The sequence below is a fragment of the Phragmites australis genome, chromosome 11, assembly GCF_958298935.1.
Source record: "Phragmites australis chromosome 11, lpPhrAust1.1, whole genome shotgun sequence".
Classification (NCBI taxonomy): Eukaryota; Viridiplantae; Streptophyta; class Magnoliopsida; order Poales; family Poaceae; genus Phragmites; species Phragmites australis.
In genome coordinates, this window is record NC_084931.1 from 28,171,123 (window position 1) to 28,242,612 (window position 71,490).

At 45.6% G+C, this 71,490-nt stretch overlaps 5 protein-coding genes across 5 annotated transcripts; 3 read left to right on the forward strand and 2 right to left on the reverse strand.

The window, feature by feature from the left end:
• Positions 1–11,166: 11,166 nt before the first annotated feature.
• Positions 11,167–16,761, forward strand: LOC133883863 (WEB family protein At2g38370-like). The gene is made up of 2 exons (XM_062323248.1): positions 11,167–11,539; positions 15,266–16,761. Exons 1-2 carry the CDS (start codon positions 11,306–11,308, stop codon positions 16,709–16,711), a joined length of 1,680 nt encoding a protein of 559 aa, XP_062179232.1. The 5' UTR covers positions 11,167–11,305; the 3' UTR covers positions 16,712–16,761.
• Positions 16,762–18,173: 1,412 nt separating this feature from the next.
• LOC133885806 (DNA replication licensing factor MCM3) lies at positions 18,174–22,995 on the forward strand. Its single transcript, XM_062325556.1, has 16 exons — positions 18,174–18,338; positions 18,421–18,533; positions 18,633–18,841; positions 19,307–19,437; positions 19,528–19,766; positions 19,854–20,090; positions 20,180–20,334; positions 20,409–20,617; positions 20,706–20,868; positions 20,959–21,164; positions 21,412–21,471; positions 21,555–21,647; positions 21,870–22,033; positions 22,202–22,270; positions 22,375–22,516; positions 22,614–22,995. Exons 1-16 carry the CDS (start codon positions 18,273–18,275, stop codon positions 22,668–22,670), a joined length of 2,313 nt encoding a protein of 770 aa, XP_062181540.1. The 5' UTR covers positions 18,174–18,272; the 3' UTR covers positions 22,671–22,995.
• A 360-nt stretch (positions 22,996–23,355) lies between these two features.
• On the reverse strand, positions 23,356–25,895 carry LOC133883889 (CBL-interacting protein kinase 28-like). The gene is given in 3 exon segments (XM_062323277.1): positions 23,356–24,261; positions 24,263–25,194; positions 25,654–25,895. Coding segments are annotated over 2 exon segments (1,398 nt in total). The 5' UTR covers positions 24,962–25,194; positions 25,654–25,895; the 3' UTR covers positions 23,356–23,562.
• Positions 25,896–28,521: 2,626 nt separating this feature from the next.
• LOC133883890 (EPIDERMAL PATTERNING FACTOR-like protein 4) lies at positions 28,522–30,594 on the reverse strand. The gene is made up of 3 exons (XM_062323279.1): positions 30,223–30,594; positions 29,893–29,942; positions 28,522–29,382 (listed from the first exon to the last, which is right to left on the reverse strand). Exons 1-3 carry the CDS (start codon positions 30,383–30,385, stop codon positions 29,188–29,190), a joined length of 408 nt encoding a protein of 135 aa, XP_062179263.1. The 5' UTR covers positions 30,386–30,594; the 3' UTR covers positions 28,522–29,187.
• A 24,827-nt stretch (positions 30,595–55,421) lies between these two features.
• On the forward strand, positions 55,422–57,911 carry LOC133884587 (U-box domain-containing protein 16-like). Its single transcript, XM_062324048.1, has one exon. The coding sequence runs from the start codon at positions 55,546–55,548 to the stop codon at positions 57,658–57,660; it is 2,115 nt and encodes a 704-aa protein (XP_062180032.1). The 5' UTR covers positions 55,422–55,545; the 3' UTR covers positions 57,661–57,911.
• Positions 57,912–71,490: the final 13,579 nt, after the last annotated feature.

A 71,490-nucleotide genomic window follows, 5' to 3' on the forward strand; every position in this document is an offset into this window, starting at 1 on the left:
GGCTCACCAAGGTGGGGAGGTGGCTGATCCGGCCGGAGTTGAAGGAGTGTCGGCAGTGGGGGGCCGGATTTTGGGGCGGCACCGATGGGGAGCAGAGGCGAGCTGTGACGGGATCGGTGGTGGTGGAATTTGGTGTGGCCGGTGTAGCCGAGGCAGCAACATTGCCTAAGGATGGCGGCGGGGTCGCGGCGTTGCGTTGGTGCGCAGTGAAGAGCCTCTCGGCGATGCGGCCGCCTCCAGATATGTCGTCCACCATATGAAGAGGAGCGAGGAGAAGACATGGAGGGGGAGAGTGATGAGCCCGAGCTGCATCATGATGCGGTGGTGCGGCAATCTGGTGAGTGAATCGGTAGGAGAGTTAGAGAGGAGTAGGATGAGATCGCCGGTATTAAAAGAGATGGCCTAAGCCGCGGCAATCGATGGTGATGGTGGTGCTGTGTGGAGAGCGAGTCTATAAGTGAGGGGGAGAGAAAGAAGATTATAATATCTGGTACTATCTGTTTTAAATGTATAATTCAGATTTTAACAATTCAGATTTTAGATTATGAGAATTATAACCTAAATCATTATAATCTCAATAAAAAACAAATAACATCAAATTATTATAATCTCTCTTATTTCTCCTCTCCCCTACAGAGCAAAAACCTCAAAAAGTAAATGTAGTTACCGAGCACCGTGGTTCGGGAATCAACCGCGGTAACTGCCAAGTCCATGCAGCCACAGGCATGCAGATGCATGATGCGTGGCGCTAGATTCCATAAAGGCAGGAGCCGGCCTTCGACCCCTCCTCTCATGTGCTGCTGCCTGACTGTCAAGTGTGCCCTTGGCCTTTGGGTGGGGGGGGGGGCACCCTGGGCCCGTCGAGCAGTGCTACTTTTGGCCTAGGTTGGTGTAAGCAAAGCACGCAGTCACGGACGCACTAGGACTGTCAGGGGAGCGTAGGGCAACGGCGTACGGGGCATGTCGCGGTCACGAGAGCTCGCGTGCTGCGTGCAGGTGCAGGGGAGAACTATTCCATGGTTTTGGACGGTACTATCAAAATGAGTTGATATAAATAGATTATTTAATTAGTTATACGTGATAGTATAGAAATGTGTTTGATTGGACAGCGATGGCATAAGAATGTATTTGATTGGATAGGTATGATAAAAAAAGTGTTTAGTTGTTTAAAAGTTATGTATTATATTCATGTATATCTTAATTATTTATAAAACTAATAATTTTATATTTGCTATTATCAATAAATATGCTAATTAGTACTAATCATTACTAATTCTAGTTAATCATAACTTAAGTTATCAATAATCTCTACTAAATATCCACGATAATAATTAGTTATGGTTAATACTATCTAATTGTAACTAATATTTAACTAAAAATCTTTAATAACCACGGATCATCACTAACCACAAGTGATTAGCAGAGTTGAAAGAAACTGTACAGGGTTGTTCGACCGATTTTACCGTACGGCTCGATACAACATCTTCTCGATATATTCTAAGAATCTAAACCATCACATCTATGCATTTGCAAAAAAAATAGTGACCAAAGTTACAATACAAAAATAACAAGTATTTTGAAGCAGAAGTAGTAGGCAAAAATTCCAAAAGTAGATAATATATCCAATCGTATTTACTGAAATAGATAATATGTCGCCGTATTTACAATTTCAGCATGCGTATTCGACACCTCATTTACCAAAAAAATGGATTTTTGACACACCGTACCTCGAAAACAAACTGTCCACCGTTTTCGGCACATGAGGTGCCGGCACATGGCAGTGATGTATTCGGCACCTCGTGTGCCAAAAACGACTGGGATTGCTTTGCGCCACATTGTGTCGCCTCGTTATCGCCTATATTGTCTTGTGTCTAAAGATGTGAGAGAGATGTATTGTCATTTCATGTTTGAAGCTCTATCATGTGGTCACACTTTGTGTTTAAAGATAGAGTCAGTACAGAGGTATTGTCATGCTTAAAGCTCTATCGTGTGGTCACTTCGTGTCTAAAGACATATCTCATGGTTTGAGCCTAAGCATGTTAATGTTATCAATTATCAACTTTCGATAAAATTGGAAATTATTTGCTAATTTAAATGTACATTTCAAAATTCCTAATTTACCATGTAACCCGAAAGGCTGTGGGCAGCCCTAACACTTAGCTTTATTTGAATATGCATAATTTAAAATATAGTAGTGGCAATATTCTCCCTTGTATCATTGATCTCAGGATGCATAGTACATAACTGTTGAATACCTAAATCATCTCAAGATGGCGGTGGAAAGTGACGACGTAAATTAGCGAAAGAATGCCAGTTGTACCAATCAGGGCTATTAGGGTAAGATGGTTGTCGTCTCCGAGGTGGTGATCGGAAGTTGTGAGGATGGATAGAAGAAAATTCACTATCATCTTCAAGGTCATCAGTGTTCTAAGGAGATGGAGGCCTCAGAGGGAGGGGTTGTTGTGGCATGAAATCGTCATCCTTATCGTCATCTTGAGCTATCACGATAGGAGCACGTGTTATTTTCTTGTTGGTTGTACGTCATGTCGATATAGTGTGTGAACGTCATCTTGCAGTGTTCCTTGAACCTTTTCTTGTATTGCTGCTGGAACATTGAGTTATTGGTGACATAAAATCATTTTCCTCATCGGCCTTGTCATTTTCTGATTGAATAGTAGAGGGCGCCCTCGTACCCCTTAGGTTCGCTGATCTTCGATATCTTCTACGCGAATTAGGCATCACACCCCCGCTGAAGAGCATATGCATCACCAAGAAGTTTGGGATTTCTTTGTTGATCAACTCTGCGTCTTCCGGGAATGCCTAACATAGAAGATGAGTATTCGAATCAATAGAAAAAGATAAGTAGGGTGACCAAATAGAAAATAATGAATATGAATGTGACATGCATATTAGTCAGGCAACATCGACATCCTTCTTTGCCTCATAGAGAAACCTAACACAGAAGGATGGTCAGCTAGTTCGCACACCCTGAGATACATTTGACGTCGCTCGTACAAGAGGGCACAAAGGTTGTCGTTGGTTACATGTAGGAGTGGAGCGATCAACACAGAACAGAAGGGTCTTGCATGCAATTTGGACACGGCTTAGATTAGGTTGTTCTTCTTGAAGAGACTATCCTTTCCTTCACACACAAGCTATAAGGAGGCATTTAGTACTATATCGATCGTTGTAGGTGTCCATGAAAAGTATGTACTAGAAGATCCCGTCATATATGTATTGATTCTTAACTGCAACGTTCTGCCTCTGCACCAAAGCTTGCTCCGTCTGTGTATGCATTTCGTATGCCTCTTCGGTCTGTATAAGCTGAGGGTCATGTTAGTAATATGGAAGTTTAACCAACGAGAATTGTTATAAATATCACATCACTTATCACAACATGAAGAAGGCGGGCACGATCCTCGGGGAAGGGTCTAGGGACCGGCTCTACAATTCCGCTAAGTAAGGTGGCATGCGTGCGCGAACGGTACTGTGAAAAGTACTCCCAGTACATATCGTCGTCGTATTGTCCAGCAGGAACAACAACATCCACCACGGTTGGCTCCATCCACCTGTTTATGTGCTCGGCATTCATGGATGACCAATCCTGCATGCCTCCGCTTCCCTGTGCGCTCCTCCTGTACGTGACATAAAAAGTTATAATTTATTAACATGGATCACCTAAGTTAATAATGCTACATATAATAACACACTTACTCATGCGTCTGTCCACCGTCTCGTGGGGGAGGTACTAGCACCAACTATCGGTGCCTGAACTGCCTCTGTACACGATAAGGAGAATATACTTCCACGTTGTTTAAGTACAACCAGAAGCATCTGATCATCCATAAGTCTGAGTCACGCAAACAAGATGATGCAATGATGCCTTCAGTCACAATTTCGGCCATGCTATGGATCTCACTCCACGATATCAGCGATGAGGACGTCTAAATCACTGATCATGACAGAGTAGTTACCATGGCCTTGTTGCTGACTTCATCTCAATCTAACATGAATCCACCGATACCCCATCGTAGGCCTAATGTCATCTGCAATGCCATCGGAGATGGGGACTGGATAATAGCACTTGCTCATCCAAGGTCGGCAAAATAGGAGGTACTCTCAGCTCTATTGTTGTAAGAGGTGTAGGCAACATGTAACATATCCCTTCTTATTTGACCGTTGGGTTGCAGCACACAATCCTCTGTACGTAACAACCAGCATAACAGATCCTCAACTGTAAGATGTCGGCTCATAAGGACGTAACACAGCTGACCGCTAACCATACAATATGAGGGAGAACATAATCGTTTGCCGTGTTGCAGAACATGATGCCTCCCAACAGGATGTACAAGTACACCTCATAATGCTGCATAAATGTAGTCTCGTCCGCACCCGGTGGGCATGGACTGAACTGTAGCACCCCTTGAATCTAGGACGTGGAGAGGCCATCATCCTTCATGTCATATTGCATACCAAACCTATAAGATGCAGATGGTCAATGAAGCATAAATATCACTAGAACATATAAAGTGCATTAAATAACAAATATTTACCTGCTCTGAACGTAACTCTTCCACTGCTCCTTTGCTGGTCGCGAAACTACTAATGGATCCGCAGCCCGGTCATCATGGCCACATCCCTCAAGTTTACAGTCATCTCACCAAAAAGAAAGTGGAACATGTGCATCTCAGGATACCACCAGTCGACGAGACTTGTGAACAGTGATGCCTCAATTAGTGGGAGAGGTGTCCTGCCACCGCCCGCCATAGGAGCTTCGGCCATCGTGAGAGCGAATGTTAGAAGTCCTGCCCGTGCTAGTGGCTCGTGGAATCGGGGGTTTAACTCCTTAATCGTTTGGACACTCAGAGCACGCAACGGAACCAACTGCAAATGTATCCAATACATATACTGAGTAAGTAAAAAATTATCGTGGCAATTCAAAAGCACATATAATCGTTGTACCTATTTCCTGGTGAAAATAATCCTTCCCTGTGGTTCTCATCGTACCGTAGCTGAAGAAGCTCGGGAAGACCACCATGAGCCATAACAATGATTTCAAGCTTCATGGTTCAATAAAAAAATAACGTAAGACAACAACTATTATGTGAATAACAACGATGCCAGTACCATTTAGTATATTGCATGAACATGTATATGGTGCCAGTACCATTACGATATATTACAAAATAGGTAATACACCTAATAGGTGAATAACAATGGTATACACAAAACATGTCTGCGATTAACTTCATAAAACAAACTAAATTGCAACAACTCTAATATAATATAGTTCAATCGTAGCCTGATAGTTTACTGTCAGATCAGACAAGTTCTCCTATCATGGTCAGGTTGTTTGCAAATTTTGCACTTGCGTAGGCCGTCAACAACATCTGTTGCATCCCTGTCAACTTGCAGCCTCATGGCTCTAGACCTTCCAGGATTCGTGCGTTGCGTTTGGGGATAAGGTACCCACTTAGACTCCTCGATCGCTTTGTAGTTGCTTCCGATGTTGAAGAAACGCATCTTTGGAAGCCATGTGCTCCTCAATGCATCGATCGTGAGGTACAATGATACGTATTGTGATCCATCGTTGCCGCTCATTTCCTTGCAAGCGGCAAAGACATGAGAGCATGGGATATAGTGCAGTTTTGGCTTATTGTATATGCACTTCACATTGTGAGGCTCAATTTGACATTGTTGCACGGTGTCCCCCGTGCTATACCTTGAAGTATACCTACGGTGGCTCATGACCTCGAATTTATTTTTGGCCAGGTCGTAGATCCTGGTCCGATGAAAGTGTGCCTTGTTCCTCCTTCTAGATATAATTTCCTCCACCTTAGGTGCAAACTGCGTGCTGCACTCTATAGTAGTTATACCACGGTCTCGAAAATAGTCAGCTGTTCTATAGAATGTGAGCTCAATGATAGCACATAACGGGAGGTCCCGTACACCTTTTAGGATATTGTTGAACAACTCCGCTATGTTCGTTGTCATGATAGTGTACCTAACATGTGAGATAATAATTTTATAAGGAATATTTGCATAAGAAAGGTAAAATACGATCATTAAAATGTTATATGCTAAATTGGTACCATGAGTGTCATGGATTAAGGCCAACGCTCCACCAGATTTTCCGCTATCCACTGGCTAAACGTAGCATGTGAACGGCTAACGATAGTTTGATCCCCCACCATTTGCGTCCGCAGATGGTCCTCAAATGCTTCCTACTATGACATCATCTTGCAAGTAGTCTCATTTAACTCTCTCCATATCTTGTTGAACTTCGCCTACTGGTTCTGAAAACACAACCGTTTGAACCTCTTTACAAGAGCCCAAGTGTCGTATGAACCATCTTCTCTTCACATCAGGCCATACAATGGAGTAGTTTGTGCTATCATGCAGCACACCCAACGTATGCAAAAGACCCTTGTTGCGGTCTGAGATGATGCAAACTTGTTCTCCATTGGCCATGACATGTGTCCTCACCAAGGTGAGGAACCACAACCAACTATCATTGTTCTCACTCTCAACCATTGCAAACGCGAGAGGAATGATCTAATTGTTTGCATTCGCTTTCATCGCTATCATAAGGTTACCATTGTACTTACCGCTAAGAAATGTGACATCCACGCATACAACGGGTTTGCAATGTCTGAAAGCTTCGATGCATTGTCTAAAGAACAAAAAAGTTTAATGAGGTATCGGTCAGTGGTGCTGTATGACCCATCCTCTAACTTGATTGGCTCATCCGTCATAGCCCACTGAGTCCCTGGATTCGTCATAGCAATCTTCTTCTGCGGCAGCCTCGGAGCGTAGTTGTAAGACTCTTCGAAGCTTCTAAATAGCATCTTCAACGCCTTCTGCTTCGCTCGTCACACGGTGTGAAAATTGATCAGCATACCCGTCTTAGTTTGCATGTCCTCCATAATGGATTTTGGCGACAAACATATGTCTATACCAACAAAGGTGATGAGGAGTTGGGCTATGAACCTCGCATCAACGACGTGTCTCACATTCGTAGCAGCCTCTTCGCTGCATGTATGTGGGGTGTTTCTAGTGTGCACAAAATAGTTCTTATATTTTGGCTTATGTGCTCGTACGAAGTAAGGACAATTCAGATGCTTGATAGACCTGATCTCATACTCTGTAGGGTTAGATCGGACGCATTTGTGATCCCTTCTAGTGAGTAAACATAGTTGCTAATAAAGTGAATGACCACCTCCCTGTTACGAAACCGTTGTCCGACCTAGATGTCGCTATTCTGGTATCCCCAGTTAGACAAGATGTTATACTCAACGACGACACAATCCAGTAGCCCAGCACCACGAAAGTACTGGATCGCCAGCACCAGGTCATTGTTGTCAGCAGCTTCTTCATCCCCACTACCTCCAGCTTTATCATCCATGCATCCTGCATCTACCTCAGAAGGGTCCACTCTAGCTCCCTCTGTACCGAAACTGTCCTCCCCGACATACCATCCCTCCTCTTCATGCATCACATGCTGGCCTGATCCTTCTACGTTAGTCACTGCATCACCTTGACCTCCCCGACATGCCCTCCCTCCTCTTCATGCACCAGTCGTGACACTATGTTTACGTACACCCCTATTTTAAAGTTTTCCTCTAATACCTTGCGTAAGTACAAAGACCATGCATTGTTCCTTCTCATTTCAAACAACGTATAGACAACGACCGAGTTGTTTGAAAAAAGTCGTTGCCTCACACCCTCTAGGATAACATTATGGTACTGTTGGTTCACACGCAAAAATCTCATAACATATGATTTCATGCTATCTAGATCAATAGATAGCTCAACCGTACACTCTATGTGTGTCAGAGTATTAGGTGAGGGAGCATCCTGACTGACGGGAACCACGGGACATATGGCAGCCAGCAGGAGATATTTCCTAACCCATGACCCATTGCGCGACCAGGTGGAGACTCGCACGACCAAGGCAAGGCTTGCGCGACCAACCTCCTTGGGATATTATGCGATCTCGCGATCAGTCTCCTGGTGATATTGTGCGATCCTGTGACCAGTCCTTGCTGGTCGCAGGGCAAGTCCTTACCTAACCCGTCTAATCACATTTATTGTTGTCTACTCAAGTATTTTCATTCCCCAAGCATCCCATCCGGTGAACAAAGTCATGACCGGCGCAGTTGGGCATTACCGCGTCCTGTAGCATTAAATGCTACGTGATGAGGTTTTGAGGGCCGACGTGGCACCGCACAACGAACATGACAAGGTATGTAGGATGATCAAACAAGTGGATGATTTTGTAGGTAGACTTGCGGAGCGCAGGGACGGGACGGTTTGGCAGACGATCTTGCGGCACACGACGATGGGACGGGCGTCTGGGGTCCACAAAGGGAGGTGTTCCGCGGATGGGACGGGCACCCGAAGCTCTCAGGGCAAGTTGGGATCACCCAGTTCTCTGTGATGATGATCCAAGAGTAGAATATCTAGCCAGGCATGGGTCTGCTAAACAGGACCCACTTGTAAGTTCTCCTTCTCTCTAGTATATAAAGAGAGGAGGACCCGGTTTGTAGTAGGACAGAGGACTAGGAGCTGTGAAAACTCATTTGTAACTAGTTCTAAAACTCTGATAACAAAATACACAGGACATATGGCTGCTATCCTTCGGGAGACCTGAACCTGCATAACTTATGTGTTCTTGAGTTCACCACGCACGCAAACACACATACACCGTAAGTGTTGTTCACGCGTCCTTCGACTGGTATACCCCAGAATCAATGTCAGGTATTAACCCTCGACAATGTGCTGACAGTTCTGAATTGATACGAGCCTTCTGTGTAAAACAGCAGGACGTTCTCCATAATAAATACGGATAGTCACACTGTATTTGCTAAACAAATGTACATGTAATAAAATAACTACTTAGATGTATGTACGATACACAACTAATTACGCTCATCGATAAATAATAAGTACATTAACCTAAGTGATTAAGCTAATTAATCAAATTAGTTTTGTTAAACTAATTACTCTAATTAAATATATAACTCTAATTAAGTTACATAGATGCTCTAATTATACTGATTAATAGTATGCATACAATTATACTAAGCGATTAATCTAATTACACTGATTAATAAAATTTATGTTATTAAACTAAGTTAATAATGTAATTACACTGACTAATCAAATTCATATAATTAAACTATTCAAATAATCTAAGTACTCAAATTTATCAACTTAATATAATTTAACAAATGTAATTGAACAGATTAAACAATCTACGTACTCTAATTACTATTACTAATCTAAATATTAATTAGATATATCATCTAAGTACTCTAATTTATCAATTTAATATAACTTATCAAATGTAATTAAACAAATTAAATAATCTACTTACTCTAATTACTATTACTAATCTAAGTATTAATTATATATATAATCTAATTACTTACTAAAACTGACCTCACGTTACTGCTTCTCCTGTCCTTACGCTGCTGCTCCTCATCTTTGTTGCTCCTTCTCACTCCTCATTTTATAGCGGGCAGCACTGGCGCACCGAAAACGGCCAACAAAAAATGACATATAGACGTGACGTGACAAGACAATGAGGCTACGCAATGTGATGCAAAGGAATCTCGTGCCGTATTAGGTATCTCATGTGCTGAAAATGATGGGGTCGACTTGTTTTCAGGATACGGTGTAAAAAATTCTTTTTTCGGTAAATAAGATGTTAAATATGTATATAAAATTATACATACGATCACATATTATCTATTTTGACAAATAAGTATGATGTTTATTTTGGATTTTTACCGATGCAGTAGCATCTTTGCAGGTACGAATCTTTTGGAAAACGGAATAACCGGGGTCCGTGATTTGTCTGAGCTGGTGAAACATTTCATGGTGCACGAGATGACACAGTAGGCTGAGCACCAACCATACATTGCTGTGACTGCTGGGAAACAATCTTAGTATCCGTGGACCCTTGGATCAGGTTTTTGGACGGATGTTCCGTACGGCATCAACCGGCGCCACCCGTTTTCAAACTACTACGCATTTCATGCATTAGTTAAGTCGCAAATATGCAAACCAGTCCAAATGGAACTGTTCATCGAATTCAATGCCGTACATATGAATGAATCAACATAAACATGCATAATTCTTAACTTAGATCGTGGTCTCAGCACAGTCTTACGCATCTAGGTTGTGTAGCTCGTAGCAATTACCATCTAGACACCGTTATAAACACACTGATCAGCCCATCAACCCCAGTAATGGTAGAGCTTAGGCCGAAATTCATAAATAAGTTTTAATTAACTTATAGAAGGGGTCGAATCAATAAAATATGAGAGATTAGATTTAAAATATACTACACAATACAGAAAATACACTATAAAATACAGAAAATTTGTTAGATTAGGGAACCATAACCCAACCTGACCACAACAATGTTCTGCCCCTGAACCCCAGGTCGCCAGCTACGGACTACGGGCTTCCTCCATACACAACCAGTATGACAACACAGCCACCAACCCAACAAGACACCAACCAATCCGCTAGAGGCCAGAGATCGGTGAAACGACTTTTTTTCACCCTTGCTAGAGTTTAGACGTCTGAAAACTTAGTTTTTAGGCAACCATGTAAATCTACTGGTGTCGACGAATTTAGAGAAAGGGTTGCCACCACCAAGAGTTAGAGGGGTTTCCTTTGTCCCCAAATTTAGAAGAGCTCCTGAGGTGAGAGCCATTCCGACGAAAGAGGTGGGCGCGAGGTAGAGTGGCGAAGCAGTGAGGGTTGCCAGCCATAGGCGAAGGTGGACCGCCAAATGGGCTGATGCTGGGGCGAGGAGCTCCAAAACGAAGAGTTTAGCGTGACAAGAGTAGCGAGTGTCGATCTAGCGGTAGGGACGTCGCTGGAGACAACTATAGGTAGTAGCGTGAGCCAGTTAAAGAGGAAGAAGAGGAGTTTTCTTTTGTTTTCAGACATCTAATATATATATTATATAGCATCTCCTTTTTTTTTTTACCGAGATTTCCCCTGCCGCGCACGGCGCATCCACATTTTTTCCCAGGTTCACCACCGGTTCGCCGCACTTACGCTCACCTGTCACCAGTCACCAACAAGCGGGGCAGGCACTAGTTTACGGCTCCCCACGCCGCGCTAAAGCGGACGCACACGCACCCGCACGCTGCCGCTACGGACATGGTGGAGCCCAAAACCTCAGTGCTCACGGGCCTCGGACGCCCTGTCGCTCACTGCCCCGCTCCACTCTCTGCTCCCCGCTACTTACGAGAAGCAGCGTAGTACTCCGCGGACGGACGCTATGGCGGAGGTGGTGGCGCAGCGCGCCGTTGCCGTTGCCGTGGGGGGCGGCGAGGCGAACCCAGCGGCGGCGGCGGCGGCGGCGGCGCCAATGCGAGGGCGCAGCGAGGTGGACACGTCGTCGCAGTTCGAGTCCGTGCGGCAGGCCGTCGACCTTTTTGGCGGCGGCGGCGGCGGCAGCTTCTCCCAGTGGCGGCACCCGCAGGCACCGCCCACTGTCCAGCTCCGGCCAGAGGTCAGTCGATCGGAGCGTGCCCGCTCCCCTCTTTGCGGTTTTAATTTATGCAAAGCAGCGGCCTTTTGCTTTTCAAAGCGCAGGTGGTGGCATGGCACTCGCTCGCCGCCGCATTGCTTTCTTCCCATCGTTTTCAAAGCGCTTTCGCATTTCTTAAACAAATTATTCTGAGATCGGCCCTGGCTGTACGGACTGTAAGGGACTAGTAATTCGTAATGCGAGGGGATTTCTTCCAACTTGTAGTCCCCAATGTTGTTTCAGCTTTTAATTTTGGGAGGGCATACGCCATCAGAAACAGTATCCTTTTCGGCGAAGTGGTTGGTGTCATGGCGTGGATGACTGTGACATGACATTGTGGGCACTTGGAATCAATCTGGAGCCGAAAGGAACCAAATGCATCATGGCATTTACTACTAGATCGCCTCTTCGGTCCGACATTGTTACAAGGAATAAAGGTCCACTATTAGATCTTGACGTTGTTAGGTTATTATGAGCATTGGGTAGTTGTCAGTCTCTCACCTAGTCACCTTGCCTGTCCAGAACCTGTTGAAAACAAACTTGTATCCTGGAAAAGACGAAAATGCGGTGTAGTAGAACAGATTGTAAAGGTATAACTTACTAGCAAAGATGAATTATGACAGTTCATTACGGTTCAAATAACTTGATCAATGGGAATACCTTCCCGGTGTTTAACTTGTATAGTCACACATCACCGCGTTTTTTTACTTCATCTAAAAATTATTACCATGTTTTTATCGACATTTTAGCAAGACTCAAGTTGGCTAGTTTTGCCCAATACTCTTTTAACCATGTGTAGCTCTTATCAATGCCTATTCCCAATAGACTTACCCTTAAAACAGGGTTAATTTTCTCGGGGTCCTAGTTTGTCACAACTTTGAGAAAATTATGCATTTTACGTCTGAGTTGAGGAGAGAAAACTAGTAAACTATTGGGCATCATGTCATGGTATCTAAAAACGACTATTAATATATCAACTGATACAGTGACACTAGTGTGGAAGTGCGTAAACCTGAGTACAGGAGCCGACGCCAACAAGATTTTGGCATTAGCGGAACGTGTGAGGCATCCAAGGATAATCTTTAGATACAACGCGGGGGGCATTGCTGCATTACTGGCTGGCCTCGGTGGACGTAATGTAAGTGTCCCGTGCACGACATAGGCGAGTCCGCGAGTTACTGCTCACACAAACAGTATCCGAGTCATGTAACAGTACAGCCGTAGGGTTCCTGGGACGTTGGCGGTTTAAAAGGAAGGTTTAGGAATTAAAAATAAAGGAGGTGAGATAGAATTATTTGAGGAAGGAGATATTCGATTAGGAAGAAAGTATAGTCAATTTAGAAAAATAATATGAGTCAGTTTAGGAAAGTAATATTTGGAATTCGGTATGGATTCTGCATGCCGGCTATGTATTGCCCTATTTATAGATGGCGCACCCAGGAGATAATCAAGCAGAAAATTACAAATCTCTCTCTCTCTCTCTCATATATATATATATCGGTTTCTCTTCCTCTACCACCAATTGTCTAATCCCTCCCTTAGCAGCTGACGTCGTCCGGCTATCCTCAAGGCGGCTGTTTATCCCCTAATGATCTTATGATCATGACATATGGTATCAGAGACTTCAATCTTGAGCACCAGAATGGACGCGGAGATTGCAACTCAGCTTGCCGCCTTCAAGGGGCAACTAGCTCAATTGATGGCAGCTTCCTTGAACTTGGATCGCGGCGTCGTGTCTTTAAAGGAGCAAATCTGCTTAGAAACATCGAATGGGACACCACGTGCCGCTGCATCCTCCGCGTCGTCTGGGTTCGCCACGTCAGATGTAGCACTGCCATCACTTCCGATGACGATGATAATGCCGGCTGTGACACCGCCCTCAATGCCGTTTGAGTTCGACCGTCTCCACCGCGCACAATCCGCATCGTCAGTCTGCACGTCGCCACCGTTTGCCGTCGTACTGTACGTAGACTGTTTTTCGACACTGATGGCCGATTCTGCACGATCTCCGATCGCTCCTGCTGTTGGACCGCATGTCATCTCTTCTTCGACACCGATAGATGGTTCCGCTTGATTTGAGTCTACGCCACCAATCGGCTCGCTCCTCATTGTCACCGTCACATCACGGGATTCCTGCGGGTCCGTGCCCCGCTGGGATCTGCACGCTTGGCAGCCCGCGACCACACCAGCTTCTTCATCGCCGCGGTCGTCACTACGCGTCGAGATTCAGCCACACCGTTGCTCTCCTGTAGCCACTGCCCGAGCCGCATAAATTCGGCACTGCTTGGCTATAGGATCTGCTACAGAGTCTCAAGCTACAGAAGATCCCGCATGGCCACAACCGATCCGGGGTTGTGCTGTGCCATGGCTAACGTCATCAATTGGCCAAATTTGCTATACTCACATAGAAGATCTACACCGCCATGACCGCCACCACAACTCGAGGACGAGCTGTGTTCGAAGGAGGAAGGAAAAGGAGGGGCTAATGTGGCGCAGAGAACAACATGTGCAGCAGCTGCCCTATCCTTTCTTCCTGTAGCGGGGGTGGCACTTCTTCTTTTCTCGTGGGAAGCGGTAGGAGCAATGTCGGCATTGGGGGCTACACCAGCAGCAGCATCTCTGTTCCTTCCTCAACCAAGGGAGGAGGTAGTGTTCCTCAAACAGGTGGTGGAGCTGATGTTCCTTCCTCAAGATTGGGTCGAGGCACTAGTCTCGGAGGATCAAGCGCAGGCATCGTCGAAGGGATAGGGACGTTATCGTCAAGCTCTTTCATCAACATGGGCCTCCTCGGACTTCAGTCATGGCCTCCACCCTAGCTCGAGGATGAGTTGTGTCGAAGGAGGTGTGGAGTTGCCACATGCAGGACATAGATGGGTTACTGTTCACGCAAACAGTACCCCAGCCGTGTAGCAGTACAGCCTAGGGTTCCTAGGATGCTGGCGATTTAAAAGGAAGGTTTAGGATTTAAGAAATAAAGGAGGTTTTCAGATTAGGTAGGAGATAGAATTATTTGTGGAAGGAGATATAGTCAGTTTAGGAAAAGAATAAGAGTTGGTTTAGGAAAGTAATATTTGGAATACGGCATGAACTCTCTATGCCGGCTTTGTACTGCCCTATTTATAGAGGACGCAACTAGGAGATAATCAAGCAGAAAATTACTAATCTCTCTCCATCGGTTTCTCTTCCTCTACCACTAATAGTCTAATCCGTCCCTTAGCAGCCGACGCCGCCTGGCTATTCTCTCAGTGGATATTTACCCACTAATGATCCTAGGATCATAACAGTAAGAATCAAAAGGCGATTGAGTAGCCTCTTCTAGTGTTTTTGACATTCATTCACTGTACATGTAGGCATGTTTTTCTCCCAAGTATACTTTCTTACGGATTGTATATTTAGGACTGAGGAGAAAGTAGCGTATGAATTTTAAGTTGGAATTACCGGTTGTCATTGATGCAAATTTTTTTATCTTGCTTTTTTGCTGTTTGGTTGGCTATTGATTTCCTTGCCCCTTCAGAGCATGTAAGGAGATTTCAAGAAGTATTTTCCTCTGCATTGTCGCATTAGATGTCCAATTTTCTAGATTACTTGAGCATATTTTTCCAAAGTAAGTGTTCTTCCTCTATGCATTTATCTTTGTGCACTTTTATTTCTGTTCCCCGTAAATAAATCTGTGTTCTTACTCCATTCACACACTCCAATTCTTTTCAGGAGTTAGAACTTATGAAAGTTGAAGAAAAAACAGTGAAGCTGGAGATGGAACTTTTTGTTAAGGAAAAGGAAACATTTAAAGTCTTGAAAGAACTACATGGAACAAAGCAGGTTATTGATGGCTTGAAATTACAGATAGAGAAGGCAACATTGGAGGGTGCAAATGCTGCAAAAGGTCATACTGATATGGGGAAGGTACATCCACTTCCTGATATTGAACCAAAATCCGATAGCCATACAAAGCCACCAATCCAGAGCATGAAAAGCACACAGTCCCCACTAACCACATTGATCAAGCTGAATCAGGCAAAAGCATTCCTTAACACGGATACTGTCAACATGTTAAGGAGCCAGATAGAGACGGAGAAAGTATCACTTGAGAAAACCCGTGAAAGGCTACAATTGAACATAGGGAAGGCTTCATCACTAGAAGCAGATTTGAGCAAAACTGTTGCACAGCTGCAAGCAGTAAAAGCTCCACAACCTGCCCTTGAGCCTTCTGAAATCTGGTTGCAGATGAAGCATTTGAACTCTGAGAAAGAGAAGCACAGGAAGATGTCTGGGGATTCGAAAAATGAGATCTGTGAATTAACAGCTGAAATTGAGCACACAAGGTCCAGGACGAAGACCCTGCAGTTCAGGATCATCATGGCCGATAAATTGAAGGAAGCTTCGAGGCGTGGCGAAGCTATTGCTCTTGCAGAGATGAAAAACCTGAGCAACGGGCAGGACCTGGACGCTGCTACTCCCGATATCACACTCTCTGTTCAGGAGCATTCTATGTTTGTGCACAAAGCACAAGAAGCGGACGATAGCTCTAGGAAGAGAATTGACGCAGCAATGCAAGAGCTAGATCAAGCAAACCAGTGTAAGCTAGAACTCCTGGAAAGAGTAGAGGAAGCAATGGCAGCTGTTGAGACGAGCCGGAAGGCTATGGAGGAGGCCCAGAAGAGGGAAGAATCCGCAAACAAGGCAAAGCTTGCAGCCGAAGGGACGCTTCGAAAACTGCGGTCAGATCAAATAATCCAGAACTGGAGACCGATAAACAACAATTCAGTGAAGTTCAAGAACACAGCAATGACACCTCGGAAAGCAGGCTCCGGGATCTATGATGTGAACGGCTTGAGCCTGGTGACCACTGGCCCAAAGAACACAAAGACGGTGTCCATCGGACAGATCCTGAGCATGAAGCTGGACCATGAGCTTGAAGCCGGAAAGGGCACGAACACGAGGAAGAAGGTCTCGCTTGGGCAGATCCTAAGCCAGAAGTACGAAGTGTTCTCTCCGTTGCGCATAGATCACAACGGCGCTTCTCGCAAGCAGTTTCAGTCAAGGAGGAAGAAGATGGGGTTCGTGGTGTACGCCTTGCTCCATGCGAAGCGGAAGCATAGAAAGAGGCAGGCGGCCTCCTGCACTCATGGCAGCTTCAGCGCTAAGGTTGTGTAGTTAGTTTTGTTGGTCAGTGGTAGTTTTATATTATAAGAGCTCAGAATAAAGGGTACAGTTAGATCTATGAACAAAGTTGATACTCCGTTTAGCAACTACTCCCTGTTCCGGCCACAATTTTGGTGTTGAAGGGTCAGTACCATGTAAAGAGTTTCTTACTGTAACCGGAGAGTCGATCACATACCTGTGGACTGTGGTGTGTGTCCAGAATTGACGAAGGTGTGCCGCCGCCCGCCGTGTAGCGTGCTCCCAGCACTGGTCTGTCGGTGGCGTTGTGGTCTTCCGTGGAGCTGGATCCTTGATCATGGGTGGCCGGGGCCCTGGGCGGTTGGGTTGCTGCTGTCGGCTGCTCCCTTCGTGCAGTCGTAGCCTGCACCGCGAGACCGGGATCTAATCAGCAATGAGCATGACGGTGCCCCTCGAGTCGTCGACCGTTGAAGCAATGAAAGTATTGAACTATCGATACGGGGTCGTGGGCTCATGGCACAGCGCTCTCTGCAAGGCTCATTCTGAAATCTGATTGTTTCTTGGCGGTGACCGGCTACCGGCTTCCAACCTTACCCATCAGGCACCAGGCCACCCCCGTGAAAAGCTGGAACGTGCCGGCTCTATTCGAAGGCGAGCCTACGTCAGCGACACTCGCGCGTAGGCTGCGGATCCCAAGCCTCCGTATACCACTTTTGCTCGGCGCTTCACCGTTCAATCCCTCGCCCCCGCACGGCGAGCGAGGCGTGCGTCATGCGCGGTGGTGTCACAGGCCGCCGCATCGACACGCATCATGGGACTCCTCCATTTGAATACGTTTAGATATAAAAAATATAACTAGAAATTTTAGATATGCAATTTATAACTATTTTTTAGTATTTAAACTAATTTAAATAAAAAATATTTAACTATAAAGTTATAAATATCATCGATAGGTACAATTTTCATATAAAGATTATCTTCATCCAAGATCATATAAAAATTATGAATTTTTCTTTAAATATTATCCGGAACATATGATGTGTCGGCACGCGAAGTGTTTGACATGTCTTTAGTCGGCATTATGCGTACGTCTATTTCTATAAATATCAGATTTTATGTATTATTTTTGCAATTTTTAATAAAATAATATTATTTAAAAAAAATCGTGGGGGACGCGGGGGCTGTCCGCAACGCTCCTCACTGGCCCGACTCCTGCCAGTGTTCGCCGATGGGCTCGCGTCATCTGCAACTAGTGGGCCGCAGGGTAAGGCCTCTCTTTCTCCCACCCTTTCTTCCAGAACAGGCCCGCATGCCATAGCCCAAGCCCATGGAAACGCACTCCGCTGAGCTACCTCCACTTGTGTTTGGCCCACGCGTCACCCGGGAGCCCAACGAGTCCGCTGTCCGCAGTCACCGGAGCGCGCGAAAACCAACCCTTCCCGCCACACCGCGCGCCTCCTCCCGCCAAAACACGCCCCCTTTCCTCCCCAGATTTTTACCCCCAAATCGAAACCCACCCGCGCGTCCGCCGCACCCACCCCACTCCTCTCTTTCCAGCGTTGCGTTCCATCCCCGATTCCCCGCAGCGGCAGCCATGGACGTCAACGAGGAAGCCATGGCGGCGCACAAGCGCGCCTTCCTCGACTTCCTCGACCAAGACGTAAGTTCTCTCCCCCCCCCCCCCCCCTCCTTGCCCGCCGCGGCGCCGGCTTCCTGGCTGACGTTCTTGCTTGCCACCGCAGGTCGGCAAGGGGGTGTACATGCAGGCCGTCCGTGATATGGTCCAGAACAAGCGCCGCCGCCTCATCATCGGCATGGACGACCTCCGCAACCACAACCTCGACCTCGCCCGCAGGTGCCCGCCGCTGCCTTCCCTTTCTTGCTCGCTCGTTCGTTTCTGATCTTTTGTTGGGTTTATCCCTGGCTAATGCGGTCTCCTCTTACGTGTGAATAGGGTGATACGGATCCCCGGGGAGTACATGCAGCCGGCGTCGGACGCGGTGTCGGAGGTGACGAGGAACCTAGATCCCAAGTTCTTGAAGGAAGGCGAACGCGTGATGGTGGGGTTCTCGGGGCCGTTCGGATTCCACAGGGTCACGCCCAGGGATCTCATGTCCTCCTTTATTGGGACCATGGTCTGCGTTGAGGGCATCGTCACCAAATGTAATGGCACCCTCTTCCTTATCGTGATATGGTTCGAGTCATACTGTTTGTGTGTTGCTTTAGGTTGACATGGCATCAAATTGTACTCAAGGTTTTCGAGTTCCAATTGCACTCTAGCGTTCTTCTTACTGGTGGAGAAAAGTTCCGTGTTCAATTGGTAATTTGTGGTGAAGGAAAACAACAAAACATAAGGGGGGTAAAAAATTGCCCTTGTGTTAGTGCACAAAAATCGAACATGAATGATAATTTCAGAATGGTCTGAGATACTTAATTACGTAATTGTACTTTATTGTTGGACTTGTGTTAGTGCACCACATACTAATTATTGCTAACTAGTTGGTCTATCAAATCGTTACTCTGTGCCAACAACCTACTAATACATAAGCACAGATAGATATAAGAGATCTATAGTGAAGTACCATTTCACCTTTGAGGGCTAATATTATTTTTTTTCCTGGAAAACAGGCTCGTTGGTAAGGCCAAAAGTTGTTAAGAGTGTTCACTTCTGCCCTGCGACTGGGGGTTTTCTCACGCGTGAATACAGGGACATCACTTCTTTTGTAGGCTTGCCTACTGGTTCTGTTTATCCAACAAGGGTATGTTCTTACTAATTGGTCTGCGCAGTTCAATTAAATGAACCTCCTTTGATATTGTAGTTCTAATGCTGCTTAATCTGGAATGTTTAGGATGATAACGGTAACTTATTGGTCACCGAGTATGGAATGTGTGATTACAAGGATCACCAGACATTGTCCATGCAAGAAGTGCCTGAAAATTCTGCACCTGGACAGCTCCCAAGAACTGTTGATGTTATTGTAGAAGATGATCTCGTAGATTGTTGCAAGCCGGGTGATCGTGTTTCAATTGTTGGTGTATACAAGGCTCTTCCAGGGAAAAGCAAGGGAAGTGTCAGTGGCGTGTTCAGGTTAGTTCAGCTATGACCCTCACCTAAGCTGGCTTAAATTTACCTGTACATGAAGTATCATGTGGTTTTGTATTACTATGCTTGTAGAACTGTCCTTATCGCAAATAATGTGTCACTTCTGAACAAAGAGGCAAATGCACCTGTCTATACTCGGGAAGATCTGAAGCGGATGAAAGAAATATCAAGGAGAAATGACACATTTGACTTGCTGGGAAACTCGCTTGCTCCATCCATATATGGTCATCTCTGGATAAAGAAGGCAGTAGTACTGTTAATGCTTGGTGGCGTTGAGAAGAATCTGAAAAATGGAACTCACTTGAGAGGGTCAGTGATACTTCAGATCATTGCTGCTGCTGTGACATGATTTCATTGAGTGCAATGCATTTATGTATATCTATTTCTTTGGCATGCAGAGATATAAACATGATGATGGTGGGAGATCCTTCAGTTGCCAAGTCTCAGCTCCTAAGAGCTGTCATGAACATTGCCCCTTTGGCTATCTCGACAACTGGTAGAGGTTCTTCTGGTGTTGGTTTGACTGCTGCTGTGACGTCTGATCAAGAGACTGGTAAGTTATTCGTGGCTGTTTACTGCACTACTGTTGAGTTTCTGTAAGAGTACTGACCAAATTCCTTCGCTCAGGGGAAAGAAGGCTTGAAGCTGGTGCCATGGTTCTTGCTGATCGTGGTGTAGTCTGCATTGATGAGTTTGATAAGATGAATGATCAAGACCGTGTTGCTATTCATGAAGTTATGGAACAGCAAACTGTAACCATTGCGAAGGCAGGAATACATGCCTCGCTAAATGCGAGATGTAGTGTAATCGCTGCAGCAAATCCGATATACGGAACTGTAAGCTCTTAATTTCTCTCTCACACACACAATAATTTTGTTTCACTGGTGTTGCTGTTTCTGACAATAATTTCTGGTTGCATGACAGTATGATCGTTCATTGACACCAACCAAGAACATCGGGCTTCCAGATTCACTGCTCTCTCGTTTTGATTTGCTTTTTATTGTTCTTGATCAAATGGATCCTGAGATTGATCGTCAAATTTCAGAACATGTTGCGCGGATGCATAGATATTGCACTGATGATGGAGGTAACTTTATGTTTTACAATAGCAGTGAGGTTTGTTCAGGCCTTCAGGTGTTTCCATTTTCTTAACGAAAGGCAAACTTGTGAACTGCAGGGGCAAGGTCTCTTGATAAAACAGGATATGCTGAAGAAGATGATGGTGATGCTAATGCATCCATTTTTGTTAAATATGATAGAATGCTCCATGGCCAAGATAGAAGGAGAGGCAAGAAGGCCAAACAGGACAGACTAACTATCAAATTTCTGAAGAAATATATTCATTATGCGAAGAACTTAATTCAACCAAAGCTCACCGATGAGGTAATTGTTTCATACGGTATATTCTTCTTCTAGTCCATCAGCTCAAATGGAACAATGCATTGGTACAATTATTTACAGTAGCTAGCAATGCGTATCAAAATTTCATTACAATGCTGTTGTAGCTGCTATCTTCAGAAGAAAAAAGGCTGCTTTCTGTGTTTCACCGTACAAGAAAAAAAAATCTGCTTTTTAACATAAAAGAAAGCCCCTCCTCAGATATAGCATTTAAACTCTTGTGCCCCTACAGGCATCTGATCACATTGCAACTTCATATGCTGAGCTCAGGGATGGTGGTGCAAATGCAAAGGTTTGATCTAAGCATGGCTCACTGTGCTTTCTTGTTAACGTTATGTGTTCATAATTCTCAATTGCTCACCTATTGTTTTACAGTCTGGTGGAGGTACACTTCCAATTACAGCAAGGACATTGGAAACCATAATTCGTTTGTCTACTGCTCATGCCAAGATGAAATTGAGACATGAGGTATGTTGTTCAATGCAGTTATCCAAGCAAGCTTACCCTTGTCAAGAACTCTCTGGATGAATCAGAATTACCGTTGCTTTGCTATTTTATATCCTGAAACTAGACAAAAAAAATCAAGAATTGCACTCTTTACAGTTTGACTTTATTGTTTAGGAGGATAGCTGATGGTTATTTTCCTTAGACAAAAAAAACTGATTTCACTGCTTGTATTGTGTGTTGCAGGTTCTAAAATCTGATGTTGAGGCTGCATTGCAAGTTCTGAATTTTGCAATATACCATAAGGAATTGACTGAGATGGATGAACGTGAACAGAGAGAGATGGAGATGAAACAACACGCTGATCATGATGCAGGTGCAAATGGGGGCAATGCGGACGGGCATGGAAGGTGATTTTACGACTTTATGCATAGTGTTCTCTTGTCTCACTTTTTTACAGAACTAAGTAGCTTCGCAGCTCAATATGCCATGCAATATGTGCCTTTTTATTGCTTTTAAGCTTTACCTTCTTTCCGCTCGTCTTCCCATAAAAAAAGTCTTGTCTCCACTCTTCACAGCTCTGGGAACGACCCGATGGATGTGGATGTAGGAAATGCATCAAATGATCAGGATGTTCCTGCAGAGAGGTTACTTCACAACCTTGAATTTGCAAAATCTGAATCTAAAGCTTTATATATATTTTATGTTTGTGGCTGATTCCTTGCTTCCCTTGTAATTTCATAACCTGCAGAATTGAAGCATTTGAAGCGATTCTCGGTCAGCATGTGTTGGCAAATCATATTGAACAAATTTCAATTGACGAAATTGAGCAAACAGTAAATAGAAAGTCAGCTGCGCCTTACACTAGACGTCAAGTTGAATTCATCCTGGAGGTATGAAAAAAGCTGGCTTTCCTTAAGGCTTATCATGTAAAGCAATCACGATAATTTACTTTCAGTTGTATTAAATTTCATCTCCTTGTGCTTTCAGAGGATGCAAGATGCAAATAGGATAATGATACGAGATGGCATTGTTCGAATCATCTAACTGCTACATTGTTTGACATTGGGCAAGCTGAATACGCCTTGTCATCGTGATCTTGTCGTTTAAAACTTATCTAGTTTGCCTGGGATCCTGCAGAAGCTCTGCATCTGTAACTGATTTATTTCCTGATGCATCTGTTTCTTAATTTTTATCAGCGAGGATTGAGATGATCCCCAGTTCCCTTGTGCTTTTAATTCATGTAATGTAATGCACAATGTATTTGATCTAGTGGTACTTAGTTCACGCTAATCATCTCTGGTTATCTGTGTGGTCGAGGATTACTTGCAAATAATTTGCACTCGGAATGTAACTTACTAGATCCATGGTTTGCGATGACATCCTAGGCTTATTACGTAATCAATTTTACATTTTTTACTGAGCTCAAAATCTCCAGTGAAGCAAGGAACGGCTGGGATTTGGTTATTGGGTGCAGCTGTTTCCTGTTTGTTAGCGCTTCTGAGCAGAAAACTCCAATTAGTTGCCGGAATCGAAATGTGAACCTGCATTAAGTTAAAAGCAGTGACTACAGATGCTTGTAAGGTCAAGTTAAAAGCAGTATACAGAGGAAACAAAGGGACTTCCCTAGCAAGGTAACGAGCAACCGTGCAAAGCATTGGTAATCTTATTAAATTATTTCTTTTTCACAATTGAACAGAGCAGATGGCGCTTCTGTGCATACAAGCTTTACAAATTTAGAGAAAAAGGATAAAGGAAGAAAACGAAAACAATAGGCTCGCATTTCCAGCAATGCTGGAAATCTATGTGAAGTCTACAGCTATTTACTAGTCTAAAAACATGTTAACATAGGTCAAGACTCTGTTGCAAACTTGGCTGTCACCTGTTGTATTTGTTTTGGATAGGATCACGGTGGCAATGGTGAGAAGAGCATTTGCAGCTAGTAAAGTGACTGTTGTGGTGGAAATGGCGACAGTGGTGGCAGTGTTGACTGCTGCTGCTGCTCTGCATGCCGGAGTACCTGTGGCTGCTGGTGATCACCTTGCCATGCCCACATGATATCCTTAAGTGATGGCCTAATGCCATCTTTCATCAGCTTCTGATACTCCAATGTGTCACCGTTGGTCTTCTTCAACTCCACTAATAGCAAGGAAGGCACAATCTCAAATATCTCTGCATCAATCTCAAGAATACCCTTTTTACCTTCCTTGGCTGTGGCAAATTTCAGCACTCCAATGTCTTCCTTTGTAACTTGGAGCTTCAAACGTATGGCCAGTTCCTTCAGCTTTGCAAAGATAGCTGCTGACGACTGTTTGGAAGTAAACCGAGCCTCCCTTCGGCCATACTTTTCATCAAACAAGCCCGATGAATCAAATCCTGTAGAGAGGGAAATGATGTCGAATGCATTCAAGTTCGTCAGCCTCAATGGTCCTTGATTTCTCCCAGAACCAATGGAAGCTGTCAAACCAGATGTAGTAGCTTCGCTTGTACAAGACTTGCCGCCTATTTCAGTTTTCGGCGTTGTTATCCCAATGGGCTTCCTATACCAAGCACTTCTCTTTATCCTTAAGATGGACATCCGAGTATTAGGATCTGGATCGAGGATTCCATAAAGGAGCTCCTTCAGCTCAACAGAAAAAATAACGAGGGCATCTGTACTCAGCTTTTGAAATCTTCCTATACATCTCTATAAGGTTTCTATCATGGAAAGGAAGATAACTGGTCGCAAGCACAAACAAAATTACTCCACATGACCATACATCTGCTTTTGCGCCACTGTGGCCTTTCCTGCTGAGCACTTCAGGAGCAACATAACCCGGAGTTCCACACGCAGTGTGGAGCAGACCATCTTGTCTCTTTGACTCTGCTAAGGCACTTAAACCAAAATCGGTGACCTTAAGGGTTTCATTCTCATCCAGTAGCAGGTTTTCAGGCTTCAAGTCACGATTATAAACACTGTGGCTATGGCAATAGCCCACAGCGCTGATCAACTGCTGAAAATATTTCCTTGCAGCCTCCTCACTAAGCTTCCCCTTCGCTATTTTGTTGAAAAGCTCACCACCTTTGGCATACTCCAAAACAAAGTAAATCTTGTTCTTGGTAGCCATTACCTCGAAAAGCTGCAGAACGTTTGGATGCTTAACCAATCTCATTATCGAGATCTCCCGCTTTATCTGATCCATGAGAGCAACCCTGAAGATCTTGTCCTTATCAATCATCTTTATAGCGATAGACTGACCGGTTGTAAGATCACGAGCGTAATATACCTTTGCAAAGATCCCTTGTCCTAACAGTCTCCCAATTTCATATCGTTCCATCAAAACACTCCTCTCTTCCATTATATAAGCATTGCGTGCAAATTTTATCTACACGCACTAGTGACACAGAGAAACACTGACCATCTTTCCCCAGGCCATGGTCAAAGACGACACAAGCCCCCCTACAAAATCGACTCAGATAGTCAGATGAAGCAGTGATCTTGTTCCAACAATATGATTGCTTCTTACAATTCAAGCACATGCTTCTACGTTGCTAGGTAAATCGCCATCAGCTGTCACTAGCAAGAAGGTACCTGCAAAATCAACAGATCAGATCAGAAGAAACATGTAATGCAAATGGAGTATATAGCTACTATACACCACGGAATTGGAACAGCCAGTGACATAAATTTTGATGACCGGCGGTATAATTCTACCAAAAAATCTCTTACAAATAAGGGTGGTTTCTTCCAAAGAAATAATAATCAAGAATGTTATTTGCAATTGATTGAGCAAGCAGTAAGGAGAACATTGGAAACAGCTGTCAGCTGACGAGAATCCGTGGCAAGAGCGGTTAAATCCTATAACTATCGCGGTTAAATCCGTGGCCCCATCGAGAGTTTGAGGTCACCACTGATCCAAAAATGCTTTCCCTTGGGAGGAGATTAACCAACAATGCTTGAACATTCGAAGAACTTGAAAAATGATCCGCGTCAGGTACAATCGAGTCCCATGAAGGGGATAAAGAATCACGAGCAAAAGGATAGCCGTACCGATCGGCAGCAGAGCAAAGAGGACGAAGAGACCCCCCAAGATTCGACTCGGCTGGGGCGGGTTCTTGGCCGTTGCCCCCCTATTTCGGAACCCGGCTCTTCCACATTTCGCCTCGGCTCGCCCGCGGCGGCAAGGCGGGGAGGAGGCTGGCGGGCTTGCTTCGCGCTCCCGACTCCCACCCGTCGTCTGTTGGGGTCGAGCGGTCGACACGCCGCGGCCGGGCGTGGCGATCTGGGGCCGGTGCTGGTGGCGGACACAGATCCTCTGCATTAATGATGATTAATGCAGAGGATTACTGTTTGCACAGTAATATGAGTCTGCTGCTACAGTTCTCTGCATTAATTAATTACTGTTTACTGCGGATTACTGTAGATACAGCGTTTGATTCTACTGTAGCGCGAAACTGTACTGTAGCATCAAGTACTGTAGCTTTACTGTAGCGAGTGATCCAATCCATCCGCCTCTAAATCAAGGCTGCGGAGTGCTCCTAATGCACTCCACTGTAGCTCTTGCCAGTGGCAACCGCAGAGGATCCGTTTCCGCTGGTGACCGTTTTCGCAGTGGGTTCCTCGATTTTGGGGGATTTCTGTAGGGCGAACAATGGCGAGTAGCTGCTGGAGCGGGATTTTTATTATTTATTTATTTATATATTTTAAATAAAAAATTAGAAATATATGTGTCTGTAGTAAAAAAACTGCAAATCTACACTTCTATCGCCGTTATAATTTTTTATTTTAAAAAATAAAATAGGCATATATATTTACAATTTTCTTATTTAAAAAAATATAAAAATAAAAAAGTTCAATTTTTATCCGTCTCTAGCTTCACCGGCCTAATGGGCCCGATGATGATGTCCAGCTTGGAACTGCTAGAGTCTGATAAGATTGTTAAAGGCTACTTGATCGATAGCTCTTTAACGCTTTTGTAAGTATGGGTGCATGAAAGCCATATCTTATCTTGTTACGGGTACTGCTTAGCTGGGATGGTTTGTGTTACGTGATCGTACGCATTTCTTCACGCAACAAAAGAAGACGGGATACTTAAGATGGTCAGTGTCGTAAGCAGGAAAAATCTTTGCTGCAAATAATTAAATGAGTGCAGATATGTAAATAACAAATATGGATCATTTGATCCTCATCTAAAACCTATAGTTGATCTATCATTCTATCAGCAGATGGGTTGATTTATAGAAAATTCTCGTGGCTATAAAATATTGTAAAATAACATATTCACTGATGGATTTAACCCGATTTTCGAATGAGGATGAGACATATGTCATTTAGTTCTCAATTTTCCTTGAAAACACCACCGCGACGTTTTCAATGATGATGATTTTGTGGGCTTTGTCATAACAGATCAACGCTACAGCAATGTTACGGCCAGGGATCTCGAACGCTATGCAGGCCGGGATTTTAGTAGGTCCAACACGAATAAATTTGGCACATTTTTCGGCATGGGCTCTCGAATGTTATGCAGGCCGGGATCTTATTAGGTCCAACACGAATATATTCGGCACAATTTTCGGCCTGGGCATGTCGAAGCATGTCGTCCTCCCCGCGGATTAGAGATGGTAATGAACCTCTATACCCGAAACCCTGTGGATAATTACTCTATTAGAGATCAAGTATGAATCACTTCTTATACCCGTGGATTTATTGATGGAGAAAATCGTCACCCATCTGGTGGAGCGGGTACGAGTCCATTCTCCTACTACCCGTACCTGTTCTCCTGCTACTCGTACCTGTGTACCTAATCGGGCTAGTTGGGCCTAGGTGGGCTTCCGCCGGCTCTCCTAATGGCTTCCATCGCTGTTGCCTCCTCCTCCGTCATCTCTTCCTGTCGCCATCATCGCCTCACCCTCTGTCGCCCCTCCCGATCGTTAAGTGTCAGTTTTCGGGTGTGGGTAACCTGTTGGGTACCCGTTACCGGTATAGGTATGGGGTACGGGTAAAAATCGTACCCATGTACGGGTATAGATATTGTAGCGGATATAATTTTTTCACACGGGTACGGATACGAAATAATACAACCCGACAAATTTAGACCCATTGCCATCCCTACCGCGGATATCAACATGCTGTAGATCCATTTCAGAACACACGCACTGTAGATGGATGGACGGCTCAGCGACCACCGGGATCCGGTGCATGAACCACGAGCACCTGCAACCGACCGTGATCTTGCCAAAGATTTACCAGATCCACATGTGACATGTCGTGCGGCCTGCAGGCCACTGACACCGGGCCTCAAAACCGCCGCACGCATTGTGCGCCTGCAGTTTATGTGCCACTCCGGCCTGCGCCATGCCATGCATGCGTGCGGTGTTACCAGTAAAAACCATCGGCAAACGCACCAAATGGCTGCTCTGCTCTGCCCAGCTCAGTTGTGCTGTGAGCCTGTGTCATGCATGCACGTTTGCAGCTCGTGTCGCATAGTACGGGAATTTTCGCCGTTTCTTTCTGGACGACATATCCAAACAGGCAGGGCATAGTTAAGGGCAAGGGACGTACTAGTACTTAAAGCTGTTGCCTGATGCAAAATGCAAGAATGCAACAGCATCAGCGTGCAGTGTAACAGCTCAAAGCGCCAAAAAAAAAAGAGTTAATTAGTTATCCGCATAAGAATAATCTAATCGGATGGATGGGTATAATCTTAAAAAAAATGTGTTTGATTGTTTACTTATACTATTTCAGTTTAATCTGACGGATATAATGTACACCTGTAGTTTGGCCTAAGAGGAAAGTTCGATTTGAACTTTCCAAATACAGACTCCTACATTCGTTCATACAGATCACCCCTTGTTAGTGTTATAAAATCATCTTTATACGAATACAAATAACAATTTCAACTTTATATTCACTCATACAAACTCAGATTCGATCAACCAAACAAAATCTCAACTTAGCAGTCTGCCTAAACAGATACAACCAAACAAACACTATTTTTTTTAACAATTCTGTTCAAACTGCTTTTCCTCAGTTTGCATATCCATTGCATGCAAGCTGACTCATACGACAACCAATCACGCCCTTAGAGCATTATAGAATACAGAGGACAGATGAAAAGTACTTTTTTTTTTACTGGCCAGGAAATGCATAGACAAAATCATATGAACAGTCGCCTTGGGAAGCAGCCGCAGATTTCTTTACTACCGCGCCCTGCCCTGACTGCCTCGCGTGCCTCGTGGTAGGGCCGTCCGGCCGTGGCGAACGCTACACGGCAGCGCTGCTCTCAGACACGCGCAGGACGCCCCTGACCGCGGTAGGCCACCACGCCCGGCCTCGCGCGCACCGCCGGTCCCCCCTCCCCCGAACCAGTGTCATACGACACATGGCCCATGCGGGTGCACCGTGCAAGCGCACGGACACACGGCGCCGTCCCGTACGCAGGCGCATACGCCGGCCGGTGCGACGATGATGCAACGGCGTCGTGCTCGCTCGCTGGGCAGACGCCATTAGCCATAGCCGTCCTCTTCATCGTCGTCTCCTGTGCGCGCGGTTCGGTGCACGCGCCGAACGGCCTGTGACACGGAGTCACGGCATGTAGAGCTGGTTCCGGCACTTGCATCGCCACGCCTCCGGGTAGTACTCTGTGGTTACCAGCACGCCCGGCGGCACGGACACGTGCACCGGGTAGCAGGGGCTGCAGCTGCCGCACTTGGACGTGCACCGCGGCGGGTGCGATCCCGGACCCGCCGACAGCAGCCGCCGCCCGGCGAAAGCCAGCTCCTGCACACGAACACCAATTAAGCAGCAGTTCAATTAATCAAGTGTCCATATGTGCTCCTTCTCTTGTGGTGCTGAGTACTAATCAATGACGGTGTACGGGCAGCGACGTATGGTCTTTCGGCGGTGGGCCATGGGGTCCGGCCGCTGTGGAAGGCCTGTCGGCGGCAGGGGACGTACGGCGTCGTGAGCTGGGCAGACCGCAGCGCCGCACACATTGCTGATCGGCGGGCTAGCCGCGACGGCGGTCCCTTGCGCGGGTCACGAGCTCTGCGGCACTTTGGCCTTTGGTGCAACGAGATGAATGTGGCTACCTGATTCAAATGGTCATCTCGTGGACCGTACGTGTGATTTGACATGCCACCTGCTGCTGCATCAGCTGAGGCAAAACGGCGATGCGCAAGCTATGGAGATGCATGGCACCTTGTTGAGAGTTTGTGACATGTGGTTTTCCTACTTTTACAGAGAAGTAGCACTTCAGCATGCATGGAAGAGATGCGCAACGCAACGCACCTGATCAACGGGATGGGCTCCTGCTGCTGCGCCTGCCATCCTCCCGAAATCTGTTCACGGTTAAGGAACTGAAGTGAGTGATCACCAAGCAAGCAAGTACAACACTGGGCTAAAAAGGGAAAATGCTGTAGAGCATGCATCTTTGTATCCGTTGGATCTTCTCTCAAATCCACCAACTGAATCTGTAGTTGACTACCTGTGTGCAGCTAGTTCGGGACAAGAAGAAGAAGAAAACAGGACCAGAAACGCTAGAAGAGTCTCTGTACTTCCAGTGACGAACACAACTATCTTTTTTGCCTGAGAGTCAAGAGCACACGCAGCTCAGCTTACCCGAAGCAAGCACGCCGCCACTCGCCCGGCCGCCGCCGCCGCACACGAAGCAGAGGGAGACGACGAGAGCAGCAGCCGCCGCAGCGAAGCCGCAGGCGACGGCGAAGAGCCTCCGCGCGGATCTCACGCTCCGCCACCTCAGCCTCCCCATGAGCAGAGGCATTACAAGAACCGCTCTTTATGCTAGCTCAGCTAGCGCCGGAAGCCTTGGGAGCTAGCAAGCGTGGAGCTCGAGTGATTGGGGGAAGGAAGGAGCCAAAACCCGGAAGCGGCCGGGGGCCGGGGGGAACAAGACACGGGAGCGAGGGGATGATGTGCGGACGCGCGCCTGCCTCCTTGCCCGACCACTCTCGCAGGCTCGCCAGCACTGTAGCCGCATCACATCGGCCTCTCGCTGCACCTCCCCCGCGTAACTGATATAGCAGGGGGAGCATCCGACGGCTACGGCACGCACGGTGGAATTTACTATCGGCGCGCACAAAGCAGGCGCGCGTACGTTTCGCTAGGTGCTCTCACCTAGAGCGCTCGTACGGCTCGCTTTGCATGCGCTCCGTGGAGCGTGGACTGCCGCGCTTTTCTAAAACGGGACGCGCAGCACCTACCCGTAATGCACCTGTAACGAATCTGTAATCCTGTTTGGGTGGTACAGAAAGAGCGTTTCCCGTAATACCCTGTGGGTTTGACTCTAAATAAAGGACGATTTTAGTTCCGTTTTACATTTTTTTCATTCACTGGTGAAAAGATTGAAATTTGCGAAATTTTAATTATTTTTTATCCTTTGCTACGTGGGTTCTATATATCAATGAAAGAAAATTTTCAAAATTAAATATTTCGTTTTCCTTTAAAATTCACAAAAATTCGATGAAACTTTAATCCGTGCTTGTAACCAAATTCCGGTAGCATAGGAAAATGTTGCTAGTGATGGTGGATTTTGCGTTGGAATAGAGGAAATTGGTGAGGTTGGTTAAGTCTCCGTTTGGAACACAGGAATTTCCGCATGAATTTGAAAACAAGGTATACTAATTCTCCCAGGAATCCTACGAGATTCTCTTGATCGTTTCAGCCTTAACAGCAACTAAAAGGGGGTTTTCTTTGTACTATTAACTTGCATCTAAGTGGTCGTTTTTGTGCTTGTTTTTATTTTCACAATACTGTTTAATACTCCTATTTAGAAGGCATTCTTTAGTTTGGCCCTTGCTCGGGATTAACAGGGGCATACTAGGACCACTGAGTTGCATGTGTGCGCAGAGACACTGTGGTACGTATCAAACTTGCGCCATGTAATGGCAGGGTGGTCCAGAGAGCGAGAGTGGTAGTCGACCGTGACAAGCCAATGGTCTGGTCTTCATGGGGTCAATTGTCCTGCAGCTGTTGGATTTGACAAAGATTGGAGCAAGTGATGTGGAATGGAAGAGAGGAATTTATGCTGGTCAAAGTGCGTCTTCGATCATGGGTTCTCGTTGTCGTGCAGTGCAGGGCCCTGTTCGGTTGGATACTTGATCTGATGCAGAGAGTGATGGCTTGGACCGTGTTGAGAATTTGTTCTGCTAATCAATGGTAAGAAAAAAGTTGTTGTTGACTCGTGTTTCAGTTCATAGCCTTATAATTGCACAGATGAACTACTACATGACAGTAACTTTGCGGTCCATTCTTCCCTGCTTGTTTAGTACTCTTGCTGATTCGGCCATCTAATTCTTTTGGCCAAAATCCAAAATTAGACAATATACGCGATCGTATTTACCGAAATAGACAACATGTTAGCGTATTTACAATTTTAGCATCTGTATTCGGCACACCGTGTGTCGAATATGGCACTGTAGCTCATATTCGACACACAATGTGCCGAAAATGACACTGTAGCACAATTTTCGGCACACCGTGTGCCGAATATAGACTGTAGCACAGTATTTCGGCACACGGTATGCTGAATATAAAATACTTTTATATGTATTTTTATCATTTCATGTAAATGAAGCATTACAAAGTAACTCATTTTTTCATCATATAAACTAGAGCTGAAAATAATTTTAGAAATTAGGTCATCACATAATAAGAATATTAGTGAATTTTTCTAGATTTTTGGGAGTTTATTTGAGACACTAAAAATTATTACAAGTTATAAAAGTAGTCTTTTTTGAATAATTTTAGTTTTAAATATACAAAGGATTTTTTGGTGAATCTAATTAAAATGGGTTGCACATGGATTATGGAATATGTAAAAAAAGTTTTAACATTTTTGGAGTAACAGAAGACCACCGTTTTGAAAAAGAGGAAAAACGAAATTCAAACGCACTGCTGTTACTGTTCACGCGTGGTACTGTTCATTTTCGGAGTGGGGTGCGCCGAAAATGGACTGTAGCACCGTATTTCGGCACACCGTATGCCGAAATACTGTGCTACAGTCCCTATTCGGCACACCGTGTGCCGAAATACTGTGCTACAGTCCATTTTCGGCACACGGTGTGCCAAAAATTATGCTACAGTGTCATTTTCGGCACACCGTGTGACGAATATGAGCTACAGTGCCATATTCGACACACGGTGTACCGAATACGGATGCTAAAATTGTAAATACGCTAACATGTTGTCTATTTCGATAAATACGGTCACGTATATTATCTAATTTTGGATTTTTGCCAATTCTTTTCAGTGTGTACATCTTACTTGAAACGAAGCTTCTAACTCTGCTGTACGAGAGTTCGCTTTCATGAACCACCTAAGCCACCAACGAAAAGATTTTGAGATGACCAATCAAACACTTGGCAAGCGTAGCACGCAGGCAAAGTCCAGCATAGCACTGTACCAATCGCATGATGTGACCTGCCATTTCATCAGCCAACTAACTGCTCATGGTTCGATTTTTTCGAGCACCACGAGGACCTGACCCTGACCAGTGACCAACACCATGCTGTCCATGCATGCATGCATCCATGCGCGCACGGCAGCTGATCAACGGCCAAAACAATTGGGCAGCTAGCTCAGTTGGACGAAGGCCTCCGTCCAGCATGGGACACGAAGCGGAAGAGCCCGGCACACTTTTGCGCAGGCGCTTTGCCTGGATGCATGCCGTCTTGTCCCTTCACCGGCCAACGGCCATGTCCTGCACTGACCTTATTTCAGCGACCTCCATTTCACCTCTCAGCGACTCCCAGTGAAAACAAAGCGTGACTGCATGAGCGCTTCGAAGTCGTTACGTCGATCGAGTAGCTGCCCTCGCTAGCATGCATGCTACTACGTCGTAGGCTGTGGCCGAGATAGACTCGTAGTCGTCTGTCCTCGCCGCGTTTGTCGGGCATCTTACCATCTGAGGCGACTTTGGACGTCATCGTCTACGGCATCCGCCCATGCACGCACTGAGCATTTGGCCGGCCGTACGCGCGTACGTCCTCTCCTCTCCCGGCAGCAGCACTGCCGGCTGGCCGGCCGGCCGAACCGGCAGTAAAATTGTGGCAGGTAACGGTGAAAAGTAAAGGCGACCGGCCCCTAGGTTGGGTCACATCAGCCATCGGCGGGTCGGGATCGTTTCGGTTCAGAGATGAGATTGGAAACTTGAAAGGCATCTGTCTGGCCGTCTATCCGTCTCTTTCCTGGCCGCATCGGTGATGATCAGATCAGGTCATGTGCTTCAACAGTGGCACATGTTGGCTGTTCCTCTACCGCTGCTCTTCTCCGATGCAATGCAATGGCGTGGTGCGAACGAACCGAGGCTCATTTGGAGTGGCGCTAGTTTTGTGAGCGGGAGTAGTCCGTGTTGAAGTGTCGAAGCATTATCACAGTGAAGACGGTGATAAGAATCCAAAAGAGGCTTAGTAGGAGATCTATTTCTAAGTAGAGAGCTCTAACAACTAAGGGTGGATGACAATTCACCGATATCACGAGAAAAAATAATAGTGCCGAGTGTTTGCATTCTCTCTATTTTTTACATTCTACACTTCTTTCTTACAATACTTACTATTCTATATTTATCTTTTATAGAATTGTCATGTACAGTTGATAGGATTGGTTTATAAGTGTAAACTTTGTTTTAGTAAAGTAGAAACACTAGATGAACCTATATCATATTTATATAGAAATTAAAATAGGTTTATCTTGTGATTTTGAATCTTAATTTTAATTGTCTCTGATTTACCCCTTTTAGGCATCACTGGGGGCGGATCTGCTGTAGGTGCATGCGGGTACAATTATACCCTAAAATTTTAAAAAATACTAAGTATATATACACCTAGTATATTGTACATATACAAAATCTAGTCAATTATAAAGGTTTCATGCACAGGTGCCCAGCCGAGAGCAAAAGAATCCCACATGGCATCACAACCACACCATGCCATCCAGACATCCATTAATACAACACTTCTTCTTTGCATGGGTTCTTTGAGTCCAGCACATTTATTTGCTTCTTATGACAAGGAACGACTTCTTAAACTTGCAAAGTTTTATCCTAAAGATATCTTAAATGTAGAATTGGTCCAACTTTCTCTGTAACTTAATATGTTTATTGTTGATATGCAACACGATGAAAGATTTCGAGAAGTCAAGAATCTTAGTGGGCTCCTGTCGGTGTATCAGGTACCGGGGGTCCCTAAGTCCCAAGGCCCGGCCAGCCATCCGCCACATGGCGCCATCCCACGAGGTCCCTCCTAAAGGATGAGAAAAGTTCAAGTCCCGGGAGAAGGTGCTCGGGGCCACAGTCACTGGTCCCCGAGCACCCCAGTTCCCTGATGATCCACAGAGTCTAAATACCGGGAAGAAAGTGCTCGGGGAGGTGCCCGGTCACCCCCGAGCGCCCTAGTCCCCCGACGATCAGAAGAGCTAAGTTCCGGGAGAGAGTGCTCGGGACAGCGTGTGGTAGCTCCCGAACGCTCGGTTCCCCGAGGATCCGCGTAAGAGTGCTCGGGGCTGCACGTGGCAGCCCCCGAGCACTCGGTTCCCCAAAGGATCAAGCAAGAGTGCTCGGAAGAGAGTGCTCGGGGAGGTGAACAGTACCCCCGAGCACCCGGTACCCCGAGGACAAGGATAGGTATTCTCGGGAGAGAGTGCTCGGGGAGGTGAACAGTACCCCCGAGCACTCGGTGCCCCGACGACCCAGAAATGCCCCCGAGGGGCCCACCGATGAGGTGTCCATCAGTCAGAGGTCCGAAGCCGCATTTAATGAGCGTGCATGGCCTGACATCTCTAACTGCTCCCGCCGCGGTGTCAGTTCCTGCCATGCTTTGGCAGAGAGGCGTGGGGCTATTAATTGCACGGATCCCGTCCCGTATCATATAGCTTGTCTCGGGATAACATCGCAAGGATCAAGGCGTTCCGTCTGTCGCCCTGCTGTGGCAGAGGAACAAGACAGGACGGGCACGCCGAGTTGCTCTGTGGCTGCCCGGTGGGCCCTCTCCGCGGCGCCCGTTGCCAGGGCGTTTATGGTGATAGGTGACCGAGCGTGCGACGCATTTTCCACCCCCCCTCTCGTCACTTCACCCAGAAGAAATGATGACGCCTTTCCCAGTCATGGCGTCTTGGAACTTGTGCCCCCTCCTTCCCGTTCGAGGCATGTCACAGCCAGCGAGTACAAAAAGAGCCGGCAACACATAAGAGAACTGGAATCGAAACAATCCGACAATCCAACAAGAGACCGCAAGCACCCAAGCATCAAGAACCGAACCATAGACGAACACAAGGCACAAGGGACAGTCCATGCCGAAGAACAAGGAGCCTCAAGCTCTTAGTTAGGCCAATATTCTTGTAACCAGCGACATCCTTGAGGGACTTCCTCAGGACAGTTATTGCATCCATACAGGAGTAGGGTATTACGCCCCCATGCGGCCCGAACCTGTCTAAATTCTGGTGTATTTACTTCTTTTTGCACTAGGTCATCACCCCCACCACCGGCCGTTGCATTTACTCTCATTCATTTCTCCGACGAACTTATTCAGGATCATCCCCCCGGCCGAATCTCTAAAAAGGGGGTCTCTCAGGATCCCTGCGACATGAGTTAATCCTCCGACATCTCCCTATCAAACTTGTGAGGCAAATAAACATGACCACTATAAACTTGTTTATTTATTGTTGAAATTGGTCATGATCCTTCTCATGGCTACTGCAAGTGTTGAAAGAGTATTATCAGCAATGAACCATGTGAAGACCAAGCTACGTAAAAGAATGGATAATCAACACTTAAATGATTGTTTAGTCATATTTATTGAGCGTGATTTTTTTCTAACTTGTTAGTGATGATGATTATATCATCAAATGCTTTCAAGCAATGGCAGATCCCCGTGTGAAGCTTTTATATTAGATATTATGTGATGTCAGTTGTAAGAGAAATATGTAACTTCTTCTATCTATGTCATCCTTACTTGTTCATTCATTGTTTAGTGGTTGTATTATATTGCTTGAATTTTGGTGGATTGCACGCTTAACTTCGTATCCCCATGGTTGAAATCTTGGATCCACCACTGGGCATCACTGATTCTTACAATGAACAAAACACTATTGTTGTGCAGAATTGCCAAACATATATGAGAAGGTATATGACCATATATCGAGCAACATTGGAGAAGGTGAACTCGATCAGTAGAGATGCGATTGGGCACAACTAAACTATGCTACAGCAAAATTCAGTTGGATTCCATCTTCCAAAGTCATGTGATCCCCATCTGGTCTGAATTTATACTGGAAATGTTACTGTGTACTTGAGCATTTGCCACTCATCACTCTACGTACTATTCGGCGTTGCACTGTGTCCGCCCTATGAACCATGTGTCGGAGCCAGAACCACAATAGGAGATTCAGAGCAATGATATCGATTGTGGCGATCAAGTAGATAGATTTTCCAAGAGGGCGCTGGGCAATTGGAGGTCTCATGCCTCCCAATCTCTTCCTAGCGTGTGTAAAAACGCGCACGCGTGTATGCATGCATGGTGTAAGTGTAGAGTGCATGTGTTGTGTGCATCCTTGTTATACCCTCTTAAAAAAAGAGGGTGTTGGGCCAGGGCCCATGACCACTTATCCTCTCTACTTTTTGTTAGCTTTCCTGTAATGATGTACGACATGTGAATTCGCAATTAAGGCCGCCCAAACCTCTCCATCTATATGCTCATCTTACGAACACACCGACTGGTTATCGGTGCATGTAGGGCTTGCTGCAAAGCAAACTGTCAAGAGAAATCGACAACTCATCGGTTCAGGGTTAAAAGTGAGAAACCAAATTGAAATGCACCTTGAATTATTTGTGATGAGTGACTGACAAAATTGTTGTTTCAGTTTGATGATTTCTGAGTTTGCATAAGAGTGTCTATGTATTGTAATTGTGATCTTGTCTAACCAAAGTTGTAGAGAAAATTATGTTTGAAGTTTTATCTTTGATTTTAGGAAAATTGTACACACTGAAAGTTCTGATGTGCACACTGGATGTTCCGGTCCTCAACAGAAGGTCCGGTGCTAGGGTTTTGTGCACGCCGGACCATTTCTTGTAAAGAAGAATTTTTCGAATGGTTCTATGCTGTATTGAACATCGGAAGTTCCGGTGAGTAGTCCGGAACTTCCAGTGATGACGTCGGATCATTTCTTGCAGAGAAGAATTTTTCGGAGGGTTCTATGCATTACTGAACACTGGAAGTTTCGGTGAATACTCTGGAAGTTACGCCAGATGTTCCGGTGAAGAGCACAGACAGCAGAGGAGATTACACATACCAGATGTTCTGGTGTGCAGACCGGAACATCCGATGTTCACAATTTCCGCAGGTTGTATTGACAACTAAAGATTCTTGAGTTGGATTAAATGGAGATAGTTTAGAGATCTATGTTTGCTTGTATTATGGTGTGCAGGTGATGGATACAATTTGATGATCGACGGCGGGATCAAGGCTAAGCAGGATGCTTGGTATCGGACGATCAAGGAGGTTGGGCGAAGTCAAGAGTGATCATAGCAGTAGACGTGGAGGTCAAGCAAAGCATGGGATATGGATGAAGTCAACATGTTGACGAAGTCAAGCGAAAGGGATGCCGGTGCAAGTGACAAAGCAGTCTGAGGGATCGGGAGCGGGACAGACTTGCCAGGTATCAAGATCGCAAGACCAGGTCTACGAGGCATCATCGCGAAGCTTGCGTCGAGGCGAAGCTAAGTCATGAAGGCGTCGCGGCCGTTCGATTGATGGAGCGGAAAATGGACCATAATGCCACGGTGGTAGGTATGAGACCACTATAAGCGAGGGGTGTTTTTGGAACAAGAAAACTTAGCATCCAAAGAAGCTTCTAAGGCCTATAAATAGAGGGGTAGAGTTGTTAGGAAAGGGTGAGCCAGCCATTAGAGAGTTGTGTGGTTGAGTTTTTAAAGAGGAAGAGAAGAGAGCTTAACCTTTGTAATAGGTGAGAGCTTTTCGTGAGAAAAATACTTTGTAATCTACCTAAAATAGGGCTGGTCTTTTGAAAAAATGAAATGCGTGTTTCCTCTGATGTTCGTGTTCATCTCCTTCTAGTTTTCTTCTATTGGCTCCGTTGCTTTGTTGCAAGTTTTTCTTTTTTGGATGAGATTTTTGTTTTGATTTTTGGGCTGAATTTTTCCACCTAGAGAAGTTGTTCTTCTTGTTGCCAGAGACATAAAATTCACATATATATGTATACAAGTGAGTTTTAAATTCTCTTACATTTAGATCATCGGCTTGGAGAATTTCTTCTACCGGTGATTTTATTTCTTTGCTTTGAAGATTTCTTCCCTCAAGTTACTATCTTTTGTGGCAATGACCCATGAGATGAGTTTCAATGGAACCTAGAGTCTCTCTCTCTCTCTCTCTCTCTCTCTCTCTCTCTCTCTCTATATATATATATATATATATCCATGAGTGGCATGTGCTTTTCTAGATATTTCCTTAGAAACATGATTCTCTCCGGTTTTGCTTTTGTTATTGGTTTTTGAGGTGCGCTGGATGATAATAGGAGAAGTCCATCCGTTTTAAAAGAAATTGGTAAGACGCATATTCACCCCCCTCTAATCGTCATTCTTGATCCTAAAAAGGTTTTGCCGAGCATTCATTCATCAAGAATATCACCACTTGAAAGTGTATCTAGGCCTCTTTGTGGGTTTTGGCTAATTAATGACAAATGATTAAGGGACTAATGAGTTTATTGAGATTATGATCAGGTTTTAGTCCCATTGAAAAGGTTAAAAGAAGTTGACGTCCCTCAAAAAGAAAAGAGAAATGATATGAAGAAACTCAATAGGGTTTAATAAATTTTACTTTTGAGTTTAGGAATGCCGTACTATTAAGAGGGATGCATTTTGATAGTCTTGCTGGTGTCTCAGTGCTCAAAGTATCTTTTTAAAACCAAAATTTGAGAGACACAATCACTCACGGACACCGGGAATAAAGGCAGAGTTGTCTGAGCCCGGAGTCTCTGGGTTAGCCTAGATACTCCGGATTCTGTTAGTGTTCCGGAGTCTCCGAGTAAGACTCCGAGAGAAGGTCTTTGTTTGGCTTAAAGTCTGAGCCCGGAGTCTCCAGATTAGCCCGGATACTCCGGACTTTGTTGGTGTCTCAGAAGTCTCCAAGTGAGACTATGAGAGAGAGTCTCTATCTTACTTAAAAGCCTGAGCCCAGAGTATCCGGGTTAGCCCGTATACTCCGGATGCTGTCAGTATCCCGGAGTCTCCGAGTGAAACTCCGAGAAAGAGTCTCTGTCTGTCAAAAGTGCTAAAGCCGAAGTCTCCAAGTTGGTCCGTAGTCTCCAGGTCCTGATGCTTCCAGACCCTCCTGGCATCCTCCGGACTGAGTTCTTGGCCGTTTCACAAGTGTTACTCGGAGTCTCCGAGTGAACCTGGATACTCCGGGTCAGTATAAAGTCCTGTAACAGTTAGTTTCTGACAGGGTTGGTGCGTGTGTTTCTGTACTATCCGGAGTCTCCGGGTGAACCCGGGTACTCCTAGTCTGTTTGAAAAGCACTGGGGGAAGGATATAAATACCTCTTCACCTCCTCTATTCATTACTGCTGAGCTACCTGCGAACAAACCTCCTTAAGAGCATTCAATAGCCCTCCCAAACCCCTCTAGTGCATTGATCTTTGTAAGATTTGAAAATTAGGGTTTGGGGAGTGAAATCTATAGCAAGAGAGCAAAAAGTAAATCTTTGAGCATTTGAGTTCTTTGGTAAGCTGTGATTTGCATTCTTTACTCTTGAAGCTTCGTGTTTCTAGACGACAAGAAGTCACCCGTAGAGCATTTAATCTTTGTGGAGTGCCATGGAAAGTTTGTATTACCCGTGATTTGAGTAAGAACCCTAGTTCGATCTTTGTGATCGCTTGGGTGAGGATAGAGTTGAAAAAGACCCAGCTCTTTGTGAGCTACTTAACGAAGACATAGACACTTTTTTGTGAGGTGGCCGAACTTCGAGAACAAATCTTGTCTCCATTTACTTTCTTGTACTTTACTCGTTCAAATTGATATTTAGGGATTTATCCTAATATTGTTGCTTGTGGGTATTTGAGTGCAGGTTATTGTTGAAAGGAGCATATACATCTTATAGAGCATGTGGTAACTCGTAGATCAAATTAGACTTGCTTAGATTCAGTTTGATTTTGAGTTTCTGTATAGTCCGGATAATCCGGGTGAACTCAGACACTCCGGAATCCGAAGTATCCGGATTGAGCCAGAGTTTCCGGACACTGTCTGATCTGCTGCAAAGTTTTATTTTTCAGACACGACTATTTACCCCCTCTAATCGACATCAAGTACTTTCACCACTTCTAGAGCGTTAGTAGTATCCCGTGATCTTGACGAGCCATGTATCCTCTTTCTGAATAGCTGAGGAGTAGTTGTCTACGTATTTATCTCCGTTTTCGTTTAGTTGTCGCTAACTTTTTAATGTAGTAATTTTGATCTTATATTTTTTTATGAAAAATTTATAGGTATCTAAAACTTTTATATTATTAGATTTGTCGTGAAATGTACTTTATTAGCATTATATACTTTAAATATTTATAATTTTTTCAAAAAAACATAAAATTAAAATTGCTATAATAAAAAATTGGTGATAAGTAAATAAAAATGGAGGTGTTACTGGTAAGGAGCAACTATCAGCGTACAGTACAATACAGGGTGGCGATGCGATGACTAGAATATGTAAACACGGCACTTTTTTTGCTTTGAGAGGAATACTGGACGATCGGCACTGCAAGAACGACAGCGTAAAGAGCCATTTGGATTCTACCACTGTGCAATCACAACAGCACCACAGTAATCAGTGATCGCACTGGACTGGTGTGGGTATAGCGACGAGCAGACGAGAGGTCACAATACTGCAACACGCCAAAGGGTCCGGGCCACCTAGCTATTTCTTACCCATCTTTTCATCGCCACAGTGCTATACTGCTGGTACCGTGCAGGCAAATGCAATCGAGGTTTTTGTCCGTCAGGAGTCAGGACTAGATCTTCGTACGCTCATCTGGAGCAGATAAATCGTGGCCTGTCTAGCTAAACTACTGCAGAGTATAGTGTGCGTGTTAATGTCGCGCTTGCTGCACGGGCCCGTGCTCATTAATCTTGCTGTGAGTATGGCTTTCTGCTTTGGAACGTTGTGTATGGCTCCCGCTACTTCAAGTGCAAGACGTCAACCGAAATGTTCCAACACAATGCATGCATTATCTGTCTGACGTATACTGTAAGAACTAAATTTTGGCTAGGGCAAGTGTTATAAGTTGGTCGATATGGCAAGTCGCGACGATGTTGCTTTTGACAAAACAACAGTTTACTCTCCTACACAGTTAATTTATAAAGGACATCCACTAGATACAGTTCTGGTGTTAGATAAAGAAGGAGCAGGAATGACATCACATAAAGGCGGTATGTCGTCTTATGTGTGGAGACTATGAATGTTAATTTTTGCCAAGCATTGGTGAAAGTTAGTAATAGAATTTGTGCTTGAAAGTTTAGTTTCCATGGCTTTGTTTTCTGCCTTGTGTTGCGTTGGCTTATGGCTACGGCGTTGTAATAATGAGCAGTTATATGCATACTGTGATGCAAAGGTTAGGATAATATTATTCCATTTTCTAAAAAATACGGTATATAAAGAAAAGAAAACAAATGTCTACTTAGTCTGAGCCATCAATCCTTTCAGGTTTCACAAGCCTGGTTCGTCATACGAGCCTATTATTCAGGTCCAGACTTTTCCATGGAAGCTCGGCCTACCAATTAGGCCACAGGGTGGCAAAGATGCTTGAAGCCCAGACTTCTCCATAGAAGCCCGACCATTCTCCTGCTCAACTCTCGAATTTTTTTATTTTTATTTCGAAAATAAAAATATTACAAAAATAAAAAAGTGGCAGAACTAGATGTCACCCATCTAATAAATGAAATATTTAAAAATACAAAATACTTGTTTTATTACTTTGAAATTCAAAACACTATCGAAATAGTCATAAAAAATTCTGAAACAATTTGGTGGTGTAGAGGATATTATGATCTAGCTCTTCAAAAAATTTCAGACAAAATATAATCTATACAATTAGAAAAAAAAAAGACAAATTTTATTGAACATAACCTGTCAGACTCTGTGTAATGAAGTTTGTCTTTTTTCTCAATATACAAGTAATTGTTTGAGTTGAAATTTTTTAGAGAGCTATATTATACCATCATATACACTATATTTTTTTTATAACTATTTCAATAGTATTTTGAATTTTAAGAACATTGGAATGTTGTATTTTTATTTTTTTTAAACCCATTGCATGTTGGAAGAGTGATATATTTATATATTTTAAGGCCGGTGATAGTAACCTAGTTTTGCAATTTTCCCAAACAAAAGCCTAATTTTGCAATTTTTTGATTTTCAAAATATAAAAATCCTCAACTCTCCCTCTACATACTGTATGGGTATGAAATTTTGCACATGCTGCGGCGATCCGTCTCCCCGTCTCCATGTTTTCTGGGATTTTGCTACCTCGGTGCCCCCGGCAAATGGGGTTCAGACTGTTGCCCTCTTGTTCGTGTGTAGGATAACGGTGGCTGGCGGCCAGACATTTGAATTCTCACCACCGCATAATTGACTGGAGTTTCTACGCGTAGAAACCCCTGCAGGCTGCATCATGTGTCGTGGATGACGCAACGTGTAGGATAAATGTAAATGTCAGCGCACTTTGCTTTCTATAAAAGGAAAGCAAAAAGAGGTTCCATTATTCGACGTTGCTTCGACAATCTTCGGAAAAAGCCACGGGGATTCTGCAGGAGAGGCATGCATTTGTTCGTAGTGCGTTCCGTGTGAGCGGCGCCGAGAGCGACGGCAACACATGCATCTGCGTTCGGAGGCAGCGGCACTCCGCGCCGGACCCGGCGAGTGCTGTGGCCAGCCACGAACAACTCACGACGCGCAATCTGTGAGCCAGGGACAATGAACATATCGGGGCATGATTGCAACCTCCGGTGCCGGTGCGCGCCAGGAGCTGGACGATGTTCGTACTGTTGGATGATTGGTGCAAAGCTGTGCCCAGTTTGGCGTTTGCAACTCCAATTCTACTAGACTATGTGAAACTATGTTTTATATAAACTATTCATTTATATTGCGATTCATGTTAAAAGTGTATGTGAAAAAAATTATAAAATAGATAAGAGAATAAATAAATAAATATGATGTAAAAAGGTGAAAACTAAGATAAACAGTAAAAACATACGAAGTTTTATTCAAGTTGCTCGAAAACAAGTCCAACCACGGACGACCTTGCTCGAAAAGGATCCCGATCCCCTGCAGTCGAGAAGTAATGTATTTTACTGTAGCAGTCTTAAGAGTAAAATGTGAGTGTGTGAACAGTGATTTGCAGTGGAACTGTAGCATAAACACTGTAGTAACACGATATTGTTATATTGCAGTGGTGATTTTTATCGGTTACTGTAGTATCAGATATGATCTATTGATTTTTATCTAACGGTTGAGAAAAGAGCTAATGTATTTACTGTAACGCAGGTTCAAGTCCTGCTATACCAAAAAAAACCACTCTTGTAGTCCGATAGGAGAAGAGCGGAAGTGCGATCTTTCGGGCTTTCAAGTAGATAAAGAAGTTAAGGCTAGTGACATCAACTATCGGCTATTGGCCTTTGTGAAAGGCCAATAGATCAGTCTTGTACCGAAAGATGGGGACCCCTCTGCAGTTGCAAGGATCCAGATCGGCTCGAAAACTCTAGTTGGGCCTGGTGCTCAAAATAGGAAAAGGTTTAGTTAGCTTTTCCAACTTTTGTCTTGGTCCCAATTTCGCCTCTCAACTCGAAAACAAGATATCGAACACCTTGAAGTATCAAAACCATTCAAATTACCCCGATCCATTAAAAGTGGTTTTCGTCCTTAGTTGGCGCTGACGTGGTTTGTTTTGATGACATGGCAATGATTAGAAAAAATCACAAAAATCTATCATTAAAATATGGTAGGACTTAGGGTAGAAAAAAATTCAAAACTCCCAAGTTAGCTCAGCTCATATCTGTTTTGGCTCGGCTCGTTTCAAAATCAAACGAGCACAGTAAGAGTTTTAGTTCGTTTAAATAACAAACTGTCAGAGCAAAATGAGTCAGAGCCATCTTCTATATCATATCGCTCTCTTTTACTGTGGTCATTAGTTTACTCATTAGTCATTTTTCATCTTCGCTCCTCATCAGCTTACTTACCTTTCTATTGATCAACTTATCATTACGATACAACTCTTATCTTTTATCTTCTTCTATTCATCATTCCTTCAGATTTTACATGTATAGATGAATATGTTGAGAAACATTGTTTTATATTTTTTAAGTAAATTTTATTCTAGTAGTAGAACATATATAAGTGAATCTATCTACTGCTGTGCTACATATGATTTTAAAAAATATTCAGAAAAGATTTAACTTACATTAATTATACCTCAGATTAAACCATGCAAAAAGTACTATGCTTATAGATGTTATTATTATTGTATGATTTTATCGATGCAATTTTTAATAAATATGTATATTTTTTCATTCTAATAACAAATTACTTGTAAGTCAAATGCGCTGACTCGTGAGCCAAACGAGCCAAATTGAGTTGGTTTTTCTACTTAGGCCCTGTTTGTTTCAGCTGTAGATTGTGAAAAGCAGCTTATAGATTGTGGATTGTAAGAAGCTGGATTGTAAAATCTGGATTGTAAAAAGCTGGATTGTGTATTGTTAGAATCTGGTGGAAAGCAGATTGCTGGATTGTTACAATCTGTGTGTTGGATTGTAACAATCCAGCTTTTCCAACCAGCTGTTTGTTTCAGCTTTTAGATTGTGATCAAAATCCAGCTTTTACAATCCAGCTGTTTGTTTCAACTTTTAAATTTTGATCACAATCCAGCTTTTATAATCTGAAACAAACAGGACCTTATTATGTTAATAAGTCGAGCCTAGCCAGCTGTTATCTTACATATGCCAAACAAACCGAGCTTATCCAACCTATTGACCCATGCGTCATTCTCTGTCATTTTCTTCTACCTCCCCTCCCCTTCTGCGCACTCTCGCTCTCTTGCTCGAGGAGACGAAGCCGCCATGCCCGCCGTAGCAACACTCGACATGGCTGAAGCTCAAGTGACATCCTCTCCTCCCTCTCTAGGTCCACCTCCCTAGCCGCCGTTGAGAGGCCGCAATGCTTGGTACTCTAGTCAAAGCCGGGGAAGAAAAGGCATCAGATCTGGATACGGCATTGCTAACCCTGGGAAGATGCCTCGCCAAATCCGTTGTCGGTGGCGGGCCAAGGCAGAGCGGAGCAAGCGTGCTTAGCAGCAAGTGGATCAATTAGCTAATATCGACAGCAGGGACGATATCGCCAAGCAAGTTAAAGTAAATCGGTTGGCTCGTGCTCACAGGCGGAAATCTAATTAAGCATAGCGGTGCAAACGACAACGGCTCATGCTTGCAGGTGGAAAGCGAAGCTTGGGGGCGGAGTTTCCATTGGCTCGACTATTGCAGCCCGTGCTCACAGCATAAACGAATCAAGTGCATCGTAGTGTTGCACCCGTGGAAGAGTTTAATTAGATCAATGGGCTGGCCGCACGGACGCTGATTGCTGAAATTGGCTTCAAGTCTGATGCTACGCTGGTGATGCGGATGACAAGGCGAGAGATGCGGGTGGAGGAGTGGTGGCTGTGGCAGTGCGTGTAGGGAAAGCAGGAGGTGTCCGAGGAGACCGTGATGGACGGGCGCCTCCGGGTCGGCTTCGTCGGCAAACGCTCCTGCCCGGCGACCGAGCTGGCGGCTTTTTGTGCGAGGAGGTGACGGGGATGCGAGTGGGGGGACGCTGACAGGTTGACCCCAGTATGTGTCATCGCCTACATGTCAAAACGGTTTCCACGTCAGCGCAAAACCACGATAAAATCGACTCAAGGGCCAAATAGAAGTTTTTTCAAAAGGAAAACACCGGTCCAGCTCAGGTGGGACACGGAACGGTATCGTCTGACGCTGTGCTTAACGTCAGAGGTAAACAGTAAAATGAGTCTATTGTTACAGTATCTCTGTTACTGTTATTGGAATACTGTGCGTGGTTACTGTTTATCAAAATAATATACATATTACTGTTCAGTTATCTACTGTAGCTCCAAATCTGTTCTGTCGCTTCCCGAATTTAGGATTGAGATGGAGTAAAGTGAGACACGGTAACACTCTAACTTTGTTCTATAACGTCATAGGATCCCATTCCATGGGACCCACAGTTGATCTGCCGTGTCCCCACGTTGTCAGGCCAATTTCTGAATTCTGGACTGGAACCCAGGAAAACGAGGCGATCGCGCGCGCGCCCACCATGTACGGCACTGAATTAGTGCACACTGCTGTGCCTCGTCATTCAGAAATCTGAACACGAATGGCGCCTTGCATCTCTCTTGCCGCGTGTAGCCAGCTTGAAACTTGCTCGAAGGATCATTCGTCCTGTCACCTTGCCGTGCCACTGATCGCCAGCGGTGGTGAGCTGATTAGCTGCCGTAGATTTTTCCGTTTCCTTTCGTAGAACAGAACGAATGGCACGTAGAGGAAACATTTTTCCTTTTTATAAAGAAAAGGCATCTGATGAAGAACGCAGAAAACGCATATACAACAACATGTCGTGTGATTTTTTCTCGCCTGGATAATTTTGTTTGTTTCGGAAGCAGACGTGGATTTCATTCAGAACAGCGGTGTACACTGTCACCTGTTCGCGTTTGTCTTGTGATGCCAACATCCCAAAAATCACTCCTGATTCTCCGGTCCTAACTACCGATCAGACCGCCAGATTTTATTGATAGAGTTTTTGCGGGGTTGCGAATGAGAGCTCCGATGAAACCTTCGACGATGAAGGGTATCAAAATACTCTACGTGACTAGTAAAGTGCTTATAAAATAATTTAGACAATATTCACGGAGCTAAATTCAAAATAATCCATGAATTGGATTTAAGCTAAGGTGAACTTAGTTCTAAATAACATGAGGGTCGAATTAAGCTCAGAAACAATAGAGAAATGATAAGGAATGTCTTACCTTAGTATATGATAGCTTCCTAGCGGATCAATCCATTCCGGAGAAGCTCCGTCTGAAAATTAGGCTCCGGGGTTGCGTATAGTCTTGAGGTTGAATGAGCGTGCCTCCGGCAATGGAGAAGAGGGGAGGAGCTCAGGGAAGTTCTCCGGAAGCTTAGGGAGGTTCCCACAGTCAATCTCCAGTCGTCATAGACATCGAAGTGGAGCTCTCCTTCTCTCTTTAAGTGCAGTGGAGAAGAGAGTGAGAGAGTGAGTGTGAGAGAGCAAATGAAGAATTTGATATGAAATTCTTTATCAAATGTATATAATACATACAAACTTTATTTAGTATCATAAGTGTTGATATAATATTATGACATACAATATATAATGATGATAATTTATTATTACACCAACTAATAGACGTAGATAACATAGTATCTTTGGAATTGGAAGACAAGATAAGGTCTCCAAACATGTCATGTGAAGTAAATTTGATGATCATGTTTTCCGTGCTCATAGGATCTTCTAGCTGCTGAACAGTTTGATTGTTACTTGGTTCTTATAGAACTTGTTGTGAACAACTAGCCTCCTTTGTGGTGCCAGTTTGAAGATTGAAGTGTGCTTCATATTATTTTTCTTGAGCAGGTCAGTTACATCCCACATATTGTAAATGCAGATTAATTAAATGTATCAGGGTGTGATATTTTTTAGTGGTGTGTTTGTATTAGCCACACTTATGATAAATATCAGATTTGTCAAATTTAGGTTTAGAAATCCCTTTCTCTTTTTCTAGTGTGCATGGTTTCTACCTCCTGTTGCGTCTACATTTGCATGTAAAGTTCCTTGGTTGGCATCTAGAAGAGCCAACGGATTTGTTGTCATTCTAGATATTAGAATGTACTTCAGGTAAAGGGGCAACACCAATTGGACGCTGATAATGATTCTTTAGAATGAGTTCATCATGATTTTTGGCCTGAAGTAATACTTGTATTAAGTCAAAATAAATTTGGTATTTTCTTGCACTATATTATTGTTGTCAAATCCCTTCAGTGAGAATCATAGTAAATAAAGTTTTTTTTTATCTTTTTCGTTTTTGTAGGTTCTTTTTGGCAAAAAAACACAACTTGTAACATATTTTATGAACATCATGACAATAATCTTCGGCGGATTTGAAATCCTGGAGTCGAAGATATGTTTATTTATGACTTGCATCAGGCAGAATGACTGCCTTCCGCTATTCATACCTTATTTTGATAGCTAGCCATAGAGTGCTCGAATTATCTTCCATCAAATACTCAGATTTGAGATCCGAATGGATATGATACTTTATTATGTATAATGTACCATATTTAACTTGATCTGTGAGCGTTGATCTCACTCTTGAGGAGGTTGGAGTGCCGCTAATATTCTGTAGGACACAAGACTGATCTTGGCGTTCATTGCCCATGTCGATTAGTTGTGACCATCGAGTGCAAATGCATCAAACTCTTTGCTGGTTATCTTGATCTACATGGATTTAAACCATAAATTTGATTAATTTACTATAGGTAAATTAAAAACCATCATGGTAATATTGTAATAATAATGCAAAATATGTAAAATTAAGTTGAGACTTGAATTACATAGTGTAGACCTCAAATTATATAGCTGACACATTGAAGATAATTACAAAATGTGATAAAGATCTCGTAATAGTAGAAGGCATAATCTGACATTTATCAGTAGAAGCCTATGTTCCTAGTGCCTTGTGTTATGCTAAATATGATATTTGGAAGAACACATCGAAGATAGTCATTAAGTCAAGATGATAAAATGTAGAATTCACATTAATGATAGATAATATGCAAATATGTAGTAGATGCCTGTCGGTGACATAGGAACCAGGGGTCCTCGAGTCCCGAGACCAGGACAGCAGAATGCTACGTGACGCCTTAGTCCCCGAGGACCCGAGAAGGCAGTTGCGGGAGAGGGCGCTCGGGGCCATGAAAAGTGGTCCCTGAGTACCCGAGTTCCCCGAGGACCCGAGAAGGCAGTTCCGGGAGAGGACGCTCAGGACCATGAACAGTGGTCCCCGAGTACCCGAGAAGGCAATTCCGAGAGAGGGCGCTCGGGCCATGAATAGTGGTCCCCGAGTACCCAGAGTTCCCCGAGGACATGAGAAGCCCCTTACCGGTGGACCTCACAAGGGCTCAGCGGTGAGGTGTCAATTGGTGAGAGGCCGATGCTGTATTTAAGAGGGAGCGTGGCCTGTCACTTCCAACCACTCCCCCCACGCCTGTTGTCAGTCCTTGCCACTGCCCATCAGGGAGGCGTGTGGGCATTTAATGCGAGGGTCCCATCAGACGTCATCCTGCGCAGCTTGGGGATATCATCGCTGGGCTCGAGGCTTATCGCCTTCCCCTGCTGTGTCAGGCCCGCTCTGACCGAGCGGGCATGCGGGGTGGTTCAGCGGCTGCCCGGTGGGCCCCCCTCCTGCAAACAGCTAAAGCTGTGCGTAATGAGAGACAAGACCGGCTGGGGACGCACTTTTCAACCCCCCCTCCCCCGTAATATCAAACTGCAGCCCCATAATGGTTGCTTTCTATTTATCGCTTATGGGGACTCGTGGCCTCCTTTCTGGGCACGCCAAGCCGCCCCGACGAGATATAAAAAGGGGAAAGCACCCCGGAGAAGAGAGAGGACCCCGGAGGACAGACAAGCTAACAAAGTCAGGACACACGAAACTCGAAGCAAGACCGAAGCTCTATACTTAGGCAAAAATCCTTGTAACACAAGAGATCCACAGAGAGGCATTTCCAGAGCAATAATAGCATACACACAGGAATAGGGTATTACGCTCCGTGCGGCCCGAACCTATCTAAAAATCCCTTGAGCATTTACTCCCACTAGCATCCGATCATCCGTTCCGCCTACCTCTCTCATATACTCTCATTTAATTCACGTACGAGGTAGATTCAGAATCATCTCCCCGGCCGAATCTCATAGAGGGTCCCTTAGGATCCCCACTTGAGGAGTTCATCCTCCGATAATGCCATAGTTTTATTACCTTGTGTTTTACAAATATTAAAATGAGGAAACCACTTAATTTGATTTTGCATTTTAATTATGCTTGAATTAAGCACTTTTAAGCATAAGAGCTCTTTGGGCTTAATTAAGGTGAATTAGTATGTAATTCTGCAAGAAAATGGTCTCTATTACAAAATTAACATGGTCGTAAACAAAATAGCATATTATAGAGATTGCATGAAGCAAACACATTGACCATTATATAATATTCCAGAAAAAAGAGGGTCTGAAATGTTAAATTATAACAGTAAACAATACATGATGTAATTATAGTTAACTCCAGGGGCTTAAATATGACATGTACTTAATTAAACAATGTAGGTAGTTATACTATTTTGTAATTTCTTAAAAACATGGGGGGGGGGGGTTATGCAAAATAATCATAGGCTCGGGTGTAATGGCACTAGGGGCCAAGATAACCTAGGACGAAGGCCAGGCGTCCTTTCGGCCAATGCAGTCAAGCGCAAGGAAGGGCAGGCTGGGGCAACCTGGGCCTGGGCTGGCACGACCTTTTAGCCGGCCTAGAGGAGGTGCGCATGACGTATAAGAGTGGTACGGCGGTTAGGGTTTTGCCCTGGCCCGCTCACCACGCCTCACACGCCAGCACCGCTGCACCACTCCTCTGCTCTGCCGCCGCACCGCTTAGCGTGGTGTGTACTCCTCCTCGTAGAAGGAGGAGGTCAAGTCTCCACTGCCGCCATCGGTGTGGGCTCTGATGCGAAGGTCCGTGGTCACTAGGGTCCAAGATCCCGGGCGGAGGCAGGGACTACAGTTCACCGTTGCTGTCGCGAAGTGGAGGAGGATGCGGCGAGCCGGAGTCAAGGAAGATGTAGTAGGGGCGGCCTCGATGTTGGCATGAGCAGATCCATCGATCATTTTGGTGAAGTATGGAGGAACCACACAACAAGTCGACATGGTGCTTCTACTGGAGACAGGTGCGCCACTGCTAAAGCAGCGCACCATCGTGAAGGCAATGCTGGCCTGGGCAGCTCGGTCCTGGCTCAGTATGGGCGACCGGCGCGAGAGTCGGTGATGGGAGCTCCGAGTCAACGTCGACTAGGATATCTACTTGCAGTGGCGGAGGGTCGACGGTGCTCACAGTCGGGGTGAAGGTGAACGGTGTGAAGCCGTGTGTGGGGCAGTAGCTGAGGGCGTTAGGAGGCGACCTCGAGTGGATGATGCTGCGTGCGTTGGGCGTGGCTAGAGTGCTGCTAGGGTCGGAACCATGCGTGTCGACCCGAGGACGACGAAGCAGGCAAGGACCATGACGATCACGGCGACCACAGTCGATGAGGAAACGACAGCTGTGGCCCTGGGGAGCGTGTGATGATGATTGTGACCCGGGATGTGATTAAGATCACAGTGGTGGCCGAGGAAGGCACTCGGGCGGCGATGTCACGTGTGATCTAGAGCCCGGAGAGCAGATGCCAGTGTCATTATGGATATTCCCAATTGTCCATGGCGCTTACCGTTTGATTGATGGAGGACTTCGTGCTTCCTGTTCTTCTCCTTTTGTCCTTTGTCGAACACAGTAGAGTGAAAGCGACTGATAACGTATTAAATTCGATAGATTTGCAATATAAAAATAGACAAACAAATGAATCGAACTCATTCTTTCATTGATGATTAATACATGTTTATATACAAGATAAGGAGATGTTCATTCGGGAGACGATCCTCCTGAATGGACATCCGTTGTCAAACGATGAGGTCATAATAGTTGGTTATATTGGTTTCTAACAAAAGAGATCATCCTAAGTCACGGAACCCCACCACATGTCCACGACTACACCTTTGTTATTCACGATCTAAGTCATAGAAGTGACAGAACCGATGTCACGATCGTGATGCGATCCGATCCTCAAATCCGAGTCACAGCTTCACGGTGAATCGATCGTTTACCCCAAGATCAGTCGGAGAAAGTTAATTCAATATAGGATGTGATACATGGGTTATCTCGTCTATTCATATCATCCATATGATATTTATCTACTCCTTCTAATTACAAATATAGGTCGTTTTAACCTATTCAACTATTATCTAAATATAAGTCATTCTTGAACTTCTATACACTTTTTTCTCTTTTGTTTCTTTCTTGCCCTTATTTAATAAATACTATCACTCTTATAAATGAATGAGTTATCTTTTCCGATGCAGAATAAATGAAGTACAACAAGTTCATTTGATCTACTTTCTTAATTCTTGCGCACAAATCTAAAACGACCCACATTTGCAATCGGAGTGAGTATTTATTGATTATCTTAAATATCTCATATTTTGTTAGCTATCGTTTAACACAAATTTTAATTATTATTTATAAATAAACGGTTCTAGTGAACCATTCGTCAGCTCATGAAATTTTCCCTTCCATTAGCCGCCGCCTCCGCTCCTCCCCTCCTCTAGAAGAAGATAATCCCGCGGGCACGCAGATGCACGTAAGAAACGTCGCGCGGGGCACGCGATTTTCTTCCGCTAGCTGTTGCGATTGCGGCGCCACGCCGTCACGGCCTCGGTCACGGGCCGCCGAGGCAAGGTCGCCCGCACGAACGCACGTGGGCGTCGCTTTTACAGCCTCCCTGGATCGGCGAGGGGAAAGCTCTGGACGGAGCTGGTTCCACGTCGGCCTTCGCGACTGTCGTGCCGACGGCGCATCGCTGGCTGGCTTTCCCCGGCCGTCCACGCGAACACGTATGGTTTACCTGGAGATTCGCCGGCCACCACTCACATACCCCGCCGGCCCGGCTGATGGAGTAGCTCGGTCAAAATTTGCCGCTGCCGCCGCACGGAACTCTCATCACGCGCTCGCCTCTTGATGGATCGGATCAAGTCAAAACGCGACGTGGTTTTCTTAATCACCACGGCGTTGCTCTTGGAACACCTGTCTAATCGCACAGTTTTCTTAAGAGGGGAAGGCTAATTAGTATTCTCTTGCGTGTGCTGCAGGACCGATCGACCGGCCCTGTAACTTGTGAAACCTGCCCGCTTGCGTGGTAGCTTTCGGTTGTCGAATGGTGCTTTACCGCCGGCCGGTTCCGTGAAGGTTTGACCACTGCTCGGGATCCGGCGCGGCAGTTTTTTTTTTTCGCCGGAGGCAGCTAGCGTCTGACGCACGTACGTGATGGGGCATTCGGTATTCTCCATTGCTGCGATCCAACTGGAGGACAGAATGAACAACATTTAGCTATTCGGGTGTATTGGTGTAATGTCATCTTCGTGCGCGAATCAACTTGCCGATCGATGCAAAATGCGACTTGATCATGATCCATCCACATGCAAATGAAAAGGGAGGAAAGGACACATGCACTAAGAACTGGTCTTCACCGGTTCTTGTATGGAGCAATGTGCTGAGAAAGAACGTGAACTGCTTGCACAGTGGCAACTACAAATAAGAAACTGTCATTACAGGTTCAAGGGAAGGGGAGGCCGGAAAGGCATGGACTGTGTCCTCCACTGCCCGCAACTGCAAGCAGCTTTCCACCCCTTAAAAAACTCGGCCTGCTGCCTGCACAAGACCATTGAAGCGATCCGATCAAACCCATTGTTACCAGTTCAGTTACCAACCCCTCCTCCTCCCCAAGACCCCAACTGCCGCACCCAAGCCGAGTCACCAAAGATCGTCCAATCCGGCCGTCCATCGACCAAGATCAGGCGGTCAGCGGTTCACAACATCTCCTTCAAACCATTTCGCCTCAAAAAAAGAAAAAAAAGGGAAAAATGCACAAACCCCCCCATAAGTCACTCCATTTTTGAGATTCACCCCCATAAGCAATTTTGTTGCAAAACCCCCCCCAACAGTAATTTAGATTTGCAAAACACCCCAGCAATTGTTTAATCCAGAAAATAGGTTTTCTTTAATATAAAAAATATGTAAATTCTTTAATAATTTAGATAAAGGTTTTAAAAATGATTCCTTTGGTGAAATAAATAAAATGAAATGTTTTTAATTCTATCAATCTTATATATATGTTTTTCAATGATAAAATAAATGTTTTAATTATGAGAAAAAATTAGAAAATCTAGAATAATGTTTTAATAGGTTTTCTATATTTTTAATTATGGAAAAATGGTAAATAATTAGAAAATAAAGGGAATTTTTAATTTTTCTAGGTTTTCTATGTTTTTAATTTTAGATAACACATAAGGCAAACGTATAAGTTGCAATGGTATAAAGGAAATCTTCTCTAATTTGTCCGGCTGGCCTACCCATTGGCATGGCACTTGGCCGCATTCCAGCGCTCGGCCTCTCTTCCGTAGATGCAAAGAGTTCGGCAAGATTTAGCATCAGTCTCCATTGATTTGTCGTTATTTGTGAACATAAATAATAAATAAAATTATATCCTTATTCCTCTAAGGGACATAATTAAAACATTTATTTTATCATTGAAAAACATATATATATAAGATTAATAGAATTAAAAATATTTCATTTTATTTATTTCACCAAAGGAATCATTTTTAAAACCTTTATCTAAATTATTAAAGATTTTACATATTTTTTATATTAAAGAAAACCTATTTTCTGCATTAAACAATTGCTGGGGGGGCTTTTGCAAATCTAAATTACTGTTGGGGAGGTTTTTGCAACAAAAAGGCTTATGGGGGTGAATCTCAAAAATGGAGTGACTTATGGGGGGGGGGGGGTTTGTGCATTTTTCCAAAAAAAAACGGCAGCAATAGAAAACGCACATGGCGATGGGTAGCCATCCCATCACGAGATGACGAGCCACAAAAGTCAGGAGGATTCCGTCCGATTTCTAGCCCCTTCAACACCAGCTCGCGCGCAACTCAACGCGCCTACCAGCGACCCGTATATATGCCCCTCCCGCCTCCCTCTCCGCATCCGTGTCATCTCATTCATTCATTCATCCATTCGCGCTCACTGCCTTCGGAATTCGCATTTGATTGGAGTCCAGCAACAATGGCTAGCGTGAGAGACGTGGTGCCTTCTTCCCCCTACTCCTCATCGGCGCCCGACGGGGAGGTGCTGCGGTCCCTGCACCGCCTCGCGCGGGACCTGTCCGCTGCCGAGGCGCCCGCGCCGTTCCTGCGGGAGGTCTTCGCGGCCGTGGCAAGGCGGGCGAGGCTTCTTGCTGCCGTGTTCGACGACCTGCTGCTGTGTGGTGTGGCGGGGCTGCTGCCGCGGTCAGCGTCGCTGTGCCTGCGGGAGACACTGCTGGTGCTGCAGCGGTTCAAGGCGCTCGTGGCCGACTGCGCGGCACGCAGCCGCATGCGGCTGCTGCTGCAGTCCGACGAGGTGGCCGCTCGGGCGCGGGAGCTGCAGCACGACCTCGCCACGCTGATCGATCTCCTCCCCGTCGCCGAGCTTGGGCTCGCCGACGACGTGGCGGACTTGCTCGCGCTCGCGTCGCGACAGTGCCGGCAGGCGGTGGCCGCGGAGCAGGAGCTCAAGGCGAGCGTGCTGGCGCTGATCCAGGAGGTGGAGAGGGAGATCGTGCCAGAGCGGGAGAGGCTGGAGGGCATCCTCGAGGAGGTCGGCATCAACGACCCGGCCAGCTGCAGCGACGAGATCGAGACCTTGGAGCGGGAGATTGGCGACCGCGTGGCGGAGAGGTGGACGTCGTCCATGATTGCCCTCGTCGGGCTCCTCCGGTACGCCAAGTGCGTCCTCTTCAGCGCGGCCACGCCGCGGCTGGTGGACTCCAAGGTGGATCTTGACGACGATGGGGCTGAGCCTCCGTCACCGCCGCCGGACTTCCGGTGCCCCATCTCTCTGGACCTGATGCGCGACCCGGTTGTGACTGCTAGCGGCCAGACGTACGACAGCGAGTCCATTACCCGGTGGTTCGGCTCCGGCAAGTCCACGTGCCCCAAGACCGGACAAGTGCTGTCAAATCTGGAGCTTGTGCCGAACAAGGCGCTCAAGAACTTGATATCGCGGTGGTGCCGGCAGAATGGCATCGCTGTGGACGGCTGCGAGCCTGGCAAAGCCGAGCCGGCGCCAGTGGCAGCAGCGAACAAGGCCGCCCTAGAGGCGGCGCGCATGACCGCATCGTTTCTTGTGAAGAAACTGTCGGCCTCTTTCTCCCCAGAAGCGACCAAGCGTTTGGTGCACGAGATCCGGCAGCTCGCCAAATCCGGCTCCGACAACCGCGCGTTCATCGGGGAGGCTGGCGCCGCCGCGCTTCTCGTGCCGCTGCTCCACTCCGAGGACTCCGTGCTCCAGCTCAACGCCATCACGGCGCTGCTCAACCTCTCCATTCTCGAGGCCAACAAGAGGCGCATCATGCACGCCGAGGGCGCCGTGGAGGCGATCTGCCACGTGATGGGCTCCGGCGCGACGTGGCGCGCGAAGGAGAACGCCGCTGCCACTGTGCTCAGCTTGGCGGCCGTCCACACGTACCGCCGCCGGCTTGGCCGGAACCCGCGCGTCGTCGAAGGTGTTGTGCAGCTCGTGCGCACCGGCCCCTCGAGCACCAAGAAGGACGCTCTCGCCGCGCTGCTGTGCCTGTCCGGCGAGAGGGAGAACGTCGGGAAGCTCGTCGAAGCAGGAGCCGCGGAGGCTGCACTGTCGGCGATCAGCGAGGAGGAGGCCGCCGCGGCGGTGCTGGCATCGCTGGCCAAGCGCGGGGGCGCGGAGGCGATCGTCAAGATCGATGGCGCCGTGGCGCGTCTCGTTGCCGAGATGCGGCGCGGCACGGAGTGGTCACGGGAATGCTCGGCGGCCGCGCTGGTGCTGCTGTGCCGGCGCGTGGGAGCCGCCGCTGTGACACAGGTGATGGCGGTCTCCGGCGTGGAGTGGGCGATCTGGGAGCTGATGGGCACCGGCACGGACCGCGCGCGGCTCAAGGCCGCGTCGCTCGGCAGGGCGTGCCGGCGATGGGCGGCGGCCGAATCCGCCGCCAACGCGGAGCAGAGCACCGAATGCCCCACCCCTGGCGCCGCCCCGCCGGCCATGGTGGTCTCGTGAAATCCAGCACACGATTCGTAGGAGCAAAGCTCAAAAATGCAAGATCCACCCCCCCCCCCCCCCCAAATAATTCTTGCACAAAATTTGTTTCCGGCCGTGTAGGCTGCACGATTCTTTGGTCCGTAGGACAGTGAGTAATTGATCAATTGTGCATAGAAAAAATAGTTCTTTTTTTCACCATTTAGAGTTACGTATTTTCTTGTCTCGAGAAATACTAAGGAAAGAAAACAAATCACTCTGTTCAGACTTCAGCTCCCCTGTTCTGTTCTTAATCTGATCATTGCTTCTTCCAATCGAACGCAAAAACTCTTTACGATTTGCGCTCCTACTTCTTTGTAAGAACTTAAGACAAATTGAGCAATTATTGGGCAGCTGTGATCGGTGCTACTTGAATGCCGGCGCTGTCGTCGCTGCACCGCTCCTGTGCCGTGTGTGGTTATGGCCTAACGGAGGAGGAAGAAGAAGAAAACAGGGGACAATGCACGGTACCTAACGAATATGTCGCTCGGCTGGAAATGCTTGGCGAGAGAGGCTATGGCCTATGGAAGCGGGACCAGCTTGCATTCGCCATCTTTTGAGCAGAAAGGCAACAGCTTTGTCCTTCTGCCAGCCAGTGTGCATCATCCTAAATGAATAATGATATCTTCGGCGCGTTGGGTTGCGTTGCGTTGCTTGACGCCATCCTTGTCTTTCCCTTTCAGAAAGCAAGATACTCTGCGGTATTCTAAGGTGTGGTTGTCCATGGCCCATGTGTTTGCTGAATTTGACTTTGTGTGATTGATGCAGGGCCTCTGCGCTGGTTGCTGCGTAGTTGGAGAGATGCTATGGCGGTGGCCTATGTGTTTGTGATTCCTTCAAGGAAAGTACTGCCGGAGTTCCAGTGTGCCTTGTCAGGCTCACACGGCATTGAGAGCTTAGGAAGTAGGAACGCGCTTCGATGGCTCTGTCGTTGCCACGCTTCCCTCCCATCTTCAAATCAGTTTCAAGGTGTTTCCTCTCTGAATTGACACACGTTCACATGGCGTTCTTGGGCTTCGTGAGTTATTTCTACATACTTGCCTCGTACTTAGGCAGCAATGCTTCCTAAAAAAATGGCTATTTGAACCGAGACCCCGAGAAGTCAAGGCTGTACGAACAGTAGAAAGTACTACACGCAGGTATTGTTGTTTTCAGTTCGTTACTTGGGCATGCGTTCGTGATAAAATTTGCAGACAGGTTGGCACTTGGCATGCTGCCTGCTGTTAATGGTTTGGGTCTAAATGGTTTTTAAGCCTGTTAATGGTTTTAAAGGTTTGGGTTTCGTTTTGTGCTGTAAATGGATCGGTTCAGTTTGGGTTTCTAATGCAAATGGATTGGGATTGTGTTGATGATAAGATTTAATATCTATAATAATTATGATGATTGACTCAATAAGATATTGTTGTACCTAGTCAAATACGTGTGAAGTGACCACGTCCAATGATCATGATAAGTGATCACGCTCAGTGATCATGACCAGTGGCCAGCGACCACGACCAGCGACCAATGGCCACCGACTAGGCGACCGGTAACCAGTGATCAGGCGACCAGTGATCACGACCATAGTGAATTTTAACAGTTGGTCTTTGAACAGGTAGAAGAATTGGACGGATACGCGTATGGGTACATCGAGCAATTGGTCTCTAAATAGGTAGTTAGACTGAGAATGTAGTACGCGAGCAGATGTTCGAGTCGAGCATGTAGTCGAGCTCCGGTTCCCTAAAACGCATATCACGATGCTAGTACGGGCTAGCATTGGCTCAGGCTACAAGAAGACCGAACTGCAATAAAGAATACTTAGGCAAATATATATAAGTTTATATGGTTGACTAGGAAAGATATGTTAGTTATAGAAAGTTTGAAGATAAGAAGAAATAACCGAATTATATCTATAAATCTTGTTTGATTTGAATTAAGAGTTATGATTTTGTACAGCTAAGATATGATGTCCTTTAAATACGAGAGGGTCCTGGACGATTGAGATCATCACCCAATCGATCAAACACAATCTATATTATCTTTCGTTTTGTCTAGTTTCTATAATTCCGTTCTTTTTTTCAATCTACATTGCTATATATTCTTAATCTCGACGATCAAAGACAACCTGCTGGCCATCCGCGATTCGACGAGTCCCTCTCGAGCGTAGGTGACGATGAAGCTCCGACGACGCAGCGCCACGACCGATGTATCTTAGTCGTTATTCACCGGATATTAGACACAAGATGCTTTTGATGTGACATCTTTCCGTGTCAACAGGTGGTTTGGTGTGGGCTCAAACTTTTTGTTTGAAACGGTTTCAGCCGTTGATCAGGCTGTTGTACAGTGTTTTCCTGCTCTTGAGGCTGGGAGCATGTAAGAAAATGTTTAGCACTCATCCGTAGCACGTGTTGCTACGCATGCGCCAGAGAGCATGCAACCGAGTTCTGCTGCTTTTGGGAAAGGAGTGTGACAGGTGATCCGGCCAGGATGATTTCCTGCTTGCCCAGATGAGGAAGGAGGGCAGAATATTTTGCAAGGAAGTGCTAGAGAAAGTACAGATACGCCACAAAAATGGCAACCGATGGTTCTCACATCAGAAAGGGGTGCATATCTGAAGAGGGGGCACGTTTCCTGTTTCCAGGTCAGCTCAAATTCATTGACTACGGTGAAACCAATGGGGCATCAGAAAGCAGAGATAAGCTACTGTTTCTGCTTTGGAGGGCATGGCATATCCACAACCAGATAGTCCACAATGGGCAATGGGAGTTAATTGAAGCCTCGAGAAGATTCCTGGACAGTTACTCCTGCTCCTTGTGTGCAGTTCGGGAAAAGGAGGACACCGTTGATCACAAAGGAATGTCCAGACTGCGCAAACTGCGCCAAGATGGAAGTGCCCGAGGCCGGTAAGAATCAAAATAAATGTGGACGCAGCCTTTAAGCCAGCTACGGGCGAAGCAGCGGTGGGGATTATTGCTCGGGATGAACATGGCCTGGTTAGACTCTCATCAGGGCAGGTCCGTTTTAACTGTGCTGATGCGGATGGAGCCGAGATGCTTGCGTGCTGGGAGGGTCAGCATCTTGTTTTCAGGTGTCTTTCTGTGCCGATTGCGCTGGAGTCTGGTTGCCTTGCCATTGTCTAGGCCCGTAATTCCCATGAAGAGGACAGGAGCAGGCCGGCTCTGTTGATTAAGTTAAAGCGCTCGTCAACGAGTTAAGAGAGGTTGAAATTGTTCATTGTGTTAGAGATCAGAATAGGGTAGCTCATTCTCTTGTGCTGAGGTAACGCCCAAAGTTCGGCTGGGACAAGCTCCTTCTATTGTATCGCATCTTACTGATGCAGACTGTAACCCCGATCTGATTTAATAAAATCTCAACCTTTCCTCACAAAAAATAAAATAAAATAGATCATTGACTAGGTTGGCACCTAAATGCATGTAAAACGTGTTCGTATAGCTTTCTCTTACTGGCATTCTACATTTCTACTTCATCTTATCCGCAACAGAAATTTGTATGAGTTTTTGCCTGTCCAGTCTGACGAACTCTGTTTTGACTCCCGTTCGCTGGATGTTTTTTCTTCTTCTACACGGAAGCACTGCATTAGTTTCATAATAGACGGCTTGCAAAAAAGTAGAACGAAAAGAAAAACTGTGCATGCCGGAGGCCAAAACTAACTGCTATCCGGTAGAGGATTTTGGATCAGGCAATTGTTCGTTCAACAAAATGAATTTTCCCCATAGAAGAAGTGATTTAGGCCAACTGGCTACGTGATTGCACTGAAGACAACTAGTCGCGCGACATGCCGTCCCCGTTGCCGTTGCTGTGGCCGTTTTCATCCTTGGCGCCGTGATCATCGTCTTAGGACGTATTCGTTTACAGGATCAGAACGACTAGAAGAGGTGAATAATAGCTTTTAATTTTTTTTAATAAGAACAAGGCATATTCCCAATTCACAATCAACGTACCTCAAAAATAAATCATAACAAAGTATAAAATAAAGCACAACAAAAATACCACAAAACTATGCTCACAGTGAACAATGGAAGTTACAATGTGGAGAAGGAATTCAGTGTTGAAAACACTGTTTATCAGAAGTTTTGATATTGCTTATCGAAAGTTCCGATGTTAGAATTGGAAGTTCTGATCGATCCGAATATTCGAAAATCACGAAACTCGAAGCCTCGGGAAAGAGCCACTGATTTAATTAGAAGTTCCGATTTTAACACCAGAAGTTCCGATCAATTGGAATATCCAAAAATCACGAAACTCGAAGCCTTGGGATGAAAATACTGAATTAATCAGAAGTTCCAATTTTCAGATCGGAAGTTCCGATGAGTTCAAATTTCCATAATCGAAAGAATAGCGCTTGGAAAAAGGGTTCACCGAAAATTCCGATTAGGAGATCGGAAGTTCATATGTGTACAAATTTCTAGAAGAAAACTACAGCTCGAGAACCCAAAATCCAAACTTGAAATACAATAAATGTGGTTCAAATCTAACAAAATTTTAGCCGTAGTTTAGCACGTACATGGTTAATCTTTGCCCAAAGATCTTCTCAAAAGATCAAGATTTTACCCTCGATTTCGTAGATTTGACAAAGAACACGAAAAGGGGAATTTTTGGGAAAAACCAAATTCAGACACTCGTGTAAGGGAATTGATTTGAAATCATCCTAGATGTTCTCATACATGTCCTCACAATCTTTTGTCCCAACAAATTCACTCGAAATCACAGCCAAAAGTGAAGAATGATAAATACACCAAAAACTTCAAGAACAAGAAACTAGGAGAGAGACAAAAGCACCACGAATTTGCTAAACCAATGAGGAATTGAATTAAGATATAGTAATATTCATGGTTGCATGGCTTGGAAGCCACCCATCATCCTTCCAATCTTGATGAGATCAAGTCTAAAGTAATTAACTATAATCTCTCTCTCTTAAAACCCTAACCAAGCCTAGCAATTAGCAAATTGGAAAATTATCTTGGAGAGGTGGTTTGCTACCAGCCATCTCCCTTATTTATAGGCGAGTGGAAATTTTCCAAACTGCCCCTTAAGTCTAATACAAGATACATACCCCCGAGGGGTAAAATGGTCCATGTTTTTTGTTATCCCATCGGATGGACCCAGCACCTTCACACTTTGCTTCGTATCCACACAAGCTTCACGATGGTGCCACGCGTCCTCTGACTCCTTCCCCAATTTTGAAGAGAAACCGGGAAACCACCTTGCACGCTTCTCAAAGCATGACTCCTCTCAGCTCGTGTAGGCCCTACACAAGCTCCTCAATGTTAATGCGTGTCTGTCGGAGGGTGAACTCCTATCGCAGGGATCTTGAGGGACCCCTTTTTGAGATTCGGCCGGGGGATGATTCTGAATATGTTTGCGGGAGAAATAAATGGTGTAAATGCGATGGCAGGTGGGGTGGAAGGATCGAATGCAGAACACAGTAATTGCACTGGAGGGATTTTTAGATAGGTTCGGGCTGCACTGAGCGTAATACCCTACTCCTGTGTGGATGCTATAAATGCCCTGAGAACGTCTCTCAGGAATGTTGCTGGTTACAAGAATGTATGTCTATCCTAGAGCTTCGGGCTCCTTGTTCTTCGGTGGTCTCAGCTTCTATGCTTGTATGAAGATGTTCTTCGATATCTAAGCAAGTGTCTGAGAGTTCGAGCGTTCCTCTGTTCCCCCGTCTTTGTCCGTGCCCGTCGGCTCCCTTAAATACTCGCCGGCGGCAGCGTGCCCCGAAAGGGAGGGCACGAGTTCCAAGGCACCATAAATGGAAAGGCAGTCATCATGGGCTCGCCAGCCCGAAGTGACGGGGGTTGAAAACGCACCCCTGCCCTGTCTTCGGTCGTCATGATGGCGCTGGCAACGGGCACCGTGGAGAAGGCCCACCGGGCAGCCACCGAGCGGCCCAGCGTGCCCGTTCGGTCTTGTACGCCTACCACAACAGGGCGGCAGGCGGGGCGCCTCGGGCCTCGCGACGCTATCCCGAGGCGCGCTGGATGACGCGGGATGGGACCCGTGCATTAATGTCCCCACTCCCTTCTGCCAGAATATGGTAGGGACTGACACTGAGCGTGGCGGGAGCAGTTGGAGGTGACAGGTCACACGCGCTCTTAAATACGGCATCGGGCCTTTCATAGGCTGACACCTCACCGCTGGACCCCTGTGGGGGCCACCGACGAAGGACTTCTTGGGCCGTCGGGGAACCGAGTGCTCGAGGGTCACTGTTCACCTTCCCGAGCACTCTCTCTCTCTCTCGAAAATACCCTCTCTTGGTCCTCGGGAAATCGAGTGCTCGGGGGCCACTGTTCACGGCCCCGAGCACTCTCTCCCGGAATTGACTGTTTGGATCCTCGGGGAACCGAGTGCTCGGGGGCCGTTGTTCGCAGCCTCGGGCACTCTCTCCAGGAACTACCTTTCTTGGGTCCTAGGGGTACTCGAGTGCTCGGGGGCCACTGTTCGCAGCCCCGAGCACACCCTTCCCGGTACTCGGCTTTCCTGGTCGTCGGGGGACTTGGGTGCTCGAGGGTCACTGTTTACCTCACCAAGCACTCTCTTCTTGGTCACTTGGTCTTCGCAGATCACCGGGGAACCCGGGTACTCGGGGACCACTGTTCATGGCCCCGAGCGCCCTCTCCCGGGACTTAGTCTTTTTGTACCTCGCGGTAGTGAAATCCGCGGGAAGGCGCCATGTGGCAGAATGCTGTCCTGGCCTCGGGATTCGGGGATCCCTGGTTCCTGATTCACTGACAGTGTCCGACCTCCGTCATGGTCTTTGGCGCCTTCAAGCCTTTGCGCTCCCACCACCGGGCCGTCTCTTGACTTGCTATCGTCTTCCTGCCTTGACTTGGTCAACGATGTCTTTATCACCTTCTCTTCACACCATGTCTTCTTGCGCCCTCCATGTGAGTGATGCGGATCGCCCATGGCTTCACCCGTCCTCGCACGGTCCATCGTCTCTAAGCCTCCGCTTACCCTTCACCATGCATGATCCATCAGCACCAGGCTTGCTTACTTTTCACCGTCTTACTGTTGTCCGCCATGTCGCATCTGTACATCTACACATCATGAGCCAAGAAACGTGTTTCTCCACCATACTCAATTCCCTCTTCATCACCACCTCCGGTTAGCCAAAAAATATAATCAAGTACAATTAAAAAATGCTATGCAAATCGAAAGCTCCAAATCAACATTCCCATCACTCATCATCATCACTAACATAAGGGCACTTCCTACCTTGTGTTCTCAGTTAAAAACAAGAAATTGTCATATGACAAAAAGTGAAAGGATTCTTCGTTGCCAACAAACGGAAAAGGGTGGACCGGATGAAACGTGACATGCACAATGTCGTTTTGACGGGCCTAAATCGACGTGGATGGACCGAAAACCAAGTTCAAATTTTGGCCCATTTATGTCGATCCCTCTGAGAATTTGGGCTCCGAGACAAGGCAATTTGGCCCCAAATGATTTCCTTCCACTTGTCATCAAACGGAACCAAAAAGGCCATGTCACAAGTATGTGCTTGGATGCATATGTGTTTCACGCAAACCAAAAATTCAGGGTATTTCTCGCTGGAAATACTATATATCATGTGCGGTACATTACGACACTTCCTCCTGCACCCGCGATGGGACGGAGCTAAGGAAGGAGGTGGTCGGGGAAGGTCAGTGGCGGATCTCGAGGGAGGGGTGGGGGGGGGGCTTAAGTCCTCTACCCTTAGGAGCACTTGGGAGCCTCAAGCCTCCCTTTAATTTTTAGCATGAAGGAGGAAGAAGAAAAGGAAAAAAAAAAAGAGGAGAATGAAAAAGAAGAAAAGTAAGAACCCCATACTTCGTAGCGGTGCTGCAATGGGGACGCTGATTTAAAATGCCATGCAACACCTTTGGGATACCGTGCTTGGGGTATCTATTTCCTCCCTTTTCGATGGCTTAGAATGGTTTCAGTCATTGAGTGGTTCATTTTGGTCGTGTGAAACTACAAAAGAAATCCGAGAGGATATGCTGCTAGATGAGTGTTCCCTTTCTTAACTTGCTCCCCTCAATGCCTAACCAAATACTCAACCAGCCTGCTAGATGTGTCATCTGTGTCGCCACGGAGGCCCCGATATCAGTGATGACCTGATGGCAATACCAACCTAATTTCATTCTATCATGACATATGCACTATAAAAAGTTGTACTGTTCTGATCAAATCAGCCCTGAGAACTCTGCATGTTTGTCCTTTTCTAGTAGTGTCATGGAGAGCAATCACCTTGTATCGAAAGCACCAACACATCAGTGATAGGAGACCAAGAAGAAGAAGTGGTCAATAATCTTTTAGTTGTTGCCTACCCTACACTAGACTGCTATAGCTGCTACAGTTGTAACCAAAACCTGGAAATGGACCAGCCTCTCATAAAAGGATGTCCGTGCAGATTGCTAAGATAGGAAAGAGTCCATGTCATTGATCGTAGCCTAATCACCAGCCTATTCGGCCCTTTTCTTCGACTCTGGCCCTAGGGAGCCCACCAGCTTTGATGAGTTGGTCACTTAGGGTCTATTTGGTTGTCCATATGGCCTAGCTAGCTTGTATCCAATGAGCTACGCTGGATACGAGCCAGGCTCATTTGAGTGGGTTGGGTTCATACAGTGGTATTTATTTAGTTGTGTATGATCGAGATTGGTGACTAGAGGGTAGTGAATAGATGCTTCAACAAATTTCTTTCAAAACTGATGTCCTTTTCCTATTTGATTACCCAACACACCTCAAAACCTCAGCGGAAATAAAAACAATAGATGAACTATTTAAGAAAGGAAGTTTCAAAGCAACATGACTCCATGAATGGTATATGACCCATAGATTCTATTCAAGATCATTCCATGTGTTTTTTTTTTTGCACAAAAGCTTGCAACTTTGAATCAACACGAGCTACCTAGAGAAGAAAACCTCCAAGTTGATGTAATAGAGGCAAGATAATTCAATACCCGCTTGTATACATATGTGTGTGAATTTTATTCCTCTAACAATACAGAGAATAGCCTCAACAAGGTGAAAACATTCAGCTAAAAAAAAATGAAAATCAACTCGAAAGCCAGAAAAACCTGCACCCGAGGCAAGAGAACAAAAATAAGGAGACTAGATGGAGATAAACATGAGCAAATGCGAGAAAATAAACTTCATTAAGCACAGATGTCAGCCCTATTTGGTGGAGGAATGTTTGTTGGGCGGGTCTGGCAGTTATGGAAGGCAACGATAGAAGGTGGTGACCACTGCAGGAGTCGAGCAGGGTGACGATGTAGGCGAGGGCGAATGGAACTGGCACTGTGGAAGAAGAGCAGAGGGGCAATGGTGCAAGAATGGAAGGTGACGGAGGCGATCGCTGGTGAGGCGAAGGTCTGGTGAAGCACAGGTGGAGTCGGGGCTGGGGTCATCGGTGGCGTGTTAAACAACATGCTTAAGAGATAGAATCGAATTCATAAGAGGAGGTTAACTAGGAGATAAGGATGTCCAACAACAAGATCATCTAGTTGTATCGTAGATAAACATTCTGTTGTAATCCTAACTCCGGGGTAAAATCCAAAAATAAACAACATACATCACCATATTTACGAAAATAGATAACATATTGGCGTATTTGCAAATTTAGCCTTTGTATTCGGCATCTCGTTCACTGAAAACCTGGTTTCGGTACGCGAGACACCGAAAAAGGATGGGCCTGACCGTTATGTTTCATTTGTCTAGTCTCCTCTACTTATTTGTGACTTCATGGAATGGCTGGATATGGAGCAAAATGAGCACCTGAAGAGGTGAGTCAATATGAGCATGCGATGGAGGAGGGAAGCATACGAACACCATGAGTACAAACAAGAATAGGAGGAACTATGGCTCAAACATCAGGAGGAGGAGCGTATGAGGAAGACAGCACAGGAGCGCACCGCAGTTGAAGCTCGCGAAGAAGAGAGTGAAAGAAAGAGGGAGAGGGCCTGTCACGCTAAGGCTGGGAGCCCCGATACTCTAAGGAAAGACAAATATCCTAGGTGCACTCAGTAGAGAGCATCTATTGTAACTCAGTCTATTTTCATTTTGTAAGGCATGCTATTAAGTTAGTTTTTAGATGTACCGTATATGTTAATGTTTGTTGTCGTCATCTCTTTTTGGTTAGGATTTATTCGCGTAGCGTCGAAAAATCATATGTCTCATGTAATGTTTATTAGCGTATATAACATCTGTGCCGAGTTATATGATAACTGTGCTTCACAACTACTATTGTTCACTAAAAAATTACTCACACAAATTTACAATAAGAGAATAAAAATATCGATAAAATTACGTCGAAACAAATTTATAGCAGCAACATGTCGTTATCGACGCAAGAATAGATATTGACCAGTGCTCCTGTATGACCCAATGAGCAAGATGCGACCAGCAGCAGCACGTAGGAGTGGTGACAAGACCGTTGGTCTGATCGCATACGACACTGTTTAGAGTATTCGGTTTTCGGCAACTCAAGTGTTAAATATGGTGCATAGTATCGTATTCGACACTTCAGTGCCGATTAGGCTCACCTTTTTCGATGCCTCGCATACCGAAATCGGGTTTTCGGCGAACAAGATACTGAATAAAATAGCTAAATTTGTAAATACACCACCGTGTTATCTATTTTCATAAATACAGTGTCGTATACTGTTTATTTTTGGATTTTACCCTCTAACTCCCTCTATCTGTAATTCTATTTTCTGAATTCGATACGGTGCCCATCCGGCACTAGTATATAATAATACAGAGCAAGCCTCACGGCTTAGATGCGTAGTGCATCAGCGAATCAACCATTACTGGTTCTCTTTCACGGCGGGGTGGATGAATCTGGAGGTCGATGGGGACGGTTGCGGTTACGATTTCTATATCAAGTAGAGGTTGATCTGGAGCGCTAGATGAAGATCCAACGGCTGAGAAAACTGAATGATTTGAGGTGGAGAAATCATTCGAATACCAAATAGACAAGCCTCATTACAGGGCATGCACGCGCGCTGGACTCTTCGCCAATTCATGAATCTCCACCACGGGGGCCTTACCGAGTTACCGCTGCATTCGCCATTGGTACGTTTGCATGTTGGAAGAACGGTTGTCTAGCTTACTGCTGTGACATGAATAGGGTTGTCCATCGTTATTTTTCTTACGTTTTGTTCTTCCCGGCGAGTCGATTGATGAACGTAACTCGACCTGTGATCGGAAAGGAAGTAGCAACAACGTACGGTTGTATATGCGTATGCGCCCAGAATCAAGTAGACCTGTGGGTGATCGAAACCAGTGCACTGTGGATAGATGACAAGCCAAGGTCGATGAAGGTACTTACGGACGCAACGTTGTGTTTCAGGTTCGGGTAGTCCTGCGCTGAAATTCTTCTGTGTATTGCAGCAGGCACCGATCGAACCGAATTACAGGGGACCAACAAGGATTTGTTCCCTGGTGAGAGAGTACACATATACATACATGTTTAGTGGTATTATATGTTCTATATATTGAAGATCTCGAGTCTCCCAATCTATTTCTAACATATGTATAAACACATATACGCCCTGTATACTTATGGTACGAGTGTAAAATATATGAGTAGTGTACATCTCCTTCGTACGCTTAAAAAAACAAGTGTGTGTTGTGCCGCACATCACACTCGCAACAGTTGAGACAGGATTAGGCGCATGCATGGTAAGAAACAGGGGGTCAGAAACGTAACTAAACCCTGCTCATCAACATTATATTTGGACGGGAAACTCATCAATATCGTTGCATTCGCAAAAAAGGTACAAGAGAAATAACAATATGTACGAAATATAATAGTTATGTTCTGCACAAACTAATGGCTGATAGCCTGATACTAATGGTTCGGGACGGTACATGTGGAGTTTCTGGACATGGCTTCCGGATGTGTATTTGTGTTTCCATAAATTGCATGCTAGAGCTTTCTTACTTGGGCATGAACTGATAAAGTGGTTGGCCAGTGAAGCCCGTCCTTGTCACATTTATCACGGTCTCACCTCAGCATTTCATCCTTACCATTATGAATACCCGTAAACCACTTAACCACGTCACCATGTAAGGCGTCAGCATTATCAGATCATTTTTCCATTCCAGACCGTACCCAAACGACCCTTACGTACAATGTATTGTTACTACTTTGAAAAGCTTGAAAATAGCAAACTCGTCATCGAGACTGCTCACTTCTCTGAACATATGACATAGGAACCAAACCGGACGCCCAGCCTTCGTCTTCACTCTCGCACAACTCCCTCACTACGTAAACACTGACACGACACCGAACGTTAGCGACGCACAGAAAAGACGTACACCCGCCGGGCCGGTAGCGAGGCGTCACGTGAGCGTAGCGAGACGAGCGCGGAAAATGCAGCCGTGCTGAGCGCTGAGCACGAAGACGCGCGCGCGCCTCTGCGGTTCGGCGGCGTCCGAAAGCGTCAGCCTCCGCGAGATTTCACGGGGTCGGCACCAGGAAAACCATGTGGTCTCGCATGCATGTGCACTGCGACCGGGCGCGCGGGCGCTCCCGTCGTCCCATCCGAGTATCCGACGTAACCCGGCCCGTCCCATCTCCCATGCGTCGTTGCATACCGTCGCAACTCGCAAGGCATGCGCCACGCCACCGGCGCGGCACACGGACGCCTCGATCGATTAGTGACGGGCATGGATGAGCGAGACGACCCATTTCTTAAACGCCAACTGCTGGCTCGTGAGCGGTGAACCGTCGAGTCCGAAGCACAAGTACACATTCTGTCTGTCTGACTGTCTATCTGGCTTTGCCCTCTATGATTGTCTTTCACGGTTTCACCCACATGCGGCGTACGTTCCAAAACAAATTAAATGACTGAAATCTATAATCCCCGGTTATCTTGCACCTCACTAACCAAGGGGCATGGTTCAAAAAGTATGGATTTCAAGCCAGGCTTGATGAGCCGTTGGATCTAACGGGCACAGGAGGTCTGCTAGGTTCCCGCTAGATCTGAGCATTTCCCGGGATGGGCCAGAAAAACCTGGTTCGTGCCATTAACCGGATCGCTACCCAGGTCCGGCACCACAAGGTTATTATTGGGCATTAAATTGCCGAGTCGTGCCGGGTGAATGTCTATTTTGACAAGTGATAGCACATCCAAATAAAATTAACTATCATGACTTCATGGAAAGGCTTGGCTAGACGAGCTGATTTATTTCGGGGTTGCTACGACTCGCTACCCAAATTTTCTTATGTGTTCCCACAAAATTCATAAGATTTTTTTTCACCCGCTATGCATTTTACCCCTTCGATAGGCACGTGCGGCACATTCAGAATTTCAGACTCACTTCAGATACATTCGCTGGCATCGGAATTAAATTATTTCCTAACATTGCTCGATTTTAAGCCGCTGCACTTTCTAACATGTAACCGCTATGCTTTCTGCTTAGGGTGACATACTGTAATAAATAAATAATGATTGATTCCTACGATTTTTCCATTGAGATGTCATGCAAAGTGATTATCACAAGGCAAATTGGCGAGTTGGGTTTAAGTGGTCTCCCAACCTTCATCGGTGCTTAGAAGGAAGGGAACCATGGGAAGGTGGGTCAACGAGGCAAGTTAAATGAGAGAAACAATGACATAAGGCATTTGTGTGTTTTTTAAAAACTTAGTACAACACGTAGACGTACGCATACACTCATATCACTACACGTATACACTCACATAATGTCTACTGAAGACTAGATATGTACAGTTTAGAGATTAACGAATTCACCATAGACGTCTCACTATCGATATGTACGTCGTCTATCACTGAAAGAAAATTATGTCTTAGTGAG

Bases quoted from the DNA above. Each gene is read 5' to 3' on its own strand.
- LOC133883863 (XM_062323248.1), top strand. From the start codon at position 11,306: ATGGCGGAGGTGGTGGCGCAGCGCGCCGTTGCCGTTGCCGTGGGGGGC. The intron at 11,540-15,265 runs GTCAGTCGATCG...AATTCTTTTCAG, and splicing joins CTGTCCAGCTCCGGCCAGAG to GAGTTAGAACTTATGAAAGT.
- LOC133885806 (XM_062325556.1), top strand. From the start codon at position 18,273: ATGGACGTCAACGAGGAAGCCATGGCGGCGCACAAGCGCGCCTTCCTC. The intron at 19,767-19,853 runs GTTAGTTCAGCT...CTATGCTTGTAG, and splicing joins AGTGTCAGTGGCGTGTTCAG to AACTGTCCTTATCGCAAATA. The intron at 22,517-22,613 runs GTATGAAAAAAG...TTGTGCTTTCAG, and splicing joins AAGTTGAATTCATCCTGGAG to AGGATGCAAGATGCAAATAG.
- LOC133883890 (XM_062323279.1), bottom strand. From the start codon at position 30,385: ATGCCTCTGCTCATGGGGAGGCTGAGGTGGCGGAGCGTGAGATCCGCG. The intron at 29,943-30,222 runs GTAAGCTGAGCT...AACCGTGAACAG, and splicing joins TGGCGGCGTGCTTGCTTCGG to ATTTCGGGAGGATGGCAGGC. The intron at 29,383-29,892 runs GTGCGTTGCGTT...GTTCGTGTGCAG, and splicing joins GAGCCCATCCCGTTGATCAG to GAGCTGGCTTTCGCCGGGCG.
- LOC133884587 (XM_062324048.1), top strand. From the start codon at position 55,546: ATGCCCCTCCCGCCTCCCTCTCCGCATCCGTGTCATCTCATTCATTCA.